Here is a 72,089-nt window from a genome sequence, read left to right as displayed (position 1 = left end):
GCCAGTATAAGAAGGCAGGACAGAGAAAAGGGGGTGTTTAGGCAGGAGAGGCCTGACTTTCCTTGGAGTCTGGATACAAGTTCAAATGGAAAGAGTATATGAAGACTGACAGAATGAGCTTCTATCCATCCATACACCAACCCACCAACCCACCCACCCATTCACACACTCACCCCCCCACCCATCTACCCTCTCACCACCCATCCACCCATCCATCCACCCACCCACCCATCCACCCCTCCACCCCTCCACCACTCCACCACTCCACCCACCCATCCACGCACCCACAGTCTGTCTGTCCTTCCATCTGTCCATCCACGCACCCACAGTCTGTCCTTCCATCTGTCCATCAACCCATCCACCCATCCATCTATCCATCCATCCACCCACCCATCCATCCATCCATCCATCCATCCATCCACCTACCTACCCATCCATCCATCCATCCACCCACCCATCCCTCCCTCCCTCCCTCCCTCCATCCACCCACCCACAGTCTGTCTGTCCTTCCATCTGTCTATCTGTCCATCCATCCATCCCTCCATCCCTCCCTCCCTTCCTCCCTCCCTCCATCCATTCATCCATGACTTGTGCTCTGCAGATCACGTTGGATGTTCAAGGGTCCCATGTTTGGACTGAGGCTGGCCTTTTCAGTCCTCAGTCAAGAAACTCTGGACAGGAGACCTGGCTTCCTTAAGCCTTCGTGTCCTTATCTGTACCTAGGGCATTCAATTCTCCAGGATTCGAGGGGCCTACAAGAGGTATTTTAAGTAGAATGAACCCAGCTTTGCGTACAGATGTTAAAGAGAACTGCATTTAAAGTCCCTCGTGTGTGAGGTTGAATAATTATAGCCTGTACTTATTTCTCTGAACACGGGATGTAGAAATACTCAGTTTTCACAAGCATGAGAAAATGATTACTCCTTCTTTCTCTCCTTCCTCTCCTTCATTTCTCCCTCCCTCCTTCCCTCTCTTCCTCTCCTCCTTCACTCTCTGCCTCCCTCCTTATCATCACCTTTCTTTCTTCTTTGCTTTTCTGTTCTCTCTCTCCCCGACCCCCCCACCAAGGGTCTTACTATGTAGCACAGGCTGGCCTCAAACTCACAATCCTCCTGCCTCAGCCTTCCAAGCATGGCCATGGCAAATGAGTGCCACCATACCTAGCTCACTTCCTATTCAGGTTACATTGCCTTTCAGAGACACACAGTATTAAATAAGAGAGACAAGATCTGAACTCGAGTACAGTATCAGAAACCCTACACCTAAAAGCCAAACTGCACTACAGAGAAAAATCAAAGTGTATCTTATATGCTTAAAAACTGTGGATGGGGTCAGAGGTCCTTGGAGACCTTGTAAAAGAATTCAATTCACTGCCTCTCCCTGCCCAGAGCAGGGGCGGGACACATCCACTGGAGTGCACAGACGCATGCTTGTGTGTGCATGCCGTGGCCTCCGCCGACCTCTGCACGCCATGCCCCACAGCGCTGGCCATTTCCTGGGAAGGAGTAGATGGAACTGTTGTGTAGACGCCTGGAGCGCAGGCTATTGACCCCATGACCCCAGTTCTGTCCCACACTGCCCTCTGCCTCCCCATTTCCCCCTTCCTGGCCCCCCTCTCAGGCCAGGCACAGACATAGCAACCAATTTGTTACCTCCATAGGAGGGTCAGGGCCCTCCTGGCCCTGGCGTGCTCTTCTCAGCACGGGTCACTTAGCTAGAGCGGTCTTGATTTTTCTCTCTGTTCTTTGAAAGAGTGAATGGGGAAGGAAATGGGAACTGGGACCAGATGGTGACCTCTGGCTGGAGGCTGCTTTTATGAAGTCCTGAGCAGATCTCAGAATTGTCTATCTAGAACCATGACTGGACATTCTGATGTAAATTTAGGTTCTTCTGTTAGCAAAAGAATAGACAACACACTTCTTTAAATGCTATGTTTTATGTAGCCCAGGCTGGCTTTCAACTCACTATGTAGCCCAGGATGTCCTTGAGCTTCTGACCCTCCTGCTTCTGCCTCCCAAGTGCCAAGAATACAGGTAATGCTCAAATTATACTTTTTAGTTCTAGGAATGGAGTTTTCAGATAAAGCATCTTATGACCTTTGATGTGTACATGACTGTGTGCATGCCCTGCCTACACTCAAATAAATGAGCCTTTTCCATGGGCAAAGCATCATAGAAACAATTAGGGTTTCAAATGAATTGGAGTCTCTAAACCTAAGCATTTACACTCAAAGGCAACTGCATGATAACTATTCTCAACAAGAGAAACTGAGGCACCAAAGAAAACACTTTCAACCCCAGAGTTAGACTCTTTTGCTATTTGGTTCCAGAATCTCCTACTCAAGTATTGACTGCAACTGATGGAGAGAGGAGATGAAGAAACCCAACCCTACGCAGGAGGAAATCTGTAGTGTTTGGGAACCACCCATGGAGCAAGACAGTAGCTCACCAGACAGCCGAGGGCAATGGGTGTCCCTGCTGAGGGGCCACAGCCCACCTGTACGCATTGTCAACATCTTGGGTAGCTGAACTACCTTTGATCAAATTTCCAGAGTGAAAGATCCCCAATTTCTCCCTTAAATGTTGACTCCAGGAAAGGGAGCATGCTAGACGAGGCAAACAGAGCAAGTGCTGGGCCAGTGCTGGCGTGGTAGAAGAAGTGTAACTCAACGGGAAGCAGAGTCTTCCCGAAGTCGGTCACTCCAGGGATGTGGGGACTCAAAGCTGGGCTTCTGGAGGACTTGTGGCAGTTAATCCCGTTTGTAATCTTGACAGTATTTCGAGTTGCCATAGAAACACACCTCTGGCTATGTCTGTGAGGGGGTTCCTAGGTAAGGCTAACTGAAATTAGAAGACTCACCCTGAACATGAGTGACCCATCCTGCAGGCTGGGGTCCTAGACTGAGTAAACAGGAACACTGAGCTGAGCACCAGATTCCATCTCTCGGCTTCCCAACTGCAGATGCCATGTGATAGCCACATGACACCCCCATGGGGACAGTCCCACCTTCTCCAAGAAACTACATCAAGCACTGCTACGTCTCCCTTCCTTCCTCCATCCATCCATCCATCCATCCATTCATCCATCCATCCATCCATCCTCCTTTATTCCTTTATGCTTTATTTTTATTTTTGTTTTTGTTTTTTGAGACAGGGTTTCTCTGTGCAGCTTTGGTGCCTGACCTGGAACTCATTCTTTAGACCAGGTTGGCTTCAAACTCACAGAGATCCACCTGCCCATGCCTACCGATTGCTGGGATTAAAGGTGTGTGCCACCACTGCCAGCTCTTTGTATTAAATAAAATACAACCCCTTTATTCAATTCAGCTACTTCTTTCTTAAGCCATTATGGGGATTGAGGTGAGGTTTGATGCCTTGATGTCCCCAGTATGTCTCTCACCAATAAAGTAGAAAGGCTTTTGCTTCATGTCTTGATTCTGGGCTTGGTATGTAACTTCCATAGCAGGTGCCATGAAGCTTGGGAAACAAGAGCTGGGTGCAACGCCCTGTGCTCGCTGCTGGACCCTGTGAGGACCATTCTGGGTGCTCACAAGGGAAGCAGATTAAAGACACATGGCGGAGACACCAGTGTCTCAGGTAGGGATCATTCCAGACCAGTCCAGGTGACTGGATCTGTGTTAGCAGGGTCACTCCCAGTCAAGTGAACTTAGAGGAACAGAATCATCAGGCTTCTTAAGGAGTCTTGGAACCATGGGGCTGGAGAGATGATTCGGTCATTGAAGAGTTTGACTCACAAATGTGAGGACCTGAGTTCGAGCCCCAGAACTCATGTTTAAAAAACAAAACAACAAAACAAAACTGGGCATGATGGTGCATACCTGAAAAGCCAGAGTCAGGGAGTAGGCGAGAGGGGATCCTTAGAGCCCACCGGCCAGCTCCACCTAGCTGAACCAATGAGCCCCAAGTTCATGGAGAGAGTCTCTCAAAAGATGAGGTTGAAAACTATATTTAGAAATTAAAAAAAAAAACAGGCTCAGTAGTTGAAGGTGCTTGCTGCCAAATGGTGCAACTGAGTTAGGGTCCCCAGAAGCTGTGCAGAGGTGGGAGGAGAGAACTGATTCCACAGAGCTGCCCTCTGATGCCCACATGCAAACTGTGGTGTGTGCACCACTCCATCACTCTCTCTGTCTCCTCTGTTTCTGTCTCTCTGTCTCTGTCTCTGTCTCTCTCTCTCTCTCTCTCTCTCTCTCTCTCTCTCTCACACACACACACACACACACACACACGAGAGGGGGGGCAGGGGGACAGAGAAGACTAGTATTCTGAATAAAGCTGTGAAATAGAACATATGACCAGCCAGCCAGGCATGGTGCTTGGGTTATTTCACTCAGTTTGCACATGGAAAGGTTGCTGTGGCCATGCTCATCTTGGCAGGGGGAGGTGTTGCGGGTATACACGTGCTCAAGAGGCAACAATGTCTTTAGTGTTGGACATGGCTTCCCCTCTGCAAACCCCATACTCAGTTACCAAGTTTTAAAAATTAAAGTTTTAATTTCTTGGTGAGGTTGGTACATGAGGATTGTATTTACATCATTTCCACCTTCCCTTTCCCTTCCTCCAATTCTTCCCATGCCTTTGCAAATAGATGACAGATATATGATGGATAGATAGACAATAGATAGACAGACAGACAGACAGATAGATAGATAGGTGGATGGATGGATGGATGGATAGGTTGGTAGATAGAAAGATAGATGATAGATATATACGTAGACAGGTAGATAGGTTGGTAGATAGATAGATAGATAGATAGATAGATAGATAGATAGATAGACAGACTACTGAGTCCATTCAACGCTGATCTTTTGTATGCATTTAGGGTTGACCAGTAGGGATTAGATAATCTATCATGGCATTCATCCCTGGAGAAATTCTATTTTCCCTGTTTTGACAGCTCTTCATCTAAGGATGGGGCCATAAGACATTATTACTATGCAAGCCTTGTTTAGGCATCTGTGATGTCAGATTTCTCGGACATAGCTTTCCTGGCCTAACTAGAGGATGCTATCTCACAGCAGGTGTCCTGGCCTCCAACTCATGAATATTTCCACCTTCTCCTCCTCTTCTTCTTCTTCTTCTTCTTCTTCTTCTTCTTCTTCTTCTTCTTCTTCCTCCTCCTCCTCCTCCTCCTCCTCCTTCTTCTTCTTTTTCTCCTTCTCCTCCTCCTCCTCCTCCTCCTCCTCCTCCTCCTCCTCCTCCTCCTCCTCCTTCTCCTTCTCCTTCTTCTGTCCCTGAGCCCCAGGGCTTGCACAGTAGCTGTACCTGACCTTCCCCCCCCCCCCAGGAACCTCTCTGCGTCTAACCACTCACCATCAGGGGTTTATAATTTACTCAGCATTATCTTTTGAAAGCCCTGTGCATTTTCAGAACACTAGGGCAGGGTCAAACGGTGTGAAAAGTGAGCAATAGGTACCTCTTGGGCAGCCCATAGACTAAGCACTAAAATATTCATGATCTGCCTTCTGAGACCATCCACATAGGCATCCCTGGAGTGAGATCATTAGCAAAAAACACAACACATGATTTCACTTTCTCTGGGATTCAGGCAGGTGCTCCAAAGGACATCCGTTCCTCTCTAGAAAGAGGCAGCACGGTGTGGGCTGCCGCAATGGTTTCCTTTGGCATACCCTAACTCTTATTAAAATGTTATTGTTATTTCAGGCTCTCTTTTGTAGTTTATGTTGTTGTGAAGTAAATATTCTGGGCTCTTCTTTTCTACTAGTACTTCACATCACTGCATTTGGACCTGGGTTAGTCCACACAGTGTGAGATGTTTGTGTATTTGTTGAGCATACTTGGCTTTGAGCTCTCTTTAAGCTACAGTGAAAAAGAGTGACTTGGATAGTTACCCGTGTGTGTGTGTGTGTGTGTGTGTGAAGGCACACATGTGGAGGCCAGAGGATAACCTTGGATTTTTGCTCCCGCTAGACAGCCTGGATACAAGCCCCAGGGATGCACCTATCTCCACCTCCCAGTGCAGGCACGATGTGTGAGTGTGCACGAGTGCACGACTATATCCAGCGCGCATATATATATATATATATATATATATATATATATATATATATATATATACACAAATAGCTCTGGTGGTGGTGGTTGAGGTTGTAGAACTCAGCTCCTCACAGTTGCATGGCGAGCACTTTAACAACTGAGCAGAATCATTCTGGGCCCCTTTAATCCAGGAGACCAAAGTAAACACACAGACAGCCAAGCAAAGCCTCACTTCACCTCCACCCACGGTCATTGCAAACACATCTGTAAGACTAAGTGCCCATCGCTATTAGCCATTGACTTGTAGAATGGCTTGTTACACAGCATTGTTCTGACAATGGCTGACTAATACACTATCTCTCACAGTGTGTAGGAACAATGACAGCCAGCCACTGTCATGTCTCAGAAGTCATTTGTTTAGGTGTGCTTAGTCTGGAGAGCTGGAGTGAGTCTTCCAAGACTTCAGGGGCCACAGTGGACTCCTGGACTCAAGGAGCACAGGCCTGGGAATCAGATGCTTGAACTATACCCTCAGCCATGACTCGCACTACTGCTTGGGTACCAAGAGGTCATTTTCAGAGTCCACAGTGCTAACCATTACACAGCCTATGAATCAAATCCAAGAGAACCTAGTCAACAAACATACATGGATCTAATTTACATAGGAAGTAGAAAAAAACAAGATCTCCTCAGTAAATTGGGAGCATGGGAACCTTGGGAGGGAGTTGAAGGGGAGGGGAGAAGCAGGGAGGGCACCAGAGAAAAATGTAGAGCTCAATAAAAATCAATAAAATAAAAAAGAGGTCAGTTTCCCTCTCTTGCCTAAATTTTTTCCTATAAAGTCTTCTCTGCATCAGAATAACAATAGATCAGCAGTTCTCAACCTGTGGGTCGTGACCCCTTTCGTGGGGGAGAGGGAGCAGTTTCAACTGACTCTTTCACAGGGAATGCCTAAGACCACCTGCATATTGAATATTTGCATTACGATTCATAACAGTGGCAAAATTACAGTTATGACTGTAGCAACAAAAAATATTTTATGGTTGGAGGGAGCAGTGGCCAAAACATGAGGACTTATATAAAAGAGTCACAGCATTAGGAAGGTTGACACCCACTGCAATAGGCCATCGTGGCTCACTAAAATTGATCAAGGATGTTGCCTGGAACACTTACGAATGTAGAGGATAGATCCAAGCACAGGATGAATGTTCTGTGATCGATTGTTGATACCTGCTTTGGAAAATAGGTTGTTTGTTTTGTTTTCATTAATTGTCCAATCTCCAGCAGGGGATCTCAGCATCTAAGGAGGCAGACAGTTACCCTTGTCCCCTTACGAAGCTTGAGTTAGAGGGAAATGAGATCTCCTGTGAACCATTAAGAGCAGGGAGACCGGAGTTCACAGACAGTGCGAGGTCAGGGTGACCCTGTTATAAAATTCCTTGCATTTCCACAGAGGAGTGTCTGTGGCACGTTGCAGCTGTGAGGACAAAGCCCACCCCAATAGGCCCACCAAATGCTGGGGGGATCTGAACTCACAAAGTCTGAAGCTTTAAGAATTAAAACTGATCCAGGAGCCTTTCAAAGGCTGCGAGGGAGGCTGCCAGCTTTGGGGCTCTTTCAAGGCAGGTGCAAAAGTTTCTCATGTTGGGGTGATGGGTACCATTTGGTCAATAAAGCAAAACTACCCAACCTGTAGCCAATAGGAGCTAAGCAAGAATCAAAGCAGAAGCATCCGGCCCTCCACACATGCAAGGGCTGGCTTTCAGCTGGGAAATGTGATTGGCTGCTCCCAGATGTTGGCTGTGGACACCCACCCCTTTCTAAACCCATGCCCACACCTGGCACTGCAGTTCTTTCTGCAGCTCCTGGATTAGTGGCCAAGCATCATATTTAAAGCAGTTTAGAGAACATGGATTCAAAGGTTAGTCTGCTCACAGGGTGCTTTTGACAAGGCATCAGCATTGACTCACATGGGTGAAACAAGAAAAGATTTTCTTTCTTCCTTTCCTTTTCCCTTTGGTCTGCTCCTCAGGGTTCAGTTCAGCTCCCTGCTTGTCTGCCATCACCTTGGTCTGGCCACTGTGATGTGTTCCAGGTCAGTGGCTGATGGCACAAGTGCTGCCAGAGTGGAGGTACCTACCAACACCAGCCAAGCATGTCTGGGAAGAGCGTGGGGCAAAAAGGAGAAATAAGACAATCATTAAGCTGTTGGCTGTTGTTTTGTTTGCTTGGTTGTTTGAGAGTCTCATGTGTTTCAGACTGGTACTGAACTCACGACGTAGCTGAGGATGATGCTCCTGCTACTACCTCCCGAGTTCTGGGGTTACAGGTGTGCACTATGTCTTGTTCACTCATTATACATTTTGATTGGTGTGCTAGAGTGTGGGTGAGCGCTGGATACAAAGAAGGCAGGTAAAGTGCAGAGTGGTGATGAAACCTGATTGGTATCTTTCCCCAGCATGCAATGCACCTAGTTTATATGTCTATTTATTTCTAATTATTGCTCCTGGGTAAGCTTGGATAGGTGGTTAGGTTTTGCAAAGGTGAAGTCCCCGATCTGCTGAACAATGAGCTATGACTCTGCTTTTCCTTCCTTCCTTCCTTTTTTCCTTCTTCTCTCTCTCCCTCCTTCCCTCCCTCCATTCCTCTTTCCCTTCCTCACTCTCTCTTTCTTTTTGTTTTTTAAAGATTTATTCATTTTTATGTGTATTGATGTTTTGCCTGCATGTATGTCTGTATGAGGGTGCCAGACAGTGTGGAACTGCATTTCCAGACAGCTGTGAACTCTGATGTGGATGCTGGGAATTGAACCCAGTTCTCTGGAAAGAATAGGCAGTGCTCTTAACTGCTGGATCATCTCTCCAGCCCCTCAGATCTTTCTTAAACAGCATGAAAATCATAATGAAAAATGAAAATTGACTGAACACCTGCCATGTCCCCGAGAAACAGTTTTGACCTTAGATTCTGTAAGGGCTGGTGTGGTGGAGCATGCCCTTACTCCCATCACTGGGCAGTCAGAGTCAAGGCCAGCCTGGACTACACAGTGAGTTCTAGGACATCTAGGGCTACATAGTGAGACCCTGTCTCAAAAGAAAAAGACAAGTTTTCTAAGGGATGAAACTAGAATCCCTCAAGTTCATATTCTTTAGTGGAGAACAATTAGAACCACTTATTGGTGCTCATTTTGGACACACATTGCACGAAAAGGCATGCTGATATTAGTGAGCTTTATCTCAGTAGAGATTCCATAAGGTGTGTATGGCTATTGTTTTCATTACTAGTCCATAAAACTAAGGTTCACAGGGATCGTGTTTACTTGCCTGAGGTCACCCAAATCCAGTTGTACAATTTGATTGTGTGTGTGTGTGTGTGTGTGTGTGTGTGCGTGTGTGTGTCTTTGTGTGACATAAAGGGCTAGTTTCCTTCCCTGAATTACGAAGGGTGCATCAACCAGCTATTACTGCATAACAGGCTTCAACTCTCAGTAGCATATAACAGTAGTATTTGCTACGCTTACATCTGCTTGCTCACTGGGGTATCCCATTGAACTTTACTGGAAAGATTCAGGCTGATCTCAGCCAAAGGGTTTTTGTTTTGAGCTTTAAGCTCCCAGGTCTAGCTGGGCTGTTCTGATTTGTATGTTTCTTTCTGGAGAAGTGGTCTAACCAGGACTTTAGTATCCACGGAGTGAAGGGTGTACATGTGTGTGTATAGCTGTACTGTGTATTGAATGGTAAGTCCTTTCTTGTGTTGTGTCTGCTTGATGTGGGATTCCCCTCTGTGTGTTATGAATACCATTGGTGAATAAAGAAACTGCCTTGGCCTGTTGATAGTGTAGAACTTAAGTAGGCGGGAAGGGGGAGAACTAAACTGAATGCTGGGAGAAATGATGCAGTTTCAGAGAGAAGCCATGGAGCTGCAGCCAGAGACAGATGTGCTGAAACTTTGCTGGTAGGCCACGACCTCGTGATGATGCACAGATTAATGGAGATGGGTTAAATTAATATGTAAGAGTTAGCCAATAAGAATCTAGAGCTAATGGGCCAAGCAGTGATTTAATTAGTACAGTTTCTCTGTGATTATTTCAGGTCTGAGCTGCCGAGAAGCCAGGAGCCAACAAGCAGCCTCATTAGAACATCTGTTAAGATTTCACTGGATGAAATCAGTGAGAAAGTTGCGGGATAGGAAAATGCATGTGCTACCTACAGAGAGTCTTAGTACTTCAACAATTTTCAAAATTATATGAAATGACATAATTTTTCTACAAACAATATATATGTATACATACATATATGTGCATACATACACTTAGTAGCTCTCAACCTTCTGAAAGTATGGTTTCAAGAGATTCAAAGCCCTCTTCTGACCACACAGCCACTGGATTTATATACATAAATAAAAATGAATCTTATTTTTAGCACAGACAGAAATGGCACTAGCCATGTAAGGGATGTGATTAGGTTGATTTTATTTTTTATCCTTTTGACACCAAGTTTTCTGTGATGAGCTAACATTGATGTTTATGAACCACAGAAGGTATGTTATTTATTTAAAGTAGTCTGAAATTCTATACTAATTTTAAATCATCTGAAAAATATTTCCTGTGGAGAAAAAAATAAAGTCACAAGCAAGGGTTTATGGGAACACATAGCAAAAAATGGCAGCGTGGAGTGGTACAATTTTGGTATTTAAAATAATCAAGGCTCTTTTAGCAAATATAAATAATTCTGATTTACAACGTCCCGAACATCCAGACACAGTACCTATGCAAATAATTTTGACTACATAGCACAATTATAAATGTGAATTTTGGAAGACTGAAATTGATCAATATCATTTGGATTGACAACGAGCCCATGAGGTAGCATAATGGGATTTTAAAATGCAACAGAAATCTGTCCTGAAAAGTATCCAGGCAGGTCAGAATCAAGACACATTAAACGTTGCCACCGGTTCCTGCACTGTGACCTTGTGCCAGCGTCTGGCAGACTCAGCAAGCTGTAGTGTCCAGCACTGTGGGCACCCTGCGGTGTGTCAGCAAACTGGAGGCCTGCTGAAATCCACTTGACTCAAGTGGAGAGCTTGGGGTTATTTCCGCTTTTGAAAACAAGAAACCTTGTTCAAAGTGTTCTGCCAGACCCTTCCACCAAAAATGTAGAAACATTTCATTAAAAAAAAAGAAAAGAAAGGAAAAGAAAAAAAAAACCCAGCTCAGAACTTGTGTTGTGAGTTAAGAGAGGCCTCTTCTTAAGCCAAGGCGGGGAAATGGAGTGCTGGACAGACAAATGGACTTTGAGGTGCATCAATTAGCCAGGGCCATTCAGGATAGCGATGTTAAAGCTTTTGTCCCCCTGAACAGAAGGATTGCTCTCTGAGGCCAAAACAAATACACTGAATGGCTTAATCCCCGAATCGGACACTCCGGAAATAAGTCACTAAAGGAGGGTTTGGGGGACTTTATTGCCCAGCACCACCCTCTCCCACACATGCCTTTCAAGAATCAACTTAGAATTTCACTACGTTATTCACTGCGGCTTCTCTCTTGCTACCAAGACCAGAAGAATAATACAAAACCGACCGAAAGAGAGGTGAATAGGAAGCCAATAACCCACCCAGGCTTCCTGGCAGGCTCTTGTGGGACGTGGGCACCACCTATATTTTATGCTTGGGGCTCAGGTGCAGGAAGCACAAATATCCTTTTTAGTTTTGAAACTCTCATAGTCTGGTTTAAAAACTGAATCCTGTAAGAGTAATTCAAGAATAGACAAGAGCAGAAGAAAAATGGACTAAGGGTGGTGGTGTCTTAGTCAGGGTTCCTATTGCTGTGATGAAACACCACCGCCAAAGCAAACTTGGGAAGCAAAGGGTTTATTTGGTTTTACACGTTCACATCATAGTCCATCTTTGAAGGACAGAAACCCACACGGGGCAGGAGCCTGGAGGCAGGAGCTGATGTAGGAGGGGAGTTGCTTACTGGCTGTTCTACATGGCTTGTTCAGCCTGCCCCCCTTTTTTGGTGGGGGTTGGGGGCATTATTTAAGACAGGGTTTCTCTGTGTAACAGCCCTAGCTCTCCTGGAACTAGTTCTATAGACTAGACTGGTGTTGAACTCATAGAGATCCGCCTGCCTCTGCCTCTGAGTGCTGGGATTAAAGGTGCAGACATGCGCCACCACCACCTCGCCCAGGCAGCCTGCTTTCTTATAGAACCCAGGACTTCCTGTTCAAGGGTTGCACCACCCATAATGGGCTGAGCCCTCCCACGTCAATCATCAATTAAGAAAATGCTCCACAAGTTTACATACAGCCCCATATTATGGAGGCATCTTCTCAGTGGAGGGTCCCTCCTCTCAGAGGACTATAGCTGTGCCAAGTTGACCTAAAACTAGCCAGCAGAGTTGGTGAGATCCATGCCAACGTGGTGAGCTCGCTCAATTCAGTCCAATGGAAGGAAACAAGCTGGAAGGAGGCTCTCAGCGGCCTAAGCTACAACATTGAGGTCAGTGGTTCTGAATCTGTTGGTGACGACTCCTTTGGGGGGGTCAAAGGACTCTTTCACAGGTGTCACTTCAGATCATTTGCATATCAGACATTTGCATGATGATTCATAGCAGTGTCAAAACTACAAATGAAGATAATTTTATGGTTGGGGGGGTCACCACAACATGAGGAACTGTGTTAAAGGGTCACAATGTAAGGAAGGTTCAAAACCTCTGCTGTAGGTTTTTAAAAATGATTTCTTTGTTTGTTTATTATTTGTTCTCTTTCTGTCTCTCTGTCTCTCTCTGTCTCTCTCTGTCTCTCTCTCTCTCTCTCTCTCTCTCTCTCTCTCTGTGTGTGTGTGTGTGTGTGTGTGTGTGTGTGTGTGTTGCACATAGAAGCCAGAGGACAGCATGTGGGAGCTGGTTTTCTTCTTCCAGCCTGTGGGCTCTGGGAACTAGACTCATGCTGTTGTTATGAATTATCCTCAGAACCAAAGAGACACCATCTTCAGGAGCTTAGCTATGTCTGCTTGCAGAAGATCACAGCTGGGCTTGTGAGCTGTTAGCACTCTCTCATAGAAGGAGGGGGTGGGAGGATCAAGGGACACCCCACTCCCCACTATCCAGACACTCATCTCAGCCAACTGTATGCACTTTTCCCCTGATATGTGTGCTCTTCTTGTGCCAGGGAAACGTTAGAGGATATAGGTTGGGGAAGCTATCGTCTATGCTGGGTCAAGCTTTCCAGTGTGACTGCTTTCGGATCATCTAGGCTCCTCCTTGTAACCTCTTACCCGTACTCTGAAAGTAAACCTAGTAAACTTATTGACTGCCTAAGGTGAACTTTGTGGAACTGAATTTTTAAGTTGACATTAGGATCTTGTGAGGAAAGGACAGACATCACATAGCAACCCCTGTCTCCAGGCAAAACTTCGCACAATACTGGCAGTCAGGCATGGCAGTAATTGCCCCTACTTACTGAGCCAGACCCTTGCTACATTTTTGTGTTTGATCCAGTAAGTATCTATCTGACAAGGAATGCCGCCATACAAATGCTTGACTCAGTAATCTGCGTGGCAAGGCTGGGATAGCAAATCTATCTATGGTGGATATTTCTGAACAGAGTGAACGGATCAAGAGATGGATGCCATGGATAAATTAAGACCTCCTCTGCAAAGTGTCTGGACAGGTAATAACTCATGATGTGGAAATGACAACTTCGTCATAGCGGAAAGCAGATGTTGAAGCCGAGAACGCCATTCTGAGATGCTTCCTGTGAGCTTACTACCTGAGGATGCTACAGAAGGCGTTCTTCTATCACTGCGCATGCATCTGCTGTTCAGAAAAAGGGGCACAGAGAGGATAGAACCAGTCTCCTACGTTCGCAGACGTCAGAGTGGCAGTCGGAATTCACCCTGCAGAGTTGGCTGTCAAATAGTCTCATCCCCTGGCTTAATCTGGCTCTTATTCGCTCATGCAATAAACACCTGAGATATGTTTTGAGAGAGGAGATGGGAGCCGCGGTTCAAGCACAGAAATGATGGTGGTATTGCAACTGGAGACCAAATCAGATCCCACCTTTGCCTTCAAGAAAGTTATCTTCAAGTCCAAACCCATCATCCTCTCGGAACTTTTTTTTTTTTTATTTTATTTTATTTTTTTTATTTTTCGAGACAGGGTTTCTCCGTAGCTTTTGGTTCCTGTCCTGGAACTAGCTCTGTAGACCAGGCTGGCCTCGAACTCACAGAGATCCGCCTGCCTCTGCCTCCCGAGTGCTGGGATTAAAGGCATGCGCCACCACCGCCTGGCCCCTCTCGGAACTTTTGACAGGTAATTTACAAGCATAGTTTTAGGCCATTGTAAAGTGACCACTGTCCCCTGAGTGTCCTTGAAGCTCTTTGTATTGGGCATGACGTGATCAGTGAGGACCTTGCACATGGTCTGCGAGGTTTTCACCATTTGTGAGTGTGACCAGCTATACTTCATTTGTGAGTGTGACAAGCTATACTCCCATTTGTGAGTGTGAGAGAGGCATGAACTGTGCGTGATTTTTACTCTTTACCCGGTGTCTTGAGTTCTTCATGTGAGACTCCCACACCACCCTCGAGTTCTTCTAGGACCACGGGCAGTCCTGGGTTTGTGGATGTCTGTTCTATGCTCAGGAATCAAGTGCTGGGTATCATCCACTGTGAAATGTACTAATACTTCTTAACAGCAGGCTTCGTCGGTGAGAAAACAGGTTGAGTCGCTGGAGACTTAGGTAGCTTAGTCACAAGCATCAGGGCCATTTTGTTAAAGCCACCGACCAGATGACATCTAACCAAGAGCCACATCATAGACCACTACATATCTTAGTTCTCAGGTATCAGGATGGTGACCAAACTGAGCCTGCTGACCCATTTAAAGAGGAGATGGAAGCAACGTGGACATCCACACTGTGTGCTTTGAAACAGCAAGGCCTTTGCTTTGTTTCCAGAAAACCCTTTAATCATTATGAATCGATTCACCTAACACTGTTTATTGGGCTTCTTGGAATCTCCTCTCCTTTAGTATTCAAATGTCCCTGATGTAAATTCTCCATCTGGGCATGGCAGTGCAGACCTGTCAGCCACATACTTGGAAGACTGAGGCAGGGGGATGGAAAATTCAAAGACTGTCTGAACTACAAGAGTGATTCAAGGCCAGCCTATGTAACTTAGTGACACGATATTGCCAGTAGAAAGTAGAACAGTAAAGAAGCAGAGGTAGGAAAGTGTCACAGCACTTAACTAGCATGTGGGGAGCCCTGTACTGAATCCCAGGAACCACACGTATTACCCCTATGACCGTACCTTTGTGCATATGAGTTCTCTGGTGATAAGGACTGTGTATGCTTCTCATTATTCGAGCCCCTGTCACCATTCCTGGCAAGTACAAGGTAATATATGAAAAATTTTGAAGCTTTGTCAATCCAATTAGTAATGAGAGGGCCTGGAATTCTCCTAATTACTTAAGAATTCACCCACCAAAGAATTGGCACGCACATGCACACGTGCACACATACACATGCACGTGTGCACAGGCATTAATTGATCCACCCATTCTTCCATCCTCTGTCTATCCATGCATACACTCCCCTACCCACCTGTCACTTCTTTCATCCCTCCATCTATGTCTTCAACCACCCCTTCCAACACTTCCTGCATCTATTTACCTAGTCTCGCGTTCATGCATTTATCAAACTACCCGCTCCTCTATATTTGGCCTCCCTCCCTTCCTCCCTCTTTCCATCCATCCAATTTCCCACCAATCCCTCCATCCATTCATAAATCCACTCATCCATCCGTCGTTTCATCCATCCATGTATGCATCCTCCCCTCCATTCATCCCCTCCACACATCCATCTGGGCATCCCTTCCACCAGCCCATTTTTCTCTCTGATTTCACCCTGTTAAAAATACAAACAAGAAATTAGAACAATGTCCCTGAAGTGGATAAGGACAAGAATTTCCACTTATTATCCATCTTCTCCCCGTTTCTTTTCCTCCTCACTTCCCTTTGTGCATACTCTTTCCCATGTTCTATCACACTCTCCCCTCTCCCTCAGGGGAGTTATGGGAATGAAAATAAGATGGGTCCGGAGAGCTGGTGAAGGGAATAAATTGCTTGGTGACAGCTCGGTTTCAGAGACAGATGAAAATCTTAGCCTTAAGGAAAGTTCAGGGAAGCCCAAGCAAAGAGCTGACGGCCAGTCTGACTTGTCGAGGGTGAAATCAATTAAAGTACATCAAATCCAGAGTTCATGCCTTCTTAGACTGACAAATCTATGCTGGAAACTGAGAAAGACGAAGAGAGAAAAATGTCTTTGACCTCTTGAAGACCGGCTGTTCTCTCTGTCGGGGGAGCCTGGGCTGGAGTGAGATGCATTCATGATGAATGATAAGAGCCGGCCAGCCACCTCAGAAAAGAACAGGGGGGTGAAAAGGTTACCGAAGAGACCCAAAATGTGAGGAACACAACCAAACATCAAGATAAATCAACTCGGGGCTGGGAGTGTGTTTGCTGTGCTGCTGTGCCTCTTTAAAACTTCTGTGGATAAACTCAGTTCATCATCCTGGCTCCGTGTATGTGTGTGTGTGTGTGTGTGTGTGTGTGCACTCATGCGCGCGAATATGTCCCTGGGTCGTGTGCATGGATATGGAAGCTGGAGGTTAACTTCTAGTGTCTTGTTCTGTCTCTCTGCACCATTTTTGTTCATTTGCTTGTTTGTTTGTTTTTTTTTTTATTTCTGAGCTAGCATCTCTCCCCAAAACCAAAGCTCACCAGTTCCACCATGCTGATTGGCCAGTGGGATCCTGTGGTCTGCTCATCTCTATTTCTCAGGGTGCAGTCTTTTCTAGGGGACGATTGATATCCAAGCTCAGGTCTTCATGCATGGGGCTTGCACTTTGTAAATTGAGCCATCTCCTCAGCTTGAGAGAGCGTTTTTAGACAGGTGTCACATGCAATGGTTCACAGAGACACAGGCAGATACAGAAAAGTCTTAGGGGTGAGTGTCAGGCTATTATCAGAATCCCGGAGGCAGAGTGTATCTGGCCAACGACAAGGCCTGGCAGGTTTTGTATTGATGGGTGTGTTCTGTAGCCCGTACGGCAGGCACCAGCTGTATATGACAACTGAGCACTGAGCTGGGGAATTAAAGTCTTATTATTTTATTTCAATGATTTTAAACACGAACAGTCCTAGATGGCCAGGAGTCACCATATTACAGTGGTTCTCTGAGGCAAAGTGTTTATTTTTATTTATTTATTTTGCCTTGAATAGTGTCATCAGACCAAAAGGGATGAGTTAAATCTCAGATCGCAATACAGTTGTGATACTCACTCCTAATAACCGGTGGTGAATTTCGTATCTCCCCTTAGACCATAGAGACTGATGCCTCTCTGAGATCAGTTTTCTCATCAGCAAAATGGGTCTGAGGTTAACATTTTCTGGAAGGGCTGCATGACGTAACTCACGCAAGCTGCCTGCTTTGGAGTTTGATAAATGAAAAGGCGCCGAGTTTGACATTATTAATGCCATGATTAAGGAATAAGGATGTGCTGCGAAGCAGAAGTCCCCTGTTGGCCAATTGTCCTGGCTTCTTCCTGGTTCCTCACTGACATGAAATTTACCAGATAGCTTTGGTTTGCATCATTCGGCTCCAAATTAATATCATTATTCCCCAATTTGAGACATTCTGCTTGGAAAACATTTTTATGAGTTTTAATATTTCCTGCTGGCAGTTCAAGACGGCATGGAAGAAGATAGCTATTTTATGTGACAAACACACGCAGCCATTAATTCAAAGAGCGCAGAATCAACTGCGTTCACTCACTTGTGTTTTATCTTTTTCCTTTTCATATGTATGTGTGTCTCTGTGTGTGCGTCATTACATGTGTATGGCACGAGAGTGCATGCAGAGGCCTAGAGTTTATGTCAGGATTTTCATCCATTGCTCTCTGCCTTGTTCATTGAGGCAGGGTCTCCAAATCAAACTCAGAGCTCACTGATGTGTCTAGTCTCACTGGCTAGCTTGCTCTGAGCATTCCCTGTCTTTACTTTCTGGGGCTGCAATTACAAGAGGGCCCCACGCCTGTGGATTCTGGGGACTGAACTCAGGCCGTCCGGCTTATGCAGCAAGCTTTTTCCCCCCACTGGGCCTTCCTGTCGCCCCCTGTGAAAATTTTTTATAAGGATCTCCCAAGTTGTTTCCCACGGTGATTACACCACTTTATGTTCCTATCAGCGGCATCAGAGAATCCCAGTGTCTCCACATCCCTGTCCCTCTTTTTTATTCCCCCATCCTCTGTTCTTATCTCATTGCCACTGGGATTATTTACATTTCCCTAGGGACTGATGATGTCAAACATTCTCATGTGCCCATTGGCTGTTCGCTTGCTGTCTTTGCAAATGTGTCTGTTCAAGTTTTTAGTCATTTTTTTTTGTGTGTCAACTTACGACTTCTTTATATATTAATATAAAGAATATGTAACTTATATATCTTGGACACCAGCCCTTATCACAGATGTGTTTGTACAGGCTATTTTTCCACATGCTTCATGCTGCAATTTATGTCCAGAAATTGCTCATTTTGATAAATTCAGATTTATCTGTTCTTGTTATTATTATTTCTCATGCTTCTGATGTCACAGCTAAGAACTTGTTACCAAATCAAGGGCTATGAAGTTTAATCTCTGTATTTTTCAGTACGAGTTTCATAAATGCCCTTGTCCTGGTTTACTTTCCGTTGGCAGGAGGCGTGTGGTCACCTCCAGATCTCATTTTCCTTCCTAGTTCAGTGAGCAGCTGTCCTGGCGTGCTAGAGAGGCAGGGGTGTGGGGTTCTGGGATGCCACGGGCATGGCGGCATTAAAATCAGAGTCTTGCACTGATCAGTGCGGTAGCAATTGTATCTACCACTATGACATACACACATACACACATATGGAGAGAGAAAAAGAGAGAGAGAGAGAGAGAGAGAGAGAGAGAGAGAGATCCTTTTGGTTTAAACTGCTCATGAAGCTGACATACTTTTGTGATGAGCACAGGGCATTAGGGCCCAGAGGAACTTCCTGAAAACCCCAGTATACAAACTTGACCGAGACCCTTCTTCATGAGTGAGCTTAGTTTCTCTTACTGCAGATTCCAGTTTGTGTTCCACACGCTTGTATAGACTGGCATATGGGTCACTATGACAAAACACCCGACAGTCACTCCACAGCGAAGGAAAGGTTTAACTTGGCTCACCCTTTTGGAGAGACCACAGTCCATCGTGGTGGGGGAAGAAGGAATGGCAGCGTGAATTTGTGCTCCCACAGCAGCAGACTGGAAGCAAGTGATGCAAGCGGTCACTGGTGATGGGTTTCAATGTCCCACCCTGAGTGACCTACTTCTGCTAGCCAGGCTCTGCCTCCTAATGATTTCACAGCCTTCAGAACAGAGCCACAGGCTGGCGTGGGTGTGGAGAGCGTTCAAACCATGAGCCTGTGGGGAGCGTTCCCCGTTAACAAGAAAGGCATATTAGGGCCACTAACTGCAACCGGTCGAGGTCTTCTGAAGAGCCGCAGACACTGGACTATTTTGTTTTGGTTTTCCTATTAATATTAGAGCTTCATTTTGTTTTATTTCTAGAAGGGTCATATATTTACCTACTTCCACCCTCTCCCCCAAAGTTATCAACTCTAGAACGTGCTGTAATGATGAACTCTAACTCTAGAGTATTAGTCCTCCATGAGAGGAATACCTCAGTAACTCAGGGCACAGCTGGCCATCTTAGTGGTCACATCTGATGGAAGGGTGCTTCTTGAGTGGGTAGAGACAAAAGCTGTCTGTCATCCAGTTTCCCACAGCTCTCGGTATAGCTCCAGACGCAAAGAATGCTCCCACCCAAATATTAAGGTTGCTGGGGGTGAAGAAACTGTGCCATAGAGCGCGTCATGGCGGGGAGCTTGGAATTGTGTCTCAGGGGTAGAGCACTCACTTAGCACGCCTGGCACTGTGAGTTTGACTCCAGCACTGCATAAATGGGACGTGGGGGTGCACACTGGTGATCCCAGCACTTGGAAGGTGAAGGCGCGAGAATCAGGAATTCAAGGGCATCCACATATACACAGAGAGTTCCTGGCCAGCCTGGACTACATGAGACACTATCTGAAACAAAACAAAACACTGTGGAATAAACAGAAGGAAGCTAACCAAATAGCCCAGACTACAAATATGTGTGCGGGTCTGTGCCTTCGTTAGCTTTCCTAAAGTTAGCTCAGGGCAATCTCTCTAGTCAAATATGCTCTTGACATAATAAAAGCCACCATGTCTTTGGACTTTGGACACTCAGACCTCAGGTTCAGAGAGATCTATCTCCCTTTCCACCGCTCTCTCTTTCCAGAATGCATTGGTGCACAGATGTGTGGGAGGCACACACTGCATGGTTTGCATGGCTTCCACTCACAAACCCTAAAACTGCTGAGACATTCCTTTTTTTTTAATGAGTCATTTGATGTCCAAAAAGCCTTTTGAATCCCATTTTATAAGCCTTTAAAAAACCTCGTTCCTCTTGGAAACAGGAAGCCACTTTGCGAGCAGAGTAAACACAGCCAAGTCATGAAGGTGGAAGAGAGAGGTGAATCCTCTGAGAGCCTCTACTGGGGGCGATATGCTGTCACCGCCTCTGAGGGAATCTCCTTGTGGACATGGCAGTCAGATAGTCAGAGAGGGTCAGAATTCTTCCCCCTCCCCCTGCTCTCTAGAGCTGCCCTCCTGAGGGGTCCACGGATGACAGGAATTGCTAACGGAGCCAGTGCTATTGACTGGAGGTTCTTCCTGTGAGTCAGTCACAGTGTGGGAGAAAAACTCTTGGCCGAACTGGATCCATCTCTGTGGATCTTCTCCTTACTCAACCTCTTGACGTACAATGTGTGTGTAAACTGGGAGGGTTGGAGCAGGAGATCTCCAAGGCAAGGAAATTCAGATCTTACAAGCTGTGCCTCTAATAGAGCTTAGATTACATTCCAGACACAGACTTTACAGCACATTTGACCCTGTGTTCTTGCTTCCTACCCACCGCAGACATCACTAGCTGATAATGATAACGATGATCACAGGTTAACAATAGCCTTCCCACCCATAAGGAATGAGTTCAAGGACCCTCTAGGCACCATTTGATCATGAACACCTAATAATCCCAGCACTCAGGAAGCAGGATCTCAAGTTCAAGGTCAGCTGAGTCTTCGTAGCAAGAGTCTTTTGCAGAAGCAAAGAGGGCCTATGGAGATGGGTCAGTGGGTAGAATACAGGCAGAGCAAGCATAAGGACCGGAGCGTGTTGCCCAAATCCGTCAAAATGCAGGTGTGATGGTGTGTGCTTACAATCCTAGCACGAGAAAAATGGAGAAAGATCCCCCATGCTTGCTGGCTAGAAAGCCTATGATGACCTGGGAGCTTCAGGCCAAAGAGAGACCCTGTTCTAAAAACACATAGTAGGATCTGGAGAGAGAGGTCAGTGTTTCAGAACGCAAGGCACTCTTCTAAAGAACCCAGGTTCATTTCCTAACATCTCTTGGGTGGTTCACAATCACCTATAAATTCTGCTCCTGGGGAACCCAGGGGTACCTACACTCGTGCATATACCCATACACAGATATATAATGTGAAATAATTTCTGAGTAATACCACTAGAGGTCAAATCCTGGCCTCCACATGCATGTACACACACACACACACACACACACACACACACACACACACGCATGAAACAATATCTTTTTTTTGGGGTTCTCCAGGAAGGTGCTACCAGCTGTGTGGGCGTTGGTGCACACTGGAAAGCAGATGAACCCACCAACCCTGGACCACCAAATAATGCAGGGTGTGGTTTCTATTCCTCCAGAGTAGAGACCTAGCTTAAGACCCAAGTACAGAAACAGCTCAAAATAAAGTTAAGCATAAAGTCAAATATGGTTAAATGAAGACAAACTGTGGAATATAGGGCAGAATACAATGAAAAGCAGAACTGAGCTTTACTGCATGACCTAAGGCAGGCAACTGATTTCTCTGAACCTTAGCTTCATGACAAGAGGGAGGTGAGGGTCATCTTCCCATTTTGTGGGCCTCCCTCTGCCTTCCATGTTAACTTAGCTCATACATTGACGGTTGTCACGATAGCTACAATGTCCCCCCTTTCTTCTCTTTTTCCTCTCTGTGGTGCTGGTATTAGAACCCAGGACCTTGTCTATGCCAGGCAAATGTTCTGCCACTGAGCCACACCCCAGCCTGCGGATCTCTATCTATCTTAATAACCTTCCCTGTCGCATTTGTTTCTGCAATGTCCGTGTGCATTAGTTCCCATTCACAGTGAAGCTGCCTGCCTTCCACTTCCCCAAACAAAACTATTTTTAAATTCACGGCATCTTAGTATAAAACAGAAAGAGTGGGAATGGTTCCCATTTATCCAATGAGAGTATGCCATTAGCAACACCAACACACACACAAGGTCTGTAAAATATGTGTTTTAATACTGTGCATATTGACATCATATCTTCCCGGGCATCAGAACTCAGATTCTGGAAGATTCTCTCCCTCGGATTTTACAAGGCAGACAAATGACAGAGTCTGGATTCGAACTCTTGACCTTTGGAGTCTCAGCCTGCTCTCTTAAACAGCTTTCCAATTTAGCCCCACTTAACCTTGTAAGGGAAATGAGGCAGGCGGCCAGGAGCTCCTTACCAGGTGCAGAAGCCGATGCCAGGACCAGAGTGACTTCACTGAAGTCGCTGGGAGAAAGCGAGATGGCCTGGGGGCTCTGGGAGGAGGAGGAAGGCACTCTGACATGCCTGGATGTTAATCTCTCATGTTAATCTCCCGGGGCAAGCTGGCTCCTCTGCCTGAGCGCCACTGCCTCCTCCTGGTGTTTTAAGAGACCCCGGGGAACTGGTGAGGAAAGAGGCTTCGACTTGGTCAAAAGTAGAAAAAGACAGATATTCCCAGGGAGACTCCTGCAGATGGTCCCTGACAGTTGCTTTTTCATTCAGCAGGCAGCTCCAGACCGTGCTCTGCGTGTCTGGTGATGTCCAAGACACTTGGGTAAGGGCTAGGTCAATGGGGCGGGGTAGCGGAAAGACAGTATGTGCTTGGAGGCCGGCTCTGCTTCTCTCAAATTGAGTGATCAAGGGCACTTGACCTCACCTCTTCGAGCCTCACTTTCTTTATCTGTTTACTGAGTGTCAATAGATAGGCATTTGAAGGATAAGTGGGTCATACTTAAAATTAATCGAATCACCTGTTGTCAGGACTTGCAGGACAGGAAAACTGATAATATTCATTCAACAAACACAGGCAGCCATTATGCCCACTGGAGCTCTGGGTAGTCAAACTCTGGTCCTCCCACTGTGCAACAAGTACTTTGCCCACTGAGTCACCTCCCCAGTCTCTGAAACCAGTGGTCACCACCATCTCATGGTGGTCTGAAGATCTGCTATCAATGGTTACCATTGTCTCATGGTGGCCCGCAGATCTAATGTCTTTAAATTTCACTGGGAGCTTGAGAAAGTGAGTTGGTTTCCACGGTGTCACCAGTCACCTGGAACTCACAGATTACCCATGTTGCGGAGGAAATCTACTTCAGGGTTGGTGAATGAGGCTTGTGGGTTCACACAGACAACAGAGGAGATGAGCTGTATGCCACCCTGTCCTGAGGGTTGTTAGGTCGCTTTTTCTCTTAGTGTTCTTTCCTTGGGATTGTTAGGTTGAAGTACAAAGGAGTGATCAGGACTATGCGGATTAAGAACACCAAAGGCAGGGCCTTCTGGCCTCTTCCAGACTTCTGCTTCCTTCTTGATAAACCATGGTCTCATCTGGAGCTCTCCTGATCACAGTATGGTGTCACTGAGGTAGTAATGACGATGATGATGGTGATGCTGGTGATGGTGGTAACAATACTGGTGGTGGTGGTGGTGGTGATAATGATAATGGTGATATTGATGGTGATGAGGGTGATGATGATGTGATGATAATGATGATCATAGTGATGATGGCGGTGATGGTGGTAGTGATGATGATGGTGATGATGATAATGATGGTGATGATGATAATGATGGTGATGGTGGTGGTGATGGTGATGGTGATGATGATAATAATGATGGTGATGTTGGTGGTGATGATGATGGTGATGGTGGTGATGATGATGGTGATGATGATGATGGTGATGTTGGTGGTGATGGTCATGATGATGATGATGGTGGTGGTGATGGTGGTGGTGGTGGTGGTGGTGGTGGTGGTGGTAATGATGGTGATTGTTATAGTAGCGGTGGTGATGGTTATGTTGGTTGTCACTTACCATGAACTGAGTGCCCATTGGTGCAGTTTCAATTTACCCTCCTTTCCCTAGCCCTACACATTAGATCTTAAAATTTCATGCAATAAAATAGGAAAATACTGCCGGGCGATGGTGGCGCACGCCTTTAATCCCAGCACTCGGGAGGCAGAGGCAGGCGGATCTTTGTGAGTTCGAGGCCAGCCTGGTCTACAGAGCTAGTTCCAGGACAGGCTCCAAAGCCACAGAGAAACCCTGTCTCGAAAAAAACCAAAAAAAAAAAAAAATAGGAAAATACTTAAATGCAAGGCTGAGGAAGGTGAGGTGACTATCCTATGGCCATTTCTAGAAGGAGACACTTGCCAACCATGAACTTTGCCCCTAAAATCCTAACACCAAAGGTGTAGCATTGGCCAGACACCCTCAGAGTCTCACGTGTGTTATCTCATTCAACAACACCAATCCTTTAGGGGACCTGCTTCACAGCTGCAGACAGAATGACAAATGTTACATACAAACTGCCTGTCATGGATCTGAGACAGACTAGGCAATTTGACCATGTAGCCCAAATTCTGAAATTTTACTTTAAAACAATGTTTTATTTTGATGGAAGTCTTGTGGGCATATGGGAAAATACATATGTATTACATATACTGGTTTTTAATTTTTTTTAAATCAGTCTTTTTTTCATTTTACATAATAGTCCCAGTTCCTAATCCCTCCCCTCCTTCTGCTCCCCCACCTTCCCCCAACCCCATCCCCATTTACTTCTCAGAGAGGGTAAGTCCTCCCATGGGGAGTCAACAAAGTCCATCACGTCACTTTGAGGCAGGAGCAAAGCCATCCCCTTTGTATCTAGGCTGAGCAAGGAGTCCCTCCATAGGGAATGGGCTCCAAAAAGCCAGTTCATATACTAGGGATAAATTGTGGTCCCACTGCCAGTGGCCCCACAGACTGCCCCAGTCACACAACTGTCACCCACATTCAGGGGGCCCAGTTTGGTCCTATGCAGGGTCCCCTGCTGTCAGTCCAGAGTCAGCCAGCTTCCACTAGCTCAGGCCAGCTGTTTCTGTGGGTTTCCCCATCATGGTCTTGATCCCTTTGCTCATGTTATCTCTCCACCCTCTACTCAATTGGACTCTGGGAGTTTGTCTGTGCTTAGCTGTGGGTCTCTGCATTTGCTTCCATCAGGTGAAGGTTCTATGCTGTAAGGTAGTCAATCAATCTGATTACAGGGGAAGGTCAGTTCGGGCACCTTCTTCTCTATTGCTTAAGGTCTTAGCTGGAGTCATCCTTGTGGATTCCTGGGAATTTCTCTAGTGCCAGGTTTCTCCCTACTTCATAATGGCTCCCTCAATCAAGGTGTCTTTCTCCTTGCTCTCCCCCCTGTGTGTTTCAATGCATGTCTTTACTCCACCGGATAAGCCAGAGGTATGAATCCGTCAAGCTGTGCTCATCCCTAGGGTTCAACTGAAAAAAAATTGTAGGAGTACACCTAATACAGCTACTCATGTTGAATTAATATAAATGGCAAACTCAATCGACATTTACCAGGTCCGGGACCCATCTCTGAGTACCTTGTCTACGCCAATTCACACTGTCTCGGTAAGGGCGCTGCTCTTCCTATGGTCTCCACCATTTTCTGGATATGAAAATGGAGGGAGAGATATTTAGTGGTTCACTTAAGAACACACAGCAGCAAACCCGCCCTACGTGGTCTGGCCTCTGTCCTTGGCATGCCCCATTTCTTTAAGCACGTGCCTGACGCCTATGAAGAAAATACCGTCATCAGGTCCCGTGACAGATGCTACACCTGAGGCTGAGCAATTGAAGAACCATGGATCTATATGTCTGTCCTCGCGAGCCATATTCTGAGGGCTCTGTGGTGTCTTGATGCTCGTGAGTCCCAAGAGTGTTACTTAGGGTCAGAGTCACCCGAGCTCAGCACTGCCTGGGACTCTACTCTATCACACTGGGCTGCTGCTTTTACACCCCACACTCAGTGGAGCTTTTGAGAGGGAAGAAGTTTCTGGAAGAAACTTGCTTGCTCACAGTGGCAAAGGAGACCAGCTGGCCAAATCCATAAACAGATAAATGCCTGTCTGACTCTGGGACTCACTTCTACACCCCTTTTCTGTGTTCCTGGGTCCCCCTTTCCATGGCATTTCCTGACTTTCCATTTACCCCAGCTTGGAAGGATATGAATCGCATCAATCTTGACTGAAACGACCATCACGATGCATAAAATATGACAGGAAGGAGCTCAGGGAGCCGACTGACGCAGAGTGAAGCCTCTAGTCCAGGGAATGGGCAGGTTGGGGGAGGGTCCCTGGGGACCCTTTGGGCTGGAGCCGTACTGCAGACAGAAGCCTTGGCCATTTCCAGCTGTAACAGATGGCCACAGTCATTTCCATGCCAGGGTCCTGGGGGGCACCACCACTATCAAGAGCAAACGGACACACTGCACATCGTCCTGCCCTGCTCCTCACACTTGGCCCTTGACTCTCAAGAGCTGAGGTGGGGGGAAAGAGACCCATCCATTCAGATGACAGGACAGCGGGAAAGACTTAGCTAGGATGAGGGGAAGGACTTCCTGCAAGGAAATGTTATTAAGCTCCCAGGATGAGTTATTGACAGAATGCTTGGGGGGAACTTCCTGAGTTTGAGAGCAAGATGGATAGTTATCCTTCTGCAGGGGCTGGACGCAGGCCGCCTGCACACATCCCTGACCTCTTTGGGGAGGTCTCGTATCAGCTGCGGCGCTGTCTGTGAGGTCACAGCTGTATGCTCAGCTGTAATAGAACGCCCGTCTGACTGAAAGCTCCCTGCAATCACTTCTTTCCTCCTGTACTGCAAAATTATAACATGCTTTGTGTACACTTTGTTTATTGTGTTTTATTCCTGGGGCTGAGACTTGAACCTGGAACCTGACTCTAGCCAAGCGCGTGCTCCCTCCCTGAGACATGCCTGTACCCTTACACATGTGGAGACTGTGAATAACAACAGCAATGTCAACAAGATGAACTCTTTCTTCTTCCTGCAAAATCCGCGCAGTGATGATGACTGTTGAGAATTGAGAGGGGTCATTTTGTTTACTTATTTTTATTCATTTAAATTTTTAATTAATATGTGATTAGACCACTTCTCTCCTTCCCTTTCCCTCCTCCAGCTCCTTCCACGTCTCCTTGCTGTTGCTGTTACATACATATAGAAACACGTAAATACATAGATACAAGCTGCTGGGTTTGTTTAGTTTGGCTTGTGTGTATATGATTTCAGGGCTGAGTACTGTGCACTGGTTAGCCAATAACACGGTTCATCGTGGGAAGAGGCTCATTCTCCCGCGCTTAGCTACCATTAGTAGCCACCAGTTCTTTACCCAGGGTGACGCCATGTGAGATTTTCCCCTTGCCATGTTAGCATGCCATTTGGTGTTGCCAAGGTCATGAGTGTAGTTTCCCAGTCATTTCTCGCAGGCACAGTCAGAGCAAACTTCCTGGTCCTCTGGTTCTTACGATAGTTCTGTCTCCTCTGCACTGTTCTCTGAGACGTAGGGGTAGGGGTTGTGTTGTGGATGCATCCATTGGGGTGGACACAATGCCATAAGTTCATCTCTGCATCATGACCTGTTGGGGGTTTTGGTGATGGTTTCCATTTGCTGCAAAGCGAAGCGTCTTTGGTGAGGCGTGAAAGTTACATGTACCTCTAGGTATAAGGACAAGTTTTAGAATGTAGCTGGAATTATGCTGGTTTAGAGACCTTTTAGTAGCAAAGTCTCTTCTAAGATAGACCTCTCTAACCCTGGGTAGTGGGCTAGGTTCCCAGTACCAGGCATGATTCTCCTCCTGTACAGCAGGCTTTAAGTACAAATTGGAGAACTCTGGATTACCATCAAGCCGTGAGGTCCACTATTGCACCCTCAGGAGTGTCTTGCCGTGCCGGCCATTGTTTTAGCTTATAGATATCACAGCTGGAGAGGACCATTGATTGAGTCTCTCTTGGGACAGCACGGTGCCTTCAGATTCTATAAAACCCAGACCATGGGATGCTTTCAGGTGACCTCCAGTCTGAGTCCTGGGTCTGAAGTGTGTGATGCCTTCAGCAGCAGGGGCCCACCCTCAACCTTTGAGAGGAGACCAAGGGCAACAACAAGAGCCTATTGTTTTGGGGTCTCCAGACTCCCCTGACCACAGGCAGTTTCTCATGCCTTTACAGGAGGGTTTGTTAGTCTATGACTCTTGCAGGAAGTCATAGCAAGACCAAGTAGCATAATGCTGTATATATATACATATATAGTACCTTATATCTTACACATATAATATAGATTACATAAATATAAATTTATATGATTACTTGCGACTTTATTAAACATCCTTTTGTGTTATCTGTCCTTCCACCCTTCCTCTCCTCCTGTGTTGACCTCCCTCTTCCTCCATAGTTAAAGCCCCTCTGTTCCCCATTTTTCTAATGTCCCCCTTCCTATCAGCTGTATCTTGTCATTCCCCTCTCTAGCCTCACATTCTGTGGTCCCTTTTTACTTTCCTGATGTCTGTGGTCACTCCAGGTTGGATGCTCACATCTGAAGATTTGAAGCTAAGAACCACAGAAGAGAGAGAATATTGGCGTTCATCTTTCTGGGTCGGAGTCACCTCACTTACTATGATACTTTCTAGTTCTTTTTCTTTACTGCTGAATAGTATTTCACCGTGTATATGTTCCAAATTGTCATTATTCTTTCATCAGTTGAAGGACATTCACATTGTTCCAGTATCTGCAATGCACATATATGTGAAAATGTTAGCAAACAGAATACAGAAATATATAAATGCACTCATCCACAGTAATCAAGTTTGCTTTATCCATAAAACGTTTTTGTTTCAATAATTAACTAAAGCAATTTGTGTGCGATTTAGAAAGTTAAGAAATGAATAAAATACGCTTAATTTTTTTTAAGATCAACGGAGTTAAAAGTGATGTAAAAGCGGCTTTGGTGGGTATATCAATTTTCTCTCATGACAGCAAAGTATCCGAGGCAAACTACTTGTGAGTTAAGGTTAAGTTAGTTCCAGACTGCTGTTTCCACTCGTTTAGGCTTTGGTGGGAGCAGCTGAAGGAGCAAACAGCCAAGTGTCATAATGAGTTTATCAGTAACTTCTACTTAGCTGTGACAAATGCCCAGCAGAAACACTGTAAGGGAGGCAGTTCATTTTGGCTCACTACTTCAGGTCCATCATGGTAGGGAAGGTGTAAGGCGGTGGCTGTTCACAGCACAGCACACAGGAAGCAGAGGGAAACGGACTAGACCAAGGGCGTGTCTAATCTTCAAAGGCCCGTAGTGACCTATTTCCTCCAGTCAGACTCCACCTCTGTGCAGTACAGAGCGGCCTTCCTTCCTCAGGATCCTGAAGGCTGAGATCCTAGGTGTGGGCTGCTGTGTGTCCAAATCCTCAGTTTAATCTGTCTCCATGGTAACACTCAGGCGGCCACTCTTATCATGTACATCTTCAGATGGGGAAACTGAGGCCTCTGGGGGTCAGATTACTCACAACTGGTAGAAAACAGGTTTACATCACCATTGGAAGAGAATTTACTATGGAACTTTTACTAGACAGACATAATTCCTATCGGCACTCTATAGCTCAGCCTTAGACCTACAGATGCATGTAGCTCTCACTCCTCATCCAACACACACCCAGAGACATTTGTTTCCATGGTGATTCTACATCCAGTGACATCGATAATAAAAATGAATAACACTCTATTTATCTATTGTTTGTCTTCTGTATATTTGTTCGTCAGTGTGCCCATCCATCCCTCTTCTCATTCATTCATGTATGCATCCATCCATCTGGCAACAAGCCGCCTATCAATCTGTGTATGTATGCATGCATACCTCCTAAACTCATGCAATTATGTCTGCATGTGTGCTTTCATTTTATCAGTTTGCCAATTCATCTGTCCATCAATCCATCCATGCATCTATCCATGTATGTGTGCATGTATCCATCCATTAATGTGCCCATGCAGCTATGCATTCACCCATCCATCCATCCATCCATCTCTCTATCCAACCATCATCCATCGATCCATGCATCCATCCGACCAATCATCATCCATCCATCCATCCATCCATCCATGTCTCTAACCATGCAGTCATCCATCTAACGATGCACTCACCCACACACCATCCATCTTCTTACCTTACCCATGAGGTGTCATATTCTGTGATCAAATCCCTTGGATGCTTGCTCCCTCCCTCTTCATACACACCCTTGTAGACACTTTGATTTGGTCACCTAGAAAAGGCCAAGTAATATTAGTATAAAAGTCCCTGAGAAGAACTGTCACACACACTGGACTTACCAGAGTCTACCCACCCTTGTCTCTCTTCATGGAAGAGACACCCCCTTTTCATGTGTGTTTTCTTCACTTCTGTTACAGGTACCTGTCAGATTGCCTTTAGGGAAGTTCCAGGCTACACGCTTGAATTGAATTCCCGGTGAGGCCATGCCCTGCATTCTCATTCACCTTGCTGAGCTCTTGAAAGCCTGATGACAATCAGAAGCTGAGCGGGTACCACGTCTCAGCCAAGAGGGCTCCTCCTTCCTCTGCTTTCCATAACTTGGTGCAGCAATATGAGTCTTGGATGCAGACAGAGGGCTCAGAATTGATGTCACTTGCCTCAACTTAACAGCGACTTGTGTCTGACAAAGGGTTTTCTTTCATTCTATTCTTGTTTGTGTTCACATGTACTAGTGCATCCATGTTATCATGTATGTGGAGGGGTGTACATGCTTGTGTATGTGCTTGTGGAAACCAGAAACTGGAAGCCTAACTCAAAACAGATGTCTGTTTTGACTTTTGAGGCAGGGTCATGCTCTCTCTCATTGTCCTGAAGTTCACCAAGCAGACTAGGCTCACTGGTCAGGGAATCCTAGGGGTCTGTCTGGCTCTGGCTCTTCAGAACTGGAATTACAAGTATGGACCATCATGTCTTGTAGTGACAGTGAGGAGTGGCGGGCTACGTTAGTGGCGCCCGGCTGCCCGTACAGCTAGCTTTACCCAAAATAATTACATGGAAACTGTATTCTTTTAAACACTGCCTGGCCCATTAGTTCCAGACTCTTATTCGCTAGCTCTTACATATTGATCTAACCCATTTCTAATATTCTGTGTAGCACCACGAGCTGGCTTACCAGGAAAGATCTTAACCCACGTCTGTCTGGAGCGGGAGATTCATGGCGACTCCTCACTCGGCTTTCTTTCTCCCAGCATTCTGTTCTGTTTACATTACCCACCTAAGGGTTGGCCTATCAAATGGGCCAAGGCAGTTTCTTTATTAATTAACCAATGAAAACAACAGATTAGAAAGAAATCACTCCCACATCAATGTCTGGTATCTATCTATCTATCTATCTATCTATCATTTATCATCTATCTATCTTTCTATCATCTATCATCTATCTATATCTATCTATCTATCATCTATCTATCTATCATCTATCTATCTATCTATCTATCATATATCCTCTACACACCTACCTACCTATCTATCATCTATCTATCAATTTAATCATCTATCTATCATCTATCTATCTAGTGGATTCTGGGGATCAAACTAAGGTCCCCATGCTTACAAGATAAGTACCTTAGCAACTGAGCCATCCCCTCAGCCTGTATCAGGTTCATGCACATACAAACAGTGGGTGGACTTTTTATTCTCACTGGCAGGGGCCCCACTCCCAGCCAGCACAGTGCGGATGCTGTGAAGGAAGGGGCTTCCCGGTCCATTTCTTTAGAGAATGCCCAGATTTTAAAATCTCGCCTGACTCACAAAGAGCTCAAAGAATGAGAGACCAACAGACCCTCTTCTTTGGTGGTGCCTTCATAAACAGATGCGAGACAGGAAATAGGTACCTTCTGCCCCTGCTCTGGGGTGTCTGTGGATAGAACAAAGAGCCAGGTTCTGTGCCCGGCCAGTGAAGCCTGTAACGTGATTGCTGCCTGATGGCAGCGGAATGGATTCAAGGCCCTGGTCCATCTGGTTTGTGTATCGTGAACGAGCTGTTAAAGTGTCAGGATTTAACTTCTCTGAATTTGAGGAAGTCTCCCAAGGTTTTATTGAGCGGTTAAGATGGGTGTAAACCTCACTGGCAACCAGCTTTTCTTGTGTGTACTCAGAAAGAGGCATGGCTCATGGAATGGGGATGTAGAGAGGATCAGAAAACCAGGTTAGACCCTTGGGCTAACCAGAGTCGTGACTTGGAACCTACACTGCACTGAGCACACATTGTGTTCAGCGTCTCCTTAGGGACATCAGGACAATGCGACTTCACTCGGTCATGGGGCTGTTTGTTTAAAGCGGTCAAGTTGTAGACCATTGTAAGGTTTGGTCATTAGCTTCTTTTTATTCTTTTAAAGAATATTTCTTAAATTATTTTTATATTTTGATTATTTTTTAAATGTCTAAAATATTTCTATTATTTTTTACACTTATATTTTTTTTCATGGAAAGATCCAGAAGTGATCTGTCTCTTGTTTCTGCTCTTTTTTGCTCCTGGTCAGAGTTAGAAAGGACCTCTGTGTGTTTACTAGGAGATCAGAACACCGCTCTGGCTCATGAGTGTTCGGGTTCTGCATATCTGCCTCCTCCTGAAATTAAGGTCACAAGCACATGCCCCAATGCCTGACTTTCTTCCTAGATTCTGGGAATCTGAAATCAGGTCCTTATGCTTATGCAACAAGTGATTTGTCCTTGGCACCATCTTTCCAGTTCCACATTCCCTCTTGAACATGTCCAGACCTCCATGATCAGCAGTGCAAAGGAAGTGAGGTCGTGTGCCTCAATATCAGCTCGATTTCCTCCCTGTTCTGGGCAGGGTGTTTGCTCCTAGAGCCCGGCCACCATACCGTGAGGAAGTCCGAAGTCGCCTGTGCAGGGAGACCATAGTGAGACACCACAACCCGTGCTGGCCAGTGTCCTAGTTTCAATCACCGACAATAGTCTGCAGCAACCGTACCACACGTGAGTGAAGACTCTTCTAGATGATTCTAACTTCTGGCCACTGGCATGTCCTCAGCTGTCCCATCCCCCAGAGGAGGTCCCAGATATTGTGGGGCAAAGACAAGCTGTTTCTGCTGTTCTCTTTCCATGTTCTCAACCCACAGAACGGGGCAGTGGAAATGGACGGTTCTTCTACCTCACTACATCTTGGGTCAGTTTATTGTGAAGCAGGGGCAACTGGAACACTTATTGTTATTGCTGTTGCCAATCACAATGAGATACTATTTATTTATTTATTTGTAATGAGATACTACTTATTCCGAAACAAATTGTCAATGACATCTCCTAACGGGATAGAAAAAGTTATTGACTTTTATTCAAAATTCCCTCTCTCTCTCTCTCTCTCTCTCTCTCTCTCTCTCTCTCTCTCTCTCCTCATCTCATGTAGCCCAGGATGGCCTCGCTCTATACCTGAGGATGACCCTGAATTTCCAATCCCCCTGTCTCCACCTCCAGAGTGCTGAGACCACAGGTACACCCACCACGCTCAGGTTTATTCAGTGCTGGGAGTTACCCCGGAACTTTCCCAGACTAGGAAAGCACTCCACCAACTGAGCCACACCCTCCACCCACCCTATTTATAAAAGACATCCATTTTGTTTCCGCTGGGACTGTAGTTACATCACACAGCCCCTCTGTGTCATCGCTGCATATGTGTGGGTGGAGATATTAATGTTTTAATAAATTATTTTAGTCAGAACACAAGCATGAAGACTCCTAGAGGCAGAGAGCATGGGCTCCATTTCGTTTTTGTCACTGAGGACTCATGCAAGAGCTGCCCCAGATGGCCCCAGTGTTGCCTAGAATCAGGGTTGTTATGGGAACCAGAGCCCTCTCCTAGGAAGAAGCCCAAGTCCTGCTTTGACCACTTGAAAATTTAGCCAGCAGGGTCTGCGACTCTAAGTCCACAGCAGCCCAGCCTGCTGAAAGACCTCCTGCTGAGTTGTTATTTTTCAAGACTGAGGACTGGCTGTTTTGAGGGCCTGTGAGGTCCTTGAGGGATCCAGCTCCTAATACCCCTCCCCGCCCTGGTCATCTTTCACTTCCTCGGATTCCATGGACTCACAGACAGCTGACCTCCAACCATGGCCTTCTTCTACCTGCCTGCCTGACCCACCACCCTCCATCCACAATCTCCTGAGCCTCTGCCGGCCCTACCAACTTTTCCTACTGCAGATGCCCAGAGTCCCTTATCCCACTGTCTTCCAAGTTCACCAGTGAGCCCTGAGCTCTAGATTGAGGTTTTCTGTCTCCACAGAAGCAGAAAAATGAGTTATTCCCCCCACTCCAGTCTCCCTATGAAACACACAGCTCCCAGAACCCAGTACGTAATGCACCGGCATGGAATAAATGACAGGATGCACCAATGTCAGCCCAGTGGATGCTCTATCTCCTAAGGGGACCGTGTAAATGGTAGAACACTGTTGAGGAAAGACAGGACAACACAGAACTTTAGACCAGGATGTGCTGGCTTCAACCCACTGCTCCCTTGCTCCTTTTCTTCCATAGGGGACCCAGTTCAGGGTGAGATCCTCCAGGCTTGATTCTGATTTGGTTGACTCTGGACAAATGACTCAGTCTCTTATTTCTTATGAGTAAAATGGGGACAATTGTTCTGTCTTCCCAGGGCCAAATCTGAGCTGTAGCTGCTAACACGTGGGTGCCACTGATACCCAGTCTACCTCTTAACAAGGACTTGTGTCCACAGTTGTTATTCCTCTTAGGGAAGGTGTCTCTGTGCTGCTTGGTGTCTCTCCAGTCTAGGGTTCTTCCCAGACGCTGTGCAGAGCCCGTCCTTGCCCTGTTTTATGACAAATGGCTGCCTGGTGTCCCTTTGTGCCCACTCTTCTGGATTCTAGACCTTCCTACACAAGAACAAAGCTTTGGACAGGGACACTGACCCGTGGAGAATGAATGAACCAAGCCTGTAGGGGACCTATTGGTTTGGTGATTGGGGAACATACCCTGCTGGGAGCAGACACTTCCCATTACGCTGAATAGCAATCCCTTGACGGGATCTCACAGAGAGAGATCAGGACCCATGGCGGGAGGGAAGGGGAAGTGCAGATCAACTGATCAGCATGTCTAGGAGCAGAGTGGGAGGTAGCATGGACACTTATTGACACTCAGCCTTGGGGACTGACAAGCCTGTTCTCCCCAGAAAGGAGAATGCTTAGCTGATCAAGCATGACTGTGCAGGATTGTGAGACCCAGAGGGTATGAGCAAGCACGAGAGACTTGGCTGACTTGGAACGAGTCTTTCTTGAGTGACCTGTCCTTGATCATTGGACTCAAACTCCTGACTTCACCTTCTTGGGTCTCAATTGTCTGCTCCACAGAAAGTACACAATGTCATGCATCCCCGCACTGGTGATGCTTTCAACATGAAATGTCCTCACAGGCTCAGGGGTATGAACATGTGGTCTCCAGCAGGTGGCGCTGTTTTGGAAAGTTGAGGAATCTTTAGGAGGTGGAGCCTTGCTGGAGGAAATACATTATTGGGGCAGACATTGGGGTTTGACAGTCATACCTCACTTCCTGTCTGCTTTCTACTTTGTAACTACATATATGACATGATCAGTCACCTCATGCTCTAGCGTAACCACCAAGCCTTTCTACTGTAGTCTCTCAAATAGAATAAACATTTCCTCCATGAAGCTGGCCCTTCTTGTGCATTTGATCATAGCAATAAAAAAGGAGCTGATCTAACACCTTATTAAAGTATGGGGTGGGTCCTACAAGAGAGGACAGAGAGTAGGGCCACCCAATGATGATAAGGCCAAGAGGAAAAGTTACTGCTTCTCTTGGTGTGTAGAGAAGTCTTTAGGGAAGTGTGTGTGTGTGTGTGTGTGTGTGTGTGTGTTTGTGTGTATGTATGTATATACATGTATATATATGTTTACTTTTATTTTTTTTGAAAAAGAAAACAAACTATATTTTTACATACCAATCCCAGTTCTCCCTCCCTCCCCTCCTCCCATTCCCTCACCCCATCCACTCCTTAGAGAGGGTAAGGCACATTGCTTTAAGGAAGGACCAAGGCCCTCCCTACCATATCTAGGCTGAGAAAGACAAAGCCTGGTACCACTGTCAGTAACCCCGCAGTCTGCCCCAGCCATGCAACTGTCACCCACATTCAGAGGGTCTACTTTTGTCCTATGCTTGTTCCTTCCCTGTCTGGTTGGAGTTGGTGAGCTCCCATTAGCTCAGGTAAACTGTTTCAGTGGATGTCCTCATCATGGTCTTGACCTCCTTACTCATATTCTCACTCCTCCCACTCTTCAGCAGGACTTTGGGAGCTCAGTCCAGTGCTCTGATGCGGGTCTCTGCCTCTGATTCCATCAGTTTCTGGATGAAGGTTCGATGGTGACATTTAAGTCATCAATCTGACTACAGGGTAAGACCAGTTTGGTCACCCTCTCCACTATTGCTTAGGGTCTTAGCTGGGGTCCTCCTTGTGCATTCCTGGGAATTTCTCTAGTGCCAGGTTTCTTGCTGGCCCCATATTGGCTCCCTCAATCAAAATATCTCTTTCTTTAATCTCATCTGTCCTTTCCCCATCTCAACTATCCCGTTCCCTCAAGTTCTCCTCTCCACTTTCCTTCTCCCCTCCTCCTCCCCTTCCACCCTCACTTCTCCTCCCATCCCCGTGTTCCCAATTTTATCAGGAGATCTTGTCTATTTCCTGGGAAGGGGTTATTTTAATTGTGTCTTGAAGGGTGAATAGGAGTTTATCTGGTAGAGGAAAAGGAATGTCAGGTAGAGACAACACGATCAAATTCACCGGTTGAAGGTGTAAGTGCAGCTTAGATTGGTACAGGGCTTTGGAGGAGGGAGAGATGTTATAGTCTGGAAAACTAGAAGGGAAGGTACCTCACTGTTTCCAGAAAGTGACCCAGAGTCTTATCAAAGCTGAAATTGTAGATCAGTCCTTGAAGGGAACATTGGAACCCCATTCACTTCCTCTTCTGCTTCTCAACACCATGATGAACAAACCTTCTCTTCCATATGTCTTGCCCTGAACTCCTGAGTCACCATGGACCCAAAGCAGTAGGGCTGATGGCCTTGTATCAGGAACTCTAAAACCATCACCCAAAACAAGCCTTTCCTGCTCTTAAGTGTGTTTGGGGGATTTTGGCATAATGATGGAAAGATGATGACTACAAAATGCTAGAGGTGGTAAGTTCATCCATGGTGAGAAGATGATGATGGGGTGATGATGGTGATGTGGTGATGATGGTGATGGTAGCAATGGTGATGGTGATGATGATGGTGATGATAATAGTGATGTTTGTGATGATGGTGGTGATGATGATGGGGTGATGGTGGGGTGATAGTGGTGATAGTGATGATGGTGGTGATGGTTATGATGATGGTGGTGATGATGATGGTGGTGATGGGGGTGATGGTGGTGATGATGATGATGGTGGTGATGATGGTTATGATGATGGTGGTGATGGTAGTAATGGTGATGGTGATGATGATGGTGCTGATAATGACAGTAATAATGTTGTTTGTGATGGTGATGTTGGTGGTGATGGTGGTGATGATGGTGGTAATGGTGGTGATGATGGTGGTGATGGTGGTGATAGTGATGATGGGGTGATGGTGGTAAGGTGGTGGTGATGGTGGTGATAGTAGCAATGGTGATGGTGATGATGATGGTGCTGATAACGACAGTAATAATGTTGGTTGTGATGGTGATGTTGGTGGTGATGATAGTGATGGTGTGATGGTGGTAATAAGGAACCTGATAATGATGCTAGTCACCGTGGTAATGATGATGTTTATGGAGATATAGATAGTGGCGATGGTGCTAATGAAGGATAATTATGATGGACAAAGAAGATAGTTTACTCTCAGCAAAATTAATCCCAGATCATCTGTCGCTGACTGCTAGAGTGCAGAGGTGCACTCCAGGATACTTTTTGGCACAGCCGTACCTAACAAGAAGAGGTCCTCACTGGGATGATCAGGGGAGGCTGGAGTTGAGAGAATTGGTCCTTCCATCCTGAAGGAAGAGCTGGGTAGCACACTATGGTATCCACCATGGATGTTTCTATTCTTGGTTACAAACCAGGTGACTGAGGAGTTCAGTTTGGGGGGTGTTTCTAGGCTTCAGATTACAGAGTCTTGAACCCAAATAAATTTTGGACTTGGAGCTTGCCAATAGACAAACCAGAGGAATGTATTTATCCAGTCTATGGTACAGCAGGGAGTATAGAGTGGTGGTGGGGGGGGGGGGGGAGAGAGAGAGAGAGAGAGAGAGAGAGAGAGAGAGAGAGAGAGAACACAGATAACCACATCAGACCAGAAGAGACATTTAGAAAATGAGATTTGCTTCTGCCATTAAAATAATTAGCTGGTTAGGAAAGGTCACCCACCCCGCCCCCGCCCTGGGATGAAGATGCCAATGTCTACCTCTTCTCCTCAGTGGCCACCCTTCCCTCCCTCCAAACACACATTCAGAATGCTCTGTGGTTAAGAAGTTCGGGTCTTGGAATCCGAAAGACTTGACCATGAAGCTTTTTGTTTGCCCTTTTGAACTGTATGGGCAGATAAAGTGCCTGTCCTGGCTTTCCATATCTTTATCAATTAAAGGAGGGGATTGGCTGTGTCTGCCTCTAGCTGTCGATGGGACTCACAGAGATAAAGGCTTGAAAATCCCCAACACATTAGCAGAAGCAAAGGTTTCAAAGTCCCTGGCACATTAGCAGGTGTCTAGAAGTGTTTAATTATTTGTGGTATCCATATCTCTTCTCTTCCAAGTGTGATATCTTGAGCGGTTAGCATCCTCTTTCTTGAAGAGCAGTTAGCATCTTTGTGAACTCAGAGGTTGCTGTGGCTATGATCATCTTTGTACACACAACTGGCATTCTTTTAGAGACCAAAAAGACCAATACACAAATGCCTGATTTGTTTGATCCCTGTACAAAATCATGGGGGGAAAAAAAGAAAACAAAAGAACACCTTTGCCCTCAACACAACCATCTGCTTCCTTTGAGGACTTGAACCACCACAGACTTGTTTGGCATTAAACTCATCAGGTTTCCACCCACCAACGCTTTCATGGTTCTTGATTCACATGTGGTAGCTGCCACTCAGTTAGACCTTGAGCCCCAGGAAGTGTAGATACCTACCAGGGAGGGGCTTCAAATACAACTGCACACTGTTATAGCTAAAATCAGTTCATCCCACTGAAAGCCTAGAGGGGGAAGAAAAGGGGGATGAAAGAGTAGAAAGAGGGAGAAGAGAAGGGAAGAGCATGTTTTTCTTAGGTGGACAGCATCTCATCTGCAGCCATGGTTTCCTAGCTGTGTGGGCCTAGGCAGGGCACTGACTCCTTCCATACCTCAACCCCTAGCAATGAGATTCCTGGCACATAGTAGGTCCTCAATGGTGCTTCCATCTTCATTAGCCAATTTTTAAAGCTATATTTTTATTTTTTTCAAAATTATGTGTTTTGGGGGGATATGCACACATTTTTAAAGATTTATTTTTATTGGTTTTTGTTTTAATTCTGTGGGGCAGTGTGCACACACAAGCACAGGTAGCCAGGAAGCCAGAAGAGGGCAATGGAGTCCCTGCCTCTGGGTGGCATGTGGTTGTGAGCCATCCAGCGTGGGCATCTGTAACTGTTGACTGATTTTATGCCAACTTAACACAAGCTGAAGTCATTGGAGAAGAGGGAGCCTCAACTGAAAAATGCCTCCATAAGACCAGGCTGTGCATAAGCCTTTAGCTATTTTCTTAATTAGTGATTGATGGGGGAGGGCCCAGCCTATGATAGATGTTGCCATTCCTGGACTGTTGGTCCTGGGTTCTGTAAGAAAGCAGGCTAAGCAAGCCATGGGGAGCAAACTAGTTAGCAGCACCCCTCCAGCTTCCTGTCTTGACTTCCTTTGATAGTGAACAGTGGTGTGGAAGCACAAGCCAAATAAACCCTTCCTCCCCACCTCGCTCTGGTCCTGGTGTTTCATTCCAGCAATAGGAACCCTAAGAGAGGAACAATGCTCAGGTCCTCTAAACGAGCAGTGTGAACCCCTGAGTCCTTTCTCCAGCCTCTAATCACATTTAAAGAGAAATAATAATCTCAGTTAATAAAAATAAGATCACCTGAGACCAGTCTCTCTGTACCATCCAGCCACATAATGAGATGAAGTACGCAGTGGTCCTGTTCAAAAACAAAGGTGAAAGCAAAACCAAGAACCAAAACCAAAAAGTAAAACAACAACAACAACACACACGCCAAGGCAGCTGCAGATGTACTTGCCAGTGCCCCAACCAGAAATGGTGATGGGCAGGTGTCAATACTTCCCTTCTGCTCACTCTCAGCTGGTGTTGCTTGTAGAGCATCCAGATAAAGTCACTAGAAGTTTGTGGTGTCAGTACTAGATTGTCAGTTGGGGAAAGAAGCCCTCTGGGTGCAGGCTCTGTTCTTGTTGAGGCTGAGTGAGGTAATAGAGTTTCCCTGACTCTCTAGAGTTTTCTTACTGCCTTGGAAAGCCACCTCTGGCTCCTAAGATACAAATATGATGTCTTTGATTTCCAGGCCCCTCCAGGCTCCCTGCCAGCCTTCTACATCCCTTCAGCCTTCTGTTGTCCTTCAGAAGTGTTTATCGTCATAAACTGGGGAATATACAGAAAGGAAGACAGAGGCAGAAAGATATGGACAATACCTAATCTGTGTCTCAAGTTCAGCACAATGTGACATTCAAGCAAAGTTCTAGCTCAGATTGCTTTAGTGTCAATTTGTGTACCGGCCTTGAGCATTAGTGGTGACCTTCACATTCCCTTGCACACACTAACACCACACTCAGTGCCCACCCCTCTAATACCACACACATCCACACTAACACACACTCAGTGCCCATGCCGCTAACACCACACACATCCACACTAACACACACTCAGTGCCCACGCCTCCAACCCCACACGACCCCATATTCAGTACTCACGCCTCTAACACAACACAAACCACACACAGTGCCCACCCCTCTAACACCACACACATCCACACTAACACACACTCAGTGCCCGTGCCGCTAACACCACACACATCCACACTAACACACACTGGGTGCCCACGCCGCTAACACCACACACATCCACACTAACACACACTCAGTGCCCATGCCGCTAACCCACACACATCCACACTAACACACACTCAGTGCCCATGCCGCTAACACCACACACATCCACACTAACACACACTCAGTGCCCACGCCGCTAACACCACACACATCCACACTAACACACACTCAGTGCCCACGCCGCTAGCCCACCTCTGAACTTTCCAGACAAAAAGCCCGAATCGTGACACATCCACCCGACTCCTGAAATAGAGCGGGTGCTTGTGGACTGGCGTGTGATTGACGTAGCCTATCGGCTGGTTCCATTTCAATTAATGCAGCGAGGGATCATTAACTCAGATCAAATTCATTTCGAATATGTTCATCTCTCCCTGCTCCCCGTGGAGAGGACTGTATGGATGGGGTGCAGGAAGGGGGAGGGGACCAGACAGCACGATTTAATTTTTCAAGTAACACCGTTCAAATAAAAATACGTTTGTTCCAATGAGATTGTCCCGAAACAGCGTTTGCATTGATGGCTCTAGGGGTAATTCTATTAGCTGGAGCCTATTTTTCATCGAGAGTCAGAGGGGGAAAAACAGGGTGAGAGTGGGGAGGGAAGGATGGAGAGCTGGATGCAACCTATGTAGCTACACACACTAGACGCTTTAACCCATTTTAGCTCGGTTTTGGCTCCTAAAGTCATTGAGCATTCTACTGCCTTCCACTGAACTGAGGGGAGCTTCTTTGTGGGCTCCAGGGTGCAGCAGAGGGAGGCATGCATACCGCATGCCTGCTGCCACTCAGGAGGTGGAAATCATACGGGGTCTAAAACATAGATTTCTGCATTGTTCCCTGAGAGAAAACCAACGTGAAGGGTGAGTGTGTCCGTGTATGGTCAATCACGCAGTCTACACACAGCTGAGCATCATGCAGATTCTAACCTAGCTGCATGTGTCTGGTGTACAGTGATGTGTTCTGAGAAACGTGCGGTTTGTCATGGCATCCATGAGGGACTGTATGCTGACACTGAAGTATGGCCTGCTGAGAAGGAGAAGTGGACTCCAAGCTACACTACCATCTGAGGATCCACTTGCAGCTGACACTCGTTGGGAGAGGGAGAAGCGTTTTTGCCGACAGAGTTTCCTGGGTTCATCAGCCACACTCCAGAGCAGGCCCATGTCCAGGAGGAGTCGGACTACACAAAATGGACCCTGTGTTTTCTTGTTTTGTTTTGTGGGTTTTTTTTTTTAGTTTTGTTTTGTTTTGACATTTGGGGGACATGTTTTTAATTTGGCGTTTTTGTCTTATTGGTATTTAGTTTGTTTTGATTTTTGTTTTTTGTTTTGGGGAGGGTTTGAGAGAGACAGAGACAGAGAGAAATGAAAAGAGAGAAAGATCATGAACTTAGGTGGGAGGGAGATGGGGAGGACCTGGGAGGAGTGAGGGGATGAGGTAAAACATAATCAAAATATATTGAATGAAAATATTTCCACATTTTTTTAAAAAAAAAACATGGCCTGCTTCATGTCAGGCTCTGTGGGACCACCCTGGTACAGGTGGCCCATTGTCCAAATATTAGTATATTCTCGGTGCCATGGCTATCTGTTGAGCATGGTGGTTCCCAGCTGCTGGCAGACTGAGGTGGGAGGACAGAGTTTAAACAAAACGCAACAATTTTCATGAGATGGCATGTATATGAACGCCATTGCCTATGTATATGCATGTAAACAGCATGTATACGTAATAGGCATACTGTATACATACCTGTGTGAACTCACATATATACCCACTATTTATGCAGGCACATGTGTTCAACATATACAGATACCTACTTATGCATGCATTAGATAGTGTGTGTGCATGCACACATATGCTCACACATGTACACATACATAGACTGCAGAGTCAGCTCTGGATAAGATTATATATGCATGTGTACTCATGCATTATATAGTGTGTGTGCATACACACACATGTGCACACATGTACACATACATAGACTGCAGAGTCAGCTCTGGATAGGATTATATATGTATGTGTACTCATGCATTATATAGTGTGTGTGCATGCACACACATGTGCACACATGTACACATACATAGACTGCAGAGTCAGCTCTGGATAGAATTATATATGTATGTGTACTCATGCCTCCATGCATGTCAGAAGTTTGAAATGACCAAATACGTGGAGGCTGAGATAAGATGATCACTGTGAGTTTAGGGCAAGGCTGGGTTACCTAGTGAGTTTGGGGCAAGCCCGTGTTACCTAGTGAGTTTGGGGTGAGCCTGGGCTATAGCATGAGATCCCATCTCAAACAAATAAGAGACATTTGAAACAGCCACTGTGTCCTGGTCCACATGAGCTGTCTGATGTTTCACAATGATTCCTTGCATGATGAGGAAGCAGAGACGGATGGGGGAAGCAATCATCTTAGTTAGTAACGAGCAAGCGCAGGTGCAGGAGCAGATCAACCCCAGGCCTGGTTCGAACCTGAGATGTGGTTATTAGCGGCTGTTTGTCAGTAACTGGTCTCAGGAGGTCTTAGGAGGTGAGAGCTGCCTATATTCATGGTTTCCTTCTAGTTTGTGGAGTGGGAAGCCCCCCAATCCTCCCTGAAGTTGGACTGGGGATGGGAGTGCATGCTCTGCCCAGGGCAGACTTTTGCTCTCTTGGTTCACATGGGGTAGTTCCCCACTGTGTGCCCTCCTGGCGTGCCCCACTCCCCATAGCCCTAGTAGCTCCCCATGCATCTTTGCTACTTCAGCTCAGCTGGAAGTTGGGGCCCCAGGTGGGCAGATTTTGGTCCACAGTTTACCGGGAAGGATGGGAGGCTTATGGAACCCTCGCTGAGATTCACCTCTACCCCTCGCAGTAGCTGCAATCAATCTTGTAGCTTAGATAGCTAGATTAACATGAGGCTGGAGGTTAACGGGGTGGGGGGCAGGACGGAGCAGGGGTGCAAGTGTCAGTCAACCTGGGGTGGGACTCTGTGACACAGCTGCCTGAGAGTCACCCACGACTCCGTCCCTATTCCCAGTAAAATCATCATTCCAGCATCTTGACTCAGATGGAATCCTTTCTTGGGTCTGCTGGTGATGTCTAGGTGAAGACTTTTCTTGGTGCATGCGTCCATGTGTGGATGAGTGGGAGGAAGAGTTGATGGGGAGTCCAGAGGACAACATGGGGTGTCATTTCTCATACTCTGCCCAGCACTCATTTTGAGTTGGGATGTTACACTGGGTCCTGGGCTTTGCTGATTAGCCTGGGATGGCTGGCCAGAGAATCCTTTGGATGCTCTTGTTTCCACCTCCCCCATGCGGGGGTGACACATTTGAGCCACCGCCCTGTCCAGCTTTTTATGTGGGTGCCAGAAATATAAAATCAGGTTTTCATGCTTGCAAGAAAACACTTGGTACACGGAGCTATATTCCTAGCTTCACCACAGCACATTCTTTTCCTATTTCCAGCCCAATAAAACCGGAACTCAGCACCAGTCTCTGGGGAAGCCTGTCTGAAGTGTTGTTGATTTGTTTGTGAATGTCACTGTCCCATTTATTTTTCTATTCTGGTCCCACAAAGTCTTTTCTCCAGTTGTCTCCCAAGTGCAGTTTAGGTGACTCAAGCTCTCGTGGCTGGACAGCAATGAGGCCACAGACATCTGGTCCAGAAACCAGAGCCTCAAGATATCGTGAGTTACACTCAGAGGCAGTCACAAACTCTTCGGGATATGTCCAGAGCTGGGACCACCCAGAATGACAGAAGTGACCCAGGTGGAAGGGTCTTCGTGGTAGGAAGAGGAGCAGGACTCTGTACAGAAGTCCCAAGCGGGGTTGAAGGCCGAGGTACGCTGAAACTCTCTGTTTGGTTGTTTAGAAACAGGTGTTCCGTGTTTGTGTCTTCCTCCTAACAGGGAACCAAATAGTCTGTTGGCACAGAAAGGTCTGGCAGAGGAGGTGATCTCTCTTTCTGAAGTCCTACTGTGCACCCGCTAAAAAGTAGCTCTGTGTCCATGTGGAAGCTATCAGAGATTAGATCAAGATGTGTGATGCCCAAGTGACTCCACTAGTCTGGGGAGTCTGGACAGAGACATGTTCCAGAACCTTCCGGATTGATTAGTTTCACAACAGTTTCCCAAGGTCAGTGTTATTTTCATCCATCCATTAGAGATGAAGCAACTCAGGCTCAGAGTGGCCAAGGAGCGAAGCCAAGGCCACACAGCTAGTACGTGGCAAAGCCAGGGTGCATGCCTGGGACATCTTAATCCAAATTGGTTCCTTTCTACTACCAAGGTAGCCAGGACAAGCTGGCCCCATCCCAGTGTCTCTCAGTCACGTACACCTGGTAACGATCAATGCCACCAGAGTCCAGGTGGCCTCCATCCAAAGACTTGTCCCAGAGGGATGGACTCTAAGGGTCCTGCATTGCACACTCTAAAAGTTGAAACAGGGGCCTGGCCATGCAGCTCAGCCAACAGAGTGCTTGCCTGGCATGCATGGAGCCCCGAGTCCTGTCCCTACCTGAGTGTGGGGAACATCCTGTAATCCCTGCACTCTAATGATAAAGGCAGAGGGATCAGCCGTTCAAAGTCATCTCAGCTACACAACAAGTTCAAGGATAGCTTGCAAAACCCTATGTCAAAAATAAAATAAAACAAAAGACTCTTGAAATAATGATGGAGGCCATGCCAGGTCTCAGTGGCATAGGTATTTATATTTACTGGTACTTATCCTTTCTTCTTTTTGACCGATAGGCTTGCTGGGACTTTCCCAAGATGCTCTAGAGGTATGCTTCTTGGAGACAGGAAGTATGCAGGTTCCTTTGAGGAGCCCTGGGCTTCTGATAGGGAAAGGGACAACTTGGGCCTCCCCTGTCTCTCATGGCTTTCCTTAGCTGTTGGGTGACCTCCCGTCATACTTTCAACCTTGGCCAGCAAACATGGGGTGGGGTAGTCTGTTCACCAAGGGCCAGCCAGATGGCCTTGCTATATCTATCAGGTTGACCTAGGCTCAGTTTCGACCTGTGATGACCGAGTCATCTGTCCCCTCCCCCTGGGCAAAGTGTTGATGTTGTGTGGAACATGGCAGGTGGCTGGAGGTGAGGTGACAGGGCCGAGGTCATTGGGCGGCTGACTTCAAACAAGAGGTCAGGGTGGCAAACAGGGGGGAAAGCCCTGTCCAAGTTAAACAAACTGCAGAAGTGAGAGGTAGGTAGCCAGGTGACAGAGCAGGATGGGAGAAGGTCTTGGGACACCCAGTGGGTGTGAGCTGAGGGTTAACCCCGCCTTTACTGCTGACTTCTGGGTGCACAGAAACTTCCCGAGCGAACAGCCGTGGAAAAACAAAAAACAATTTTTAAATTAAATTAAAATTAAATTAAACCAATCAAAATGCCAGACTACATTAGTAGTAAGACACAGCTCGCAGTCGCACGAAAGGGACATGTTAGAAAAGGTACCCTGATTGCAAAAAAGGAGACAGCAGCAGGTCCTCAAAATTTTAACTGAGAAACATATGTGTTCTGCTTGCTAGGGGTGCTATCGTTGAAAACCAAGTGGGTTAAAAAGGAAAGAAAGACAGACAGACAGACAGACAGACAGACAAGCATGTTCTCATGGAGTTTTCCAAGTAGTAAAAATATATTTGATGGAAAAAATAGTGAAATTGCACAGAATTGCTGAATTTGTCATGAAGAACATGAAAACAAAGGATTTAGGAATTGAGTGTGGGTTCCTGTGTACATGTGTGTAGGTGTATGTGTGTGTGTGTGTGTGTGTGTGTGTGTGTGTGTGTGTGTGTGTAAAGATGTACTTTCTTCCGTGTGCATATACTGCATGCACACATGGAGGCCAATAGGTCAATCTTAATGTTTGTCTCAGCCACTTCCCACCTCCTGTTTAAAGACAGGCTTTCTCACGGAACCTCGGACTCAGTTTGGGCTAGACTGGGTGGCCAGTGCGTCCCAAGAATTTGCCTGCCTCCTGTCCCCAGGACTGGGGTTACAAGTACCCATGCCCACCTCTACCACTCCCAGTTTTTCTGCAGGTCCTGGGGCTCAAACTCAGGTTCCCAGGCTTGTGAGGCTGGCCCTTCACCATCTTCCGAGCTCCAGTGGTTTGGGAGTTGAGTGGGATTATCAGAAAATATGTCTTTGAGAAAATGATGTCTGAGCAAAGTCCAGAAGTGGGTGAAACAGGATGTGAGGGGAGAGAGAGACAGAGAGACAGAGAGAGACAGAGACAGAGAGACACAGAGAGAGAGAGACAGAGAGAGAGCGCCCTGGGAAAGTCTCCAGGAAGATAACACAGCCCATGCAAATGTCCTGGGGTAGAAGTGTGCCTGAAGGGCTTGATGGCTTCAAAGAGGGTCTTTCAAGAGGAGCAGAGGTGAGGGAGGAGGGTGTGTGAGGGAGCAGTCCTCTCAAGGTCGGTGCATGTCCTCCTCTAGCTTCTGCTCTGAGTATTGTGGAGTTGTAGATAGGGAACCAGTAGGGCCTGACTTGGGTCATAATGGTGCCCCTTTGGGATCCTGTATGGAGAAAAGACAGAGGTGGGGAGACAAGTGAGAAGTTTTTTAAGGGTCTTTTGTTTTCCTTTGTGAGCAGAGGTATCTTAAAGTCCTTATAGTTCTTTATATGAGAGAGGGAGAGATAAGGCTGGAAGACACAGAGCTTGCAGATAGGCATTTTGGAGAGCAGGAGCAGAGGTGAGCTGGGAGTACAGGTAGGTAGTACAGGAAGCATTTGTGGCTGATCTCTGGGCATGAGGGGACCACGGGAGGTGTTAGAACAGCGGAGCTGCTGCTACTATCAGTGGTTCCTCTGGCCTCCCAGCAGATGATGAACTATGGGACAGAGATGTCTCAGGGAATTCCTATGATCTTATCTACGGGTGACAGCAGCCGTGGGGCAGTTTCCAGGATCAAGATGAGGGTGTGAAGAGGAAGGGGTGGTTGACAGAGGCAATGACTTGAGATAGCATCTGGAGTAAGTTGTGATACAGCTGTTCAGTTGTCTCTACAGACCTCCCACGCCTCCCCAGCACAGACATCTCTCCACCTGCTAAGATCTTCCCCGTCCCCCTTTCTCTCTCTCCCCCTATAATCCCCTCAAGGCCCAGCTGTTCCTCTCTATAAGCCTCACCTGGCACCCCTGTGCTGGTTTCTTTTCAGTGTTGCTGTAGTTCTTGGGTTGTGCTGGCTCCTCCACTTCATGATTTATCCGGTCTTGATGACCGAGGAGGCCTTTGTCTAAATGAACAGGCCATGGCATACCCAAGCCTGAGCTGCCTCCCAGCATCTACCACATGGACTGTGTGATTCATCTCCCATTTAGACTTAGCTCATACCTTTACTCCCAGCACTTAAGACAATATCCAGATGTTTACTCCAATCTGAAAGGAAGAATGTGGACAAAAAGACTGATTGGTAAGGAGGAAGGATGCTATTCTTTCCAGCAGGATAAATCCATCCACACACACAACCAAGTAACAAGTCAAATGGCTGATAAGCATCTCTGGACCATCTTGTCAAGCTATCTCTGTTCTCCAATATAAGGGTTGATAAGGTCTTCCTTAAAGGACTGGCTAGAAAATGGTGGAGGCTTGCAGGCTTCCACAGTAGCTACTCATACCTATGGGTGTCCGTGGATTCAGCCACAGAATGAACAGGGCCTATGTTCTGACAAACCCTGTTGGTAAAGAACAGCATTGGGACAATGTGCTGTACCTGACATAGATTTCTGTCTCCCTGGAAATGTCCCTTTCACTTGTTTCTTTCTAAGGACTTTTGTTTATGACCAATCTGCGATGACATTGATGGTGGTGATAATGATGGTGATGATGATGGTGATGGTGGTGATGATGATGATGGTGATGACAATGCTGGTGATGGTGGTGATGATGATGATGATGATGATGATGATGATGATGGTGATGGTGATGATGGTGATGGTGATGATGATGATGATGATGGTGATGATGGTGATGGTGATGGTGATGATGATGATGATGATGATGATGATGGTGATGGTGATGATGATGATGGTGATGATGATGATGGTGATGATGATGATGATGGTGATGTGATGATGATGATGGTGATGATGATGATGATGATGATGGTGATGGTGATGATGGTGATGATGATGATGGTGATGGTGATGATGATGATGATGATGATGATGGTGATGATGGTGATGGTGATGGTGATGATGATGATGGTGATGATAGTGATGATGGTGATGGTGATGGTGATGATGATGATGGTGATGATGGTGATGATGATGGTGAGGACATTGGTGACAGTGACGATGACAGTGATAGTGATGATAATGATGGTGATGGTGGAAGAGATGGTGATGATGGTGATGATTGCAATAGTGACAGTTTGATGGTATAACTAACAAGTATTGTATGTTTATTCTGTTTCAAGTTCAAACTGGCCCATTTTACATAATATTTCAACTAATCCCCATGAGAATCTGTCAAGATACTAATGCTGTCCCAAGTCACTATGAAGGAAATGAGGCACAAGAGCCAAAAAGGTCTAAGATTGTGGCTTGGGTGGTTATTGGTATCAAGGTCAGAGACTCTTGGGTGAAGTATTTATGTCATGGATATAGTTTTGATCAACCAAGCAACCATTCTGATCACTGAGTTTGGAGATTAAAAATCATCTTCTGTGTGTGCAATTATAACAATGATAGTGGTAAGAAGAAAAAGAGACATTGCTGCTGTGCTAAACACTTGATGTGCATATGGTTTCCATACTCAGCACCACACACACACATACACATAGCATACATACACACACATACATATACACAAACACTGTACACAGCATACACACACAAACACATACACACATACCTATAGAATGCAAATATATACATATATATACACACATACATGCACACACATACCCACACAAGTAATATATGTGTGTTACTTGTGAATATGAGAGTTCATTTCCCCCCCCACACACATACACACATACATGCAGAGGCCAGAGCAGGATGTCAGTTATTTCTCTACCCCTCTGTGGTCTCTCGCTGAACCACAACTCACCATTTTGACTTGGTTGACCAGCAAGCTCTTGGATATGCCTGTCTCTGCTATGTCTGACCTTCTACATGGGTTCTGGGGATTTGAACTCAGATCCCGATGCTTGTTAGGAGTGTCATTACCCACTAAGCCATCTCTCAGCCCACATAGTATCCTAGTGTTTGGTTGGACATAGAGGCACACATGATATAATCCAAATTTTGGCAGGAGGAGTTCAAGGGAACACAGTAAGCTCCTGAATGACCCCTCCCCCTCCAATGAGCAAGCTCAGCCACACAGGGAGGGATCAGCATGGCTTGGGGGATTTCTTCATCTCTAGAACTGCCTGGGTGAGGTCATCAGAAGCCAGGGTGACCCAGTTATAGTCAGTGTCTGTTTCATGTCCCAGATGGGAATATTTCTAGGCATTTCTAGAAAAGAGAGCGTTTGATTGTGGAGCCTTGCTCCCCCAGTGCGGCAGTCAGCCCAGCTACTGTCCCTGTGCACGGCTGGGTGCCGGCACTCTTATCTGGCCCTCTCCCCGCACTTTGTTAACTGTCACGTTTGTCATTCTTGGATAAACTTTCTGCCCAGGCAACACGTACCTTGGGGTCAATGTCCTGTTTTACCCCAGGGATTGTTCAAATATTTGTGACCTTGTCAACCTGCTTCTCACTGGATGTGTTTCGTAGCAGGGTGGGGATGGGGGTGAGTTCGTTTAATATCTAAATGGACATGAACCAGTGACAGTCAGAGCCTGTATATGGGAGGTCGTGGAAGGCAAGGGCTAGGACAGCAGCTCTTGGCCTCACTGAATAAGAATAAAGAAGGGTTGTAATGATGGACCACACTCAGTGGGGTCTATGTGGTTTTTCCAATGTGCTGAAATGGTTCTTATGCCCATCAAATTGACAGGAACACTGAGGCTGAGAGTTCAGTGGCTACTACAGTAGTTCTGTATGCAGTATATGACACACGCATGTGTATGTTCCATGGACAGTCCTCCTCATTTTCCTCTCCCTCCTCCTTCTCAGGACTAGGGAAGCCAGGCAAGCGCTCTACCTCTGGGCCATATCCCCAGCCTTTCCTCAAGTTTTCATCTGGAAATAGAGCCTTGCTAAGTTGCCCAGGATAGTCTTGAACTAGCCATCCCCCTGCTTCAGCTTCCCGAGTAGTTGGGGTTACAGGCCTGGGTTACCAGACGCCTCATCTGAAGTTATTGATAAGTCCGGGAGTTAGTGATTCCTAACCGCAAACCTAATGAGGATGGCAATGAGCATGCAGGAGTGTGGGGATGAAGGGCGAGCGTGAGGGATTATGGGAGAAGGTAAGGGTGCGTCTGAAAAAGAGTGGGCACGTGCTTACGGCCTCCATCAGGGACAAAGTGGCAGGAACCGCCCCCCCTGTGTGGCTGTCACTTACATTCACAGTGGAAAGACAGCATTTCACTCTGGTATCAGTTTCTGTCTGCCCAGGTCCAGAGGTGCTCTAAGTTCTGCCTCAGATTTGGGACCCCAGAGTGAGGATTTCTGAGAGGGTTCCTGGTGAGTTTGGGGCTCCAAAGATTTACTTTTGGCCCCCATGAGGGGCTTGGCACAAACCCAGACCCCACCCCATTTCCCTAGGCAGTGGTTTTATCCTGGGTGAACTGGCTGGCCATGACCCACAGGGAGCAGGAGGGGCAGAGTGCTGCCTTTGAAGTCAACCATGCACTTTGATGTGATGATTTCATCAAGGCCCTTCCTCAAGTTGGGCAAACCCTGATGTCCTTCATCCAGCGCCCTGTGTGGTAGCCCAAAGCCAAAGCCTCCTTGAACTGTTTACCAGTGTTGTTCTCTCCCCACCCCCTCCCTCCCTTTGTCCATTCCTGTGTTCCTCCCTTCCTTCCTTCCTTCCTTCCTTCCTTCCTTCCTTCCTTCTTCTCTCTCTCCTTTTCTTCCTCTCTCCCTCTCTCCCCCCTTCCTTCCTTCCCTTCTCCCTCCCTCCCTCCCTCCCTTCCTCCCTCCCTCCCTCCTTCCCTGCCATTCCTTCCTTCCTCCCTTCCTTTTTCTCTCTCTCCTTTCCTTCCTCTTTCCCTTCCTTCCTCCCTTCCTTCTTCTCTTCCTCCCTCCCTCCCTCTCTCCCTGTCTTCCTTCTTTCCTTCTTTCCCTTTTTCCTTCCTTCAGTGTAAATCTGTTTATGGTGGGAGAATGTGATGGCCTGGTGGGCTGGGCAGGAGGTAGACTTCCAGGTAGATATTTAATATTTGAGGAGACTGTATCCCGAGAGCCCTTGTTCCATGTGAGACTTAAGAAAGGCAACCTTACTTACGGAAAACTAGCATATCATCCAAATACGACTTATGGTGATGGAGCAATGGGCCTCTGGAGTTGGCACCAGCCTGAGTTGACAGTTCCTGCTGGATTGATCTAGAGAGCGGCACAGGATCTTTCTGCACTCAGAGACGTTAAGTAGCTCCTTGGAGGCCACACAGAAGATGAAGGCATGGTGAAGGATGGAGTGTGGAGGAGCTGAAGAACAGAAAGGATTGTTTCTCCACGTGACCCCCCCTCACCACCTCCAGCAGCAGCGTGATGGCCACAGTCCCTTAAGAAGCAGGAATCCATGACAGGAAGGACAAGGGTCGTGCAGATGGATGCATTCCTTCTTTAATACTCCCCATAGCCCTGTAAGGTCTAGAGAATTCTCTGCTTTATGCGTATGAGGTGACAAAGGGCCACCTGGGCTGCCACATCTCAGGAGCCATTCACCTTGTCATCTGAGATGGGGTCTGTCACCATTTGGTGACAGAAATCACTATTTGGTTAGACTGGCTAGCCAGCCCCTTCAGGGTGGTAAGCCATGCTGCTATATCTGGCTCCTTTCTTTCTTTCTTTCTTTCTTTCTTTCTTTCTTTCTTTCTTTGTTATATCATTTCTGTGTCTTGAACTCAGGCTCTTCTGCTTGCACAACCAATGCTTTATTGACTGAGCCATCTTCCCAGTATTGAGCATCCACTTCATACCATTAAGAACCTCGAGATCAGAAAGGCTATATGACTTCTGCAGTGTCACACAGCTGTGGGTGGCACAGCCCAGGTATGGGACAGCCTCAACTGTGCTGTGTCTAGACTTGAAGCTCTAAGGTGGCCCCTTGGAGGCAGGGAATGATTGTTCACCAAGAAAATGTCACACAGTCCCACTCCAAGAAAGCGGACAGTGGCGTTTGACCCCCTGCATGGAGAAGCGCTGAGCTTGGCCTTGAGAAAGGGAAGCTGGACTTTGGATGACATAGAGAAGAACCAGTGAGATCCTATAGAGATCACACAGCATCCCAGCATGTTTGCAAGGGCTGGTGGGAGTTGAGGCGATGGCATGAAGCTGTGGCTCATGGTCAAGATGACTGGGGACTGCAAACTGAGGTGGCTGCTGCCTGAGACCGTCCCTGACCCACGGCTATCAGGAACAGCCCACAAGTGCCACAGCTGTGGGACCTGGACCTGAGACTTGGCATCCCATGTAAAAGAACCACACCCATTTTCCTAGCCTCTCTTGCAAGCCACGAGTTCTGTCTGCTGCCACCCTGGCAGGGATAGGAACACAAGCCCACAGTCGGGAAAAGGAAGCGAACATCTTACAGCGAGTGTTTAGGGTTTGACCTAAAGCACAGACCCTTCCTGCTGGCAGGATGAGGGGATAAGCTGCTGCTACTCGAGGAAGCTGCTGGCCTTGGTCTCTGACTCACGTCTCCTTGGGCCCGTCTCTGCTGGCCTTCCTTGCAGGCCTTTGATGGACCGATGAGATAAGGGAGACGCTTTGAACGAGATCAAAAGATGAATCAAAGGCCATGCCAGTTGCAGCAATGGGTGCCAGGGATTGGGTACACACTGGTTTCCTTCCTATCCGAGGTCGGAGACCTGCTCTGGGGCTGCGTGTTTAAGTCACCTGACCTGCCCTGTGACCCCCACCACCTCCTGGGGTGACAAAACTCACCAACTGTTAATGGCCGGCAAGGCTGGAAACTGGGTCCACCCGAAAACTGATAGAATCGCCATTGTGACAAGGTGAGGGTTTGAGTGGCTCGTCCACAAGGAAACCGGGACCCTGAGCATCTCTAAGACCTCACCGCCATCAGGTTCAGCCCTGGGATCTAGACTTAGGCATGTCTGGTTCCAAATCCCAGAGAGAAACACAAGGGATTGGTCAAGATGTCCTCAGCTAAAATAAAATGGAAAAGACACACATGGTTCTCAGAAAGTGTCCCTGATGGGGAGTTTGAACCACGCTCCCACACGATAGCCACGCCAAAAGGCTGGGCTACCTGTGCTGAGACACTACCCGAAGCAAGGATGTTTTTATTGCAAGCCAGCCACAGCTAGTGCTGAGTGGCTCTCTGCACCCTTGAACTCCACCGGGCAAGGTGGCAGGATGTGTTCAGATAGAAACCGTAGTCTGGCCCACTGCCCGGGGTGGGGGGCACCCCCACAGGGACAGATGTGGAGAAATGGCCAGCAGTGTCCACAGTCACACTCTATGCAGCAAAACTGTACAGTCCTGGTATCATGTGCCCATCTTCCTGGGCCTTCAGGAAGCTGCAACAGAGGACAGAGGTTCAAGGCCATCTTGGGAAAATCAGGAGACCCTGGTTTCAAAATAAAACATAAAATAAGGGCTGAGGAGATGGGTCTGTGGGCAAGCACAGAAGTGTGAGGACCCAAGTTCAGATCCCAGCCCCAGGTGATGCTGAGCAGGCATGGTACCCACCTATAATCCCCGTGCTTAGGAGGTGGAGATGGGGCTCCCGGAGCAAACTGACTGGCCAGACTAACTAAAGCAGTGGACCCAGCTGAGAGAATTTTCCAGCAGACATGAGCTGGAAAGATAGAGGAAGAAAATAGACATCAATTGCTGGGCTCTACACACATGTACACAGGAGCATGGGCACAAACACATGAGCCCCAACATGAAGCACACATGCACACATGCATACTGCATGAATACCATGCCAAAAAAAAGTCAAAGGAAGGCTGGCAGGGTAGCTCAGTAGTAGGGTGTTCACCTAGTATTTTCAAGGTCCTTGCCTCAATCCTCCCCATACCCCCCCCCCAATCCTCAAAAACACACACACATACCTCACATACATTGTACATACACCTCACACACACACACACACCACACATACACACACATCACATACACTGTATATACACCTCACACACATACACACACCTCACACACACATACACATGCTCCTCTCATACACACACATCATATATATTACACATACTCTCACACACATATACACATACCTCATACACACAGCACACACCTCACACACATACACCACACACACACACACACACACACACACACACACACACAGCTTTGGGACGACCTCACATTTGTGATTGACATGTTCCCGGTTGCTTCTGCGCATGAATTTTGATCTAAAGTGATCACTCGCTGCCACTGCCTTAGAGCCCGAGAAGGCACAGAGGTGGGAAGGAGTCTGGTCTTTCTTAGCTATAAAGATAAAGAGAACCCTAACAAAGCAGAGAGAGCAAGAGATTCTCTAGTGGAGACTCTCAGGGCAACTCACTTGAGTTCCAACTCCCAGGCTGTGACTTTCTAGCTGGGCTCCCTAAGGAAAGTGAACTACCATCTCGGAGTAAACTCAAAAATAAGGGTCAAAGTGCCCGCGCATTGCTGCTTGAGTTCTGGGCAGAAGTCAATGTGTTTAGGACAGGGCCACCAGTGGCCACAAAACTCTAGGGCTGGAGTACAGCTCATGGGAGCAGAGTGCCTGCCCAGTATATGCCAGGCTCTGGAATCTGTCTTCAGCTTCCGAATAAAAGAGGGGGGAGGGAAGGAAACAGGAAAAAGAAGGGAAGGGAAGGGATGGGGAAGAAAGGGGAGAGGAAGTGAAAGGAAAGAAGGGAAGAAAAGGGAAGGGAGGGGAGAGGAGGGAGATGAAGAGAGATGGGGGGAGGAGGAAATGGTAGAGAACGGAAAGAAAGGGAAGAGGAAAGAGATAATGCCTCAGTTTCCCCAGGGACAAGAGAGGAGATAGCCTGTTCCATTTGACAGTTCCAGACTGTCCCCAGAAACAGCAGGAACAGCGTGGCCAAAGGCCGGTGCCTGACTCGTGATTTTGAACCACAAAAACCGTATCTGGAATCCTCTGTCCCCGAGTCTATGGTCTGTCCAGATGGATGGAGAGCTGGGGGAGAAGAGAACATGCTTCATTCTGGGCCAGCTCCTCTGATCCATACGTTTATGTGCAAAGGGAGATGCTGGGTCATGTCATCAGACGAGCCTGGAGAGCCCAGAAGAGGAAGGTGCTGGGGGAATGTGTTTTGGCCACCTTCTCTGCTCCCCACCTTCTAGCATGGACCCTTTATAACTCCCATCAAACATCCACAAGGTCTTCAAAATCAACATCAACCAAAGCCCACCACTTCCTGTGCTTTCCCTAAGCAGGCACACAGTGTGCTAGGCATGGCGTCTTGCAGCCCTCTGACGTGCCTTCCACCGCATCCTTGGTTTCAACAGTGAGTTAGTGGAGGCCCAGAGAGGTGAAGTCATGTGCCCAAGGCCAGTTTTATCAGCTCCAGACGCACACTTTTGTCAGCGAGGCCTGTTAGTACAGTCCTCTTTCCAACACTGAGCCACTTAGGGGTTGTAGACTGGGTGCCACGGTCTCTTGGAGCCTATTAGGTAGTATAGGGAAAGATGCCTCTTAGGGCTGTCAGAAGGGTCAAGATGAATTTGTGTTGTCCAGGATTCATGGCCCTATCTGGCTGGTCCTAGCTGCATGGCTGTGGGATCTTTACAATTTTATCACACACACACACATACTTTGGGATGTATATTGCTCATTTATGTCCCTCCTTTAGCAAATGGACTTATTAGACCTGGGCCTGATAAGGACTCTTTCTAATGCACCTCTGGTGGGAAATAGGACCTTGTACTCACCTCCTACCCAGGCTCCACACAGAGGGGACAGGAAAGGACATGGCACTTGCTCTGCGGCTGTAGTCTTTAACTTTTGCAGTACACACAGGGGACACTGGGATGCCTGTCCAGGAAGGTCAGTGTTGGTCCCCTGAGCTAGGAGATTCACAGTCAGACACAAGGGAGCTCACAGAAGGCAGGGTCCTACCCAATAGACCACCCACCAACAGAGTAGCCTCCCGTGGGAGTTCAAAGTCCTCAGATGCAATGTCCATGGCCCTTGTGGAATGGGAGAGCTTGAAGTACACCCAGAGATGCCTTCGCCTCTGGCCTCCTAGCTGGGATCTCTCCAAACCTTCTCGCCTTCAATCCGGAGGGCCTCACGTTCCGTTTCCAACATCCGTTCCTTCTGTGCCCTTTGCCCTTGGCCCTGCCCCGGATCCTGGCAACATCCTGTCCTTCCCTGAGCTGAACCCCCTTCTCCAGCTTCCCATTGAGATATGAATCTTAAATAAATGCTTCCTGTCCCAGGACCACCTTATCTCCAGTTCCTCCCCTAGGGCTGGCGTTCAAGAGCCAAAGGCAGCCTTGCTCTCCTTCTAATTTTAACCACTCTCCTTCTCTCTCCTCCATCCTAAGGTCCCGGGAAAGGCCAGGAGGATGGTTAGAGGTCCTGGCTGACCAGCTTACAGGGGATCCTGTCCCCCAGGGAGCTGGGCTATTAGTGGCGAGGTGGGTGGAATATTATTCAGCATCCGTGACAGAACGGAACACTGATCATGAGGAAATCTATCCAAATATGTCTATGAAGTGACCTGACACACGCACACTGCCATAAAACATACAAGCTCGACATCCGGTGATTGGATTCCTCTGAGGAGCCACTCGACACACACAAGACTGGATTCCTGGAGTTTTGTGTGAGCAATGGGTGCCTATCCAACTGGAATGTCCCTGGACAATGATGAGCTCTGAGTCAGACTTCACCGATGGTGGTTAGACACCAAGACTTCTTGTTTGGGTTCCCAGGGGAGCACACGCTCACAGCTGGTGTGACAAAGATGCCACAAAGATCCCTGGGCTTGATGGCAGTGAAGCTTCCCCAGGTGTGGGCGCAATGTCCCTACAGGCTCAGATGCTTGAACACTTAGTCCCCAGCTGGTGGCACCATTTAGGGGAGGTTATGGAACCTTCAGGAGATGGTGCCTGGCAGGAGGAGGTAAGTCATTGTGGGGGGAGACACTGAAGGTTATAGCCTCTAAGATGTGAGCAAGTCACACCTGACACTCTTACCGCCATAGACCTCCTCGGCAGCCATGCCTTCCCTGGGAGCCACGCCTTCCCGACAGCCACGCCTCCCCGGAAGCCACGCCTTCCCCTCCACGGGTGGACTGTATCCCTGAACCATGAGCCGGAATGAATCCATCTGCCCTCCAGTTGCTTCTGGCACAGTGATGGGCAACTAATGCCATCCCAAACTCATGAAGAGGTGAGATAAAATTGCACTTCATTTCACTATGTCAGGGAGCCATTAATAAAAAATGTAGCCATGGGATGTCAGTGACCGTGTCATTGATGTCTTCCTTTGTGAGGGGAAGCTGAACAAGGAGAGGAAAAAGAAAAAAAGGTAAATGAGACACCGAGCCACATCTTGATTCTTGAACCTGGATCTGTCCGGAGCAGATTCCTAGTTCATTCCAGCCACAGAAGCCCACGGAGGGCGCTATCTTCAGCCTTCCTCATTAGTGGCCTCACAGACAGCACCCTTCTGCATACTATATGACACATTTGAACACACGCAGCCAGCGGTGTGAAAGTAAGGATGGATGCATTCTGAGAACACATTGTATACCAGGAGATCCCCTCAGACGACAAGCTGAGCTGCGGGCTGTGATCCCATTTCAATGCTGAAGCTCAGAGAGGCTGAGATGTCTGCCTGAAATCACCCAGCTGGAAGGCTCAACAGGTCGGCTGCAAACCCAGAGCCGCTTCCACCGTGACTTTTGCAAAACTTGGCTCTATGTTTATTTATTTTTTCATTTTGCGTTGTTCTGAGATGGCTGGCCCCTTGCTATGTAGTGTAAGTTGGCCTAGAACTCACTATGTAGCCCAGGCCCCATCCTAAACTCAAACTCTCCCCCTTTCCCCTTTGAGTACATGCCGCCTGGCATTCTGTGCTATCTTTAGAAGAAGCCCAGGGGTTTTTCCAGGCTAGGTTACGGAGTGAGAACTTGGCCTCCACTGTGAATTGCAAGCGTTCCTGATGGGTTCTGCAAGCCACACCTCACCAGAGCCACCGCTTCCTCCTCCCTCGCAACCTCAGCTCTTCCCTTTCATCCACCCACAGCTCTCCCCGTTACCTTCAGGCTCCGCCAGGACTCTCTTCTCCCTCTTCATCACTATGTCCTCCCTTGAAAGAGGCCAGTCTACCATGCCTTCCTGCTCAGACAGACTTTTGCACCCGCTCCTCTGCATTGACTGGCTTGCCCTCCTGGGTGTGTTCTGGGCTCAGCTTTCAAACATCTCTTGCCTGAGCCTCAGAGCCACAAACATCCTACATACCCACATCTGCCTCTGGCTGGCCTCCAGGTGCTGGAAAGTGGATCATATTGCCTTCTAAACCCTTGCTCTTTGTGTGTATGTGGAATAAGCATGTTATGTTCACATGTGTGCACATACAAGCGCACTTGCCTGTGGATGCCAGAGGATGATTTTGGGGTGTTTTCCTCAATTGTTATCCATTTAATTTTTTGAGACATGGTCTCTCACCCAATTCAACAAGTCTGCCAAGCCAATGAGCTCCAGGGGTTCCTCCTATCTCCACCTCCCTGATGCACCAGTACTACAGACTGGCTTCGAAAGATGCATGCTAGGGACCCAAACTCAGGTCCTCGTGCTCGCTGGTCAAGTATTTTACCCACCGAGCCACCGCCCAGCCCTGCAGCCTTTGTTCTAGTCCTCTTCTCACCAGCTCGTGCATAGCAAGGATAGCCAGCTACTCCAGCACAGCAGAAGAATCTTGGAGTCTTGGTTGAGGTCGTTGCTTCCTATATGTGTCCCCCTCCAAATCAGCCTTTACACTCTTGTCGAGTTGCTAATATAGCCAAGGCTTCCTCAAACAGACCATTGTAGAGGAGACCACTGTAGAAGGAGTTTCTGCAGCAGACCATGGTGTATGTCTGTGTGTGATTGTGGGGGTGTATCTGTAGAGAAGGCCGCTGTAGAAGGAGTTCCCACAGCAGACACCATGGTATGAGTTGTCTGTGTGTGTGATTGTGTGGGTGTATCTATAGAGGAGACCATTGTAGAAGAGATTCCCGCAGCAGACCATGGTGTGTGTCTGTGATTGTGGGGGTGTATCTATAGAGGAGACCACTGTAGAAGGAGTTCCCACAGCAGACACCATGGTATGTGTCTGTGTGATTGTGTGGGTGTATCTGTAGATTCCACTGCCTTCCTTAATCCCATAATGTTCAACCAGACTCCACGAGATGTATAAATTCTGTATGTTTCCTTTACCAAATGCCAAACTTCCACCCTTCATTGGGTCATGTTCTGCAGATCATTTCCCAATCCCTGCAAGACTGGATCCTTTGTCCCAAAGTTGATCACAACCTAAGGGTCCATCAAGATAAGATGAAATAGGAGCAGCCCCCTAGAGTGCTGAACTTGTAGGCACACAGACGCTTCTAGTGTATTCTAGATTTAACGCCATTGTGATGGCTGTTCATATCAGGAGGAGAAATTTTGTGTTCTTTTCTGGGTGATGTCCTAAAAAGTTTCACTTCTTGATGGATTGTTCCAGACAGCTGGGACAGAGCAGTCACTTGTCAAGCTGAAATGAGCAGTTCGTCCTTAATTAACAGCCACTGGGGAAAGTGGGGTGTCGGTCCTCTCGCTGTTTATATTAACAGCTTTCATTAATTGCACATCAGATAATAGACATCACCCCCCGTGTTAAAGAATATTCAAGCTAATCATATCCGAATAGATGTCTGTTGCCTTAGAGAAAATGGTTACAATCCACACTGTTCGTACATCTATTTCTGGATGTGTCCATCACGTTGAATGGTGACTGGTTAAAAACCTGGGGAGACAAAAGCCAATTTGGACTGTGTCTGGATGTGAGACAAGGGCACCCCCTCCCATGTTGAGATCGTTTTCCCAAGAGAGAGTGGGTCTCTCGCCACCCAGTTGCACAGGGGTAGACAACGAAGCATAGAGAGTCTGAGCCACCTGCCCGAGGGGGACAGAGAGGGCTCTCACCAGGCAGAGCAACTGGAGGCTGAAGACCCAACAAAGAAGTGGCTGGGGGTCACCATAGTCCTGCCTTTTGCAAAATCGTTGATCTTTTGACAGGTTTTTTTTTTTTTTGTTTGTTTGTTTTTTTTTTTTTTTTTTTTTTTTTTTTTGTCATCTGTATGCCTCGGGATTCTTACTTACACAACAGGATGACAATGTCCTATTAGCTCCTTTTGCATGGTTGTCACCAGAATATCAAGAGAAAGCCTTCAAGAAGGCAAGATTTATTGAGTTCATGGTTCTGAGGATGCTGTTGAATTTGAGCCTACGGCAAGATCGAGCACCACAAAGATGGACGTACACAGAGAAGGGAGTTGCTCACACCATGGTAGGCAGGAAGCAGAGGAGGAGGGGGCCTAAAGACAAGTGCACCCCCAAGGCCCCATGACCCCCCCACCCAGCCATGTCCTACTTCCTCCACCCGGACCTCACTTCCTGTTTCCAGAATTAGGGGGCCAAAATAGCACCACCAGCCGGAGATGGAGCATTCAATTAATGAGGCCCAGGGGACATTTCATATTCAAACCGCTCCAAGGGACAAATCAATGGGGTTGTCTTGGAATGAAATAAGACAGTGTTCTATGCTTATCTAAGGCCAGACAAGTGGCAAGCACTCGGTAAAAGTGAGCTGTCTCCATCTTGCCTTAGGGTCTCTGCGTCTGCTCTTCTCTCTTCTCAGAATCCCATCTCCACAGAAGATAGTAAGGTCCTTTTTATTCACCAAGAGCATAACTCTGCTCTGTCCCTCCCATTGAAGGTTTACACAAACTTACAGAGAGATCTGTGGAGTTTGTTCCCCTTGTGACATCAGTTCTGTCATAAGATGTCCACACTGACTTTCCTATTGCCTTGCCTTCTGTGTGCTTACCCAGGTACAGTATCTGTCCTGTTCCCAGCTGCAAGGAACCAAGGAGTAGGCACACAGTAGCTGCTCAATAAATACTCATTGGAGGAAGGATAAATGGGAGATCCAGAACCTAAACCTAAGCCTGCTGGGCTCCAAATCCTGGCTGTGTTAAGCTACTTTGGAAGCTGGTACACCTCCAACAAGAATGAAGATATATCCGGGGGGGGGGGGTCACTCATCACCCAACTTAGAAAGGATGGAAATACCAGACCCAGGAAGCCTCAAAGAGAGGAGGACTGCTCTGGCTGCAGTAAGCATTTGCTTCTTGATATCAGAATAACCAGGGCTGGTCAGCTTGTATCGGTCAGGATAAGTGAAGTTGTGTTGCAGTGACAAAAGCCCCCAAATGTGTAAATGGTGTGTGGGTGTGGGTGTGTGGGTATGTGTGCACACATGAGTGCATGCCACATGTGTGTGGCTTTTCTCTAAGGCTGGAGACATTGGATTCCCTCGAGGTGAACTTACAGGTAGTTGTGAGCTGACCATCGTGGGTACTGGGAACCAAATATAGGTCTCTGCAAAAGCTCCTACTATGAAGGAAGAAGACAGGGTCTCTTCATTGGCCAAGTAGGCCAGGCTGACTGGGCAGCACCCAGCCTCAGGGCTCTCTCTGTCTCTGACTCCCCAACCCTGGAGCTGTAACCATGTGCCACCATGCCTACATTTAAAAAAAAAATGGTGCATGTTGGGGATCGAACACAGGTTTTCATGCTTGCATACAAAGCTGTCTCTCCACTCCCAAGCATCCTCTGAACTTTAGTGACTTAATTAGCATACCCATCAAAAAGCAACCAATCATCATGGGGTCTGCTTATTTGGTCCATCACAGCAGGACAAGCATCAGCCAGTGAGAGCACAGTAAACACAATTGCACTTGGAACCTCCCCTGAGAACTGACACATATCACTTTCACTCCCATGCCATCTTAATTATTTCTAGCAAATTTTTATGCAATGATAAAAGTTTTTCCACACGCAGGCCAGGTGATGCCCCTGGTGACAGCGGTGGCAAAGCTGGGAGAATGTTACTACAAGCATGGGGCTGTCAATGTGTTTCAGCCTTCAAAGTCTGGGAAGAGTCACCAGGCTGTGGCAACCCTGGTCCCCAAACATTTGCAAACTACATTGCAAATAATTTCTAGAGTTGATAGTCTCCCTTGAAGGCTTCCCATGGACTCCTTAGGCTTTGGAGTAAAAAGATCTTTGTATAAAGGGAGAGACTTATTCTCAAAGAATCAAATAGCATGAAGGGTGTGTTTGGGATTCATGCAAGCCTTAGTGTGCGTACAAAGAGTGAGATAATTGGAACTTTTTTTGGTAGGAGATCCTGGAGTTGGAAAAGTCTCCATCTCATGGAGACCATGTTTTGAAGTACATGCAGGAGTTTGTTGGGTGGTGTTTAGGGTGGAGTAGACATTTCCAGTGAAGGGAACACAGTTCAGAGCATCGCAAACCTTGAGAAGATCCCAACAGAAGGCCTAGAAATCTAGACTGTTTCTGGGTTCCCAACTAACTGGATAATGAGAGCAAGCCATGCAGGCTTATTGTTTTCTCTGGCTCTCCAACCCTCCACAGTCACGTCAAGCGAAGGGCAGAGTGACTCCCTGCCTTCTCCACATTGTCTGAAAGGGAGGAATAAGAGGCTCCATGTTAATCAAATATTGTCACAAATGCTGGAGGGATTTAATGGCTCTGGTTTTGCATTTCAAGGCTAAATTCTTTCACCCCACAGTCGGCCTGGCTCGAGTGACTGATGCGATTTACATGTCTTTTTCTTTTTAGCTTTTGGGAAATAGAAATCATATTAAGAAAATGGATGAAGAAGGCTTTGGGATGTGTTCTCTCTCTCTCTCTTTCTCTCTCTTTCTCTCTCTCTCTCTCTCTCTTCACTTTCTTCTGTACCTTTCACCCGGCCTAAGTAAATGAGTGTAGTTTTTGGTGATGAATGTAGAAATGATGAACTGAGCTGATGCTCTAGCAAGGACAGAGCTGCTTTGGAATGCATGATTTACGGGTTAGTAGAAAGAGTTTGGGCTGGCATATGTGTTCAAATCCTACCCTGCTAACATCTTAGTTTTCTAGGCTGCCTTAGCAAACTACCACAGGCTGAATGGATTAGAACAATAGGAGTCCCTCATACTTGTGGAGATGGGAGGCCATGGCCTGGATGCTCTTCTGAGATCATGAGGGAAAAATCTGTCCTATGACCCTTTCCAGCCCCTGGTGGCAGCAGGCAACCTCAGAACCCCTTGACCCACAGACACAGGGCTTGTCTCTGTCTTCATGGGGACACTCTCTCCCTTGCCTATGTTGAAAATCTCCTTCTGTAGATCTCTTTATAGAGACACCTGTTACAGACCTAGGCCTCTCCTAAATCCAAGACACCCCATCTCAAATCCCTTAACTTGATAACTCACAAAATACTCTATTTTTCCTACCATACCAAATCACTTTCAGTTTCTAGACAGATACGTTTTTGGGGGGCACCATTCCACGATGCTTGCATCATATCCCAGTGTGATTATGCTTCTCTGTCATCACTGAGCCAGGCAGGCGTCCCATCCGAAAGCAGTGCCGCCGACACAATCTGGACACATCTAGAACGAGACAATTCACTTGGAACTCGCTGTGCAAAGCCTTGAGTTCACAGCTGAAAGGGCGGTGTTGTTGTTAGTAGCAGCAAGGATATCAGTGCCATTGACTCTCATCCAAGGGCTCTGACATGAGGAGGGTGGGAATAGCACACTCTCAAACATCTGGTAAACAAGGCCGCGGTGCTTTCCAGCTCGGGTTGTTTGGAATTCCGTAGACCCCAGACACAGATGCCTGCTGAACAAGATGATGGATGACCTACTTTTGTAAAGCATGGTCTTCTGAGCCAGATGGAGCCATTTTTATGACATCAGCCATATCTGCTTCTTGGAGTCTATCACCATCCAGACCCAGAGACCCCCAGAGACAAAAGGGATGGGAAGGGTCATTGGACTCTCACTTGATAGTCCAGTCACTCCTTCCAGACATGGGTATGTAACTGTGCCCTAGTTTCTCTTGCTCTCAAGGGCTAGGCTAGGTACCAAGCTAGGTTATTAGAAGAGGACTCCATTTGCACGCCTGTGGGAAAGCCATCAGCTCTGCTGGGTGAAGGGTTTTCTGTTGTGGCAGCTTTGGGGTCCAATGCTCTCAGGTCATAACTGTTGTTGGTTTTGTTTTTTTTTTTTAACTCTTTTGGCTCTTTGAGGGGCCCACCACCCAGCTCCCAAATAAATACATATAGAGATTTACTATTACTTTTAAATATCTGGACTTAGTTTGACTTGTTTCTAGGCAGCTTTTCTTAAATTATCCCATCTACTTTTTGCCTCTGGACATTTATCTTTCTCTATTCTATATATCTTTTCTTTTCTTCTTATTCTGTGTCTGGCTGGGTGGCTGGGTGTTTGGGTGGCTGGTCCCTTTTTTTTCTTGCTCCTCACTGTCTTCCCTAATTTCTCCTCCTATTTATTCTCTCTGCCTGCCAGCCCTGCCTAACCTTTCTCTTGCCTTGCTATTGGTCATTCAGCTCTTTATTAGACCAATCAGGTGTTTTAGACAGGTAAAGTAACAAAGCAACACAGAGTTAAACAAATGCAACATAAAAAATGCAATAATCTTTGCATCATTAAATAAATGTTCCACAGCATAAAGAAACTAACACATCTTTAACTAATATTCTACAACAAGTAACCCTTCACTATTGCTCTATAAGTAAGCTTGATAAACTCCTTGGTTCTCCAGGGCAAACTATGATGGAATTGAGCTTTGGGTCACAGGTGGAGAAGGTAGACACTGTTCAATACCCTCTTCCACACAGGAGAAGAATCTTCTCACTGCAACCCTCTTCCTTTTCTCCAGATACTGCCCAAGCTGAGTCTGGATGCCATCAACATCTGACACCAAGTTGCTTATACTCTTCTGTCCAAAGTCTCTTGCCAGTGATGTCCATGGTCTCTGAGATTGGTGTCAAAATCATACACAGTCAGGAAGCTCACTGTGATGGTTGCTGCTAATGTTTAACTTGACAAAAAACAGACTCCCTGGGAAATGGGCCTTTGGGCGTACCTGTGTGGAATGGTCTTGGTTACATAAACTGATGTAGGGAGACTGACATGGTTACTTTTCTATTTCTGTGATGAAATACCATGACCAGGGCAGCTTATTAAAGAAAGCATCCCATTGTGCCTTACAGTTTTAGAGGGCTAGAGTCTATGATGGCAAAGCAAAGGTGTGACAGCAGGGACAGCTGAGAGCTCATATCTTGACCTGCAAGTTGGAGACACAGAGAGTGGGAGGAGAAAGGGAGTAGTGTGAGTCTTTAGACACACCTTCTTCAACAAGGCCACACCTCTTAATCCTTCCCAAACAGTTCCACTAAATGGGGACCGAGTATTCAAATGAGCCTATGGGGTCATTTTCATTCAAACCTCCACGAAGACCTATTTTTAATGTATGTGGGACCATTCTCTGGGCAGGAGATGCAGAGGACAGGAGTGGGGGAAACCATGCTGAGCATGAGCTTGTGTGCTCATTTCTGACCAGCTGCTTCCAGTCCCTGAATGCCTTGGCCTCCCTGCCATGAAGAGTTCCATTCTGAAGTGTGAGCTAAAACCAATCTGCCTCTCTTCCATTGCTTTTGTCTAGGGTATTTTCACAGAAACAGAAAAGCAACTAAGAGGCCCAGCAAGTCACAGTATGTGCCATACTCCCTGGAGTCACACAGGACTGTGAGTTCAGATCTCAGTAGTGCTGTTTGGTTGATGAGCAGCTGAGCAAGTCAAGTCAACCCTCAAGTCTTGATTTTCTCCTTGTCAATGGAACCTCGAGTGCTGGAGGTGTAGCTCCATGGTAGAGCATTCGCCTGGTGCATGTGATGCCCTGATTCAGCCACTGCCACTGGACAAAGGAAGTATTAAGCCTTAGAGGGAAGTGAATGAGGACATCCCATTGCCCTTATGTCTGCATGTCCTAATGTCACTCTTACTGAATAATTAGCATTCATCTGTATAATCGTAGAGATGTCTATTCAAGTCTTTCATCCAATTTAAGAATCTGTTGTTTGTCTTTTTGTTACTTTGGGGTATGTTTTATATACTATGCATGAGAATCCCCTATCAGAATGATTTGCAAAGAGTTTCTCCCCTTCTGTAGATTTTGGTTTCTTGATAACTGTTGCACAAACATTTTAACTTTGATAAAATCAAACTTCCTTCTTTACTTTGTTGCTCATATTTTTGGTGTGATATCTCAGGGTCTCTTATCAAATCCAAGGCCAGTAATTTATCATTCTAACTGGTAAATGGCCTCAGCTCTTCCAGACACCCCACATGAAGGATGGGATATGAGTGCAAGGCTGCCTTCCAATTTTTACTCATCAACTCGACACCCATCTTTGTTTCCCCTCTCAGTGGAGCTCAGGTATTTAGAAAGCATCTCATGATTAGCCTAAAGCAGGGACAGTGAGGGAACAGAAGAGAAGAGGGGCTGACTGGAAGACCTTGACCCATGAGTTAGAGATTCTAGGTCCCTGGTTTTGAGCCTGTGAAGTCTCAGGACACTCCACAGACTCCAGGGTGGCATGTGGACAATCAGGAGAGGTAAAGAGTCCTGCATACGTCCTGCTAGATGCACAGTGGTCACTATAGACCATGACAGAAGGTGTGACAGCACCAGGAATAGCTTTGTTGATGAATGGTCAAGGAGCTAATGTCGCTTTACAACCAGCCCACGGCCTCCTAACGCTCTGGATTATGGCCACAGTCCTGAAGAGTGGAGTGAGGGTGTGTCTAAGAGACCATGACTCCCAGAAATGCCTTTAAATAACCTATCTAACAAATAAGAATCTTTTTGTAATATCAAAGCTGAAAGTAGGAGTTGACCTCCATTATGGTCACCACATGAATGGTTCTTTTCATCACTGGCAAAGACCTCAAATAAAGAAAGGTTCACTTGGGCTCACAGTTTGAGGGTACAGCATGAAAGTGGCTGGTCAACATGAGTCTAACTGTGGAGCCAGAGCAGAGAGATGAATGCTGGTACTCACCTTTTTCTCCTTTTATTCAGCTCAGGACCCAGCCTAGGGAATGATGCTGTCCACATCCAGGGCGGGTCTTCTCTCAGTTAACTTCTGCTTCTAGAAGCATCCTCACAGGTACACCAGAAGTGTGTATATCTCCTAGGGAATTCTAAATTTTACCAAGTTGACATTGGAGATAAATAGACTCATTAAAAAAAAAAAACAGACCCATTCTATTGTGAGAACCCACAATGTCCCTAAAGATGACCCATCTGAAGACAGTGTCACTTTTAGTGTCATTTGAGAGCCTGTGTCAACTCTGTTCCTCAGGAAGGGACAGATCTTCTGCCTGAATTTGTATTTCAGAGACAGATATACAATGAAACGTCAATGAAGAGACAGAAATCTCCACTACAAAGGGTTTCCCTGAGGTTGATTTTGCCTCCAGAGGGATATTGTTGCTACCTGGACATAGTTTTCCTGATCAAAACCTTGAACTTGTTTTCCTGGCTTCTTCTTGCTCACCCCCACCTCTGCCAGCTTATTTTTGACTTTGTCTCTGTGTTAAAATCATCACTTGTCTATTCTCCATGGGGATACACAAGGCCCTGGGTTCCATCACCACTCAACTCTGCCAGAAACATCCTCCATGTTCTTTGGCCAGTATGCCTATTGTTCTTTTTTAAGACACAGAGATGAACAAGGTTTGCTTGGTTACTCTGACAGAGTTAGCTTTGCAGCTTTCCTTCAGTTGTGGGCAGAGAATTTGGGGCACTAACTGATCTCACTGGCTAAGACACATATGAGGTGTGGTCACACACTCTGTGCTAACTTGTTATGGGTCTGCCCCAGGGTTGTGACTCTTCTGAAGGATGGCCTGACAAGGCATCAGCTAGTTCTGTGGCTTGGTCTCTGAGTAAGTATTAAATACATAAAGAGTTTGAAAGCAGGGCTGGGGAGGTGGCTCATTGGTTAAGAGTATTTGTTACTATTGCAGGATTTGTTTTTGACTCGGCAACCACATGACAGCTTACAGCCATTTGTAATTCCAGTTCTAGGGGATTTGGCTCCCTCTTCTGTCTTCCAAGGGCTCTACACACATGTGGTGCACATACACATGAAAGCAAACATCCACACACATATAATTTTTAAAGGATTAAAATTCCCTTTTATTTCTCTTTTTTATTCATTTTTATTATCGACCTTCCTCCCTTCTTTTTTCTTTCCTTTTTTTCTTTTCTTTCTTTTCTTTTTTTTTCTGTGTTTTAGAAAAAAGGTCCCATGTTCAAACTTGCTATGTAGCCAAGGATGACCTTGAACTTCTGATATTCCTGCCTCTACCTTCCAAGTGTTGAGATTACAAATGTTCCAGGGGTCGAATCTCAGGGCATCACACCAACCCAGTTCTGTTTCCAACACCTAAAAAATACAGTTTCACAATGGAAGAACTCCACCTGCTGAACCCTGCTGCTCCTGTTAAATCCATGAGCCTTACTTAGCATAGCCTTTGCCCAAGTGTACATGATCACTTATATATTAGCAGACCCATATAGGCAAACACAGACCTGCAGCCAACACGAGTCCGAGGCACAAACAGTCAACTTCCCCAGGCATAAAGCAAAGCCAACCTGAGGGTGACTTCTGTCTTTACCTCTCAAGTCAACAAGTTTTGTTTCTTTACTTTTAATAATTAAAAACATCCAGTCTGAGGCCAGGGTTTTGGGGGCTATGACCCCAATGATAAGCTGTGATGGAGAAAAGTTTAGCATCCATCCACCAAGAGAGCTGGTCTTGAAGTCGACAACACAGATAATTTGCTGCAAGCATCTTTCCCAGGTGAATCTCAAAACCCCAAAACTTACATGCAAGGATGCCCATGACAAAAGCACCAGTGACAGCAGAAACTATCCAAGTCAGATGTCCACAATAAGGGGTTATTGATAAATTATAATGTCTTCAGGAAATGGGCCGTTAAACCTTTGCAAATGGCCACTATAAAAGACTGTTTAATGGCACGGGAGGGGGGCTTCTCGGGATGCGACACACATCTGGAAAATGAGACAGAGTGGGTTAGTGAGATGCAACCATGTCTAAAAATCAGAGGGGACAAATCCACAGGAACATAGTGAGATGGCTCAGAGGGTAAAGCGCTCACCACACGAGCATGAGGACCTGAGTTTGATCCCCAGAACCCACATATAAGTCAGGGATGGGGAACCATCTGGGACCCCAGGGTAGGGGTGGAATGGGGAGATAAGAGTTTTTCTGGAGTTCTTGGGCCAGCCTAGCCTAAGGATTGAGCTCTAGGTCCAATGAGAGAGCCCATATCAAAAAATAGAACAGAGGGAGCTGGAGAGATGGTGAGTGGTTCTGAGCACTGGCTGCTCTTGCGAGGACCTGGGTTTGATTCTCAGCACCCACATGGAGGCTCACCACCGTCTGTAGCTCCAATCCCAGGGAGATCTGATGCCCTCTTCTGGCCCCCTCCGGAACTGCACAATGTGACACAGACTCAAATGCAGGCAAGCACACATACACATAAAGTCTGGCCTTTTTCACTCAAGGGAGATGAGGTAGAATTCTCAGCAATCTGCAGACATGGGGACTCATGCGCTGTGATCATTCTCGAGACTCCCTCCAGTGACTGAATTTTTGAAATATCAACTTTGCAGGCTTGTTCATAGAAATAAGATCTAGTAGGAAATAGATTATTAACAGATTTTTTTTTTTGAAACGGTGTCTCATGAAGTTCAGAGTGGCTTTAAACACTCAATATAGCTGAAAACTACCCTGATCCTCCTGCCTCACTTTCCGAGTGCTTGGACGATAATTGCCCCAAGCTTACATGACTTTTTTTAAAAAAAAAATATTTTCTTCACTTATCTACTAGTTGTCTTTGCTATAGGGGGAAGCATGGGGTTCAACAGAACTTCCTCAAGCTGAAAGATTTAGCTTTGAGCATACCTCTCTGCCCTTTTGTAAAACTGGTAGAGTCCCTTACACGGTGTCTTGTGAATAGGGGAAACTGGGGGTAACAAAGGTTTGAGGAGAAGTCAAGGATGCTGTCCTCACGTGCCAGCAGAGCCCGAGCTGTCCTTTCTGCACTGTTCCTGAGGCCTGGAGCCGTGGAGAAGGAAGCCAAGTGAGAATGGCATCTACAGTGACCCAGAGGCGCCAGGAGAGCGGCGAGCAGAAGACAGACATCCCAGCCCCTGGGAATCTATTATTTAAACTCCAATTGCTGTCTCTAAGCGCTCCCACTCAGAGCTCTCCGTTTATAAAAGCCACCTTTAATGGCACATTAAAGCCTCCTAACATCTGACCTAGCCCAGCATCCTTGCTAGTGCCAAAGACTGAGTTCAGCCTCCCAGGACGGCATGGTAAAGGACTGGGTCGGGACA

This window comes from Microtus oregoni, unplaced genomic scaffold (assembly GCF_018167655.1).
Source record: "Microtus oregoni isolate MIOR12 unplaced genomic scaffold, Mior012 000003F_ref0000135, whole genome shotgun sequence".
Lineage (NCBI taxonomy): Eukaryota > Metazoa > Chordata > Mammalia > Rodentia > Cricetidae > Microtus > Microtus oregoni.
Note: the sequence above shows the minus strand (reverse complement) of the source record.